The sequence below is a fragment of the Castanea sativa genome, chromosome 5 (assembly GCF_040712315.1).
Source record: "Castanea sativa cultivar Marrone di Chiusa Pesio chromosome 5, ASM4071231v1".
NCBI classification, from domain to species: domain Eukaryota; kingdom Viridiplantae; phylum Streptophyta; class Magnoliopsida; order Fagales; family Fagaceae; genus Castanea; species Castanea sativa.
In genome coordinates, this window is record NC_134017.1 from 6,827,732 (window position 1) to 6,896,147 (window position 68,416).

At 32.3% G+C, this 68,416-nt stretch overlaps 3 protein-coding genes across 3 annotated transcripts; 1 reads left to right on the forward strand and 2 right to left on the reverse strand.

Annotated features, from left to right (window-relative positions):
* Positions 1-21,388: 21,388 nt before the first annotated feature.
* Positions 21,389-25,605, reverse strand: LOC142634174 (protein IQ-DOMAIN 6-like). Its single transcript, XM_075808463.1, has 5 exons — positions 25,306-25,605; positions 25,018-25,218; positions 23,083-23,310; positions 22,872-22,985; positions 21,389-22,712 (listed from the first exon to the last, which is right to left on the reverse strand). The coding sequence occupies exons 1-5, from the start codon at positions 25,375-25,377 to the stop codon at positions 21,999-22,001; spliced, it is 1,329 nt and encodes a 442-aa protein (XP_075664578.1). The 5' UTR covers positions 25,378-25,605; the 3' UTR covers positions 21,389-21,998.
* A 3,400-nt stretch (positions 25,606-29,005) lies between these two features.
* LOC142637200 (IQ domain-containing protein IQM1-like) lies at positions 29,006-32,964 on the reverse strand. Its single transcript, XM_075811487.1, has 9 exons — positions 32,883-32,964; positions 31,837-32,372; positions 31,617-31,731; positions 31,140-31,205; positions 30,772-30,860; positions 30,599-30,686; positions 30,036-30,266; positions 29,742-29,843; positions 29,006-29,643 (listed from the first exon to the last, which is right to left on the reverse strand). Exons 2-9 carry the CDS (start codon positions 32,244-32,246, stop codon positions 29,191-29,193), a joined length of 1,554 nt encoding a protein of 517 aa, XP_075667602.1. The 5' UTR covers positions 32,247-32,372; positions 32,883-32,964; the 3' UTR covers positions 29,006-29,190.
* Positions 32,965-47,067: 14,103 nt separating this feature from the next.
* LOC142634644 (putative F-box/LRR-repeat protein At3g18150) lies at positions 47,068-50,353 on the forward strand. Its single transcript, XM_075808936.1, has 6 exons — positions 47,068-47,281; positions 47,364-48,063; positions 48,126-48,216; positions 48,364-48,584; positions 48,732-48,747; positions 50,150-50,353. Exons 1-6 carry the CDS (start codon positions 47,068-47,070, stop codon positions 50,351-50,353), a joined length of 1,446 nt encoding a protein of 481 aa, XP_075665051.1.
* The last annotated feature ends 18,063 nt before the right edge of the window (positions 50,354-68,416 follow it).

Below are 68,416 nucleotides of genomic sequence, written 5' to 3' on the forward strand. Positions count from 1 at the left end.
ACCTGCGCTATCATCCATTAAGAGCTGTATTGCTTATAATGGATCGGATCCTTCTTTGTTTGCTCAGTGTTTGGACTAGCTATATATTGTACTCGTGTCACACATGCATGGTGGTGGGTCCTTTTATATGTCCCACTTTGGACACATCTAGGATTCTTGATCAAGCAAACACATTTTTTGGGATGAAAATATGTGATTGTGGACGCTTTACCATCTAGCTTGGACTTATTGAGTATGGGCAATAATGAGATTTTGGCTCTGATTGTTTGTTTGATCGGTTGTGATTGCATGGGAGTGGTAATATCATAATATGATCTAAATCATGATTTCATGATTGGATATTGAACTAGAAAATTCCCAAAACTTTGGCTTTAGTGAAAAAGGTTTCTAAGCGTAGTCCTTAATTTGTCTCAATGCTAGGTACTATGGTATATGAAGTAGCGAGATCTCCCTTCGTATTCAAGAAAGAATATTTTTTTGGGTATCATTATATCATGCCATATACTATTCTATATAATATATTTTGTCTCAAATGAACAGCATGTGATTATTACTGTAAGCAGATTTTTTTGTCATATATACAATCATTTTCTTTTTGTTCCACACACCTATAAAAGAACATGTTCTCACGAATTACTAAGATAGATTACTCTAAGTGACATTCATAAAAAAAAATTAAAAATTAAAATAATTCAATTAAAATTTTATTATTTAAGAATTTCAACAAAAAAAAAAGTTTCATCATTTAATTTAAATTAATTTATTCATTTACTATAATATCTATTACAAAATTTTCAAAAGTTTGTAATTCTCTTTAAGATGTTCTAATATTTAAAAATATATATTTCAATTAAAATTTTAAAGAATAAGTACATTTCATTGATTATTTTAAATTAATTTAATCTTTTACTACAATTTCTATTAAAAAAATTTCAAATCATTTTAAAAGGTAATTCAATCTAAATTTTACTATCAAAGGGTTAAACTTAAAAGAAAAATGATTATCCTAATACTTTACCATAATATTATTTATTAATAAAAACTTGGTCTTACATAAAGGCTTCGGCCATGTAATTTAAATAAGTTGTTTTTACTCTCAATGTTATTATTTATTTTCAATGATATCAATGAAATCTCTTTTATATGGCAACATGTAAAGTGATTAATGTATAAGCTCTAGAAACTGATGAAGGCATTTATAGGAATAATCCCAAATGTTCCCAAAAGGAGTACTCTAATTAACTCCATCCTCTCAATTTTGGAAATTTTCTTTTTTTACTTAGGCAAAAAACGAAAAGAACTTCAGACCTACAGGGTTAGTCTCACATTACTAACGATATACAGGATCATCTCTATTTAAAATTGATTTATTTTATTATATAAATTAAATATTACAAATTCAAATGTAAATTCAGTACCACATCATTTAATTTCTTATTACTACCTCAACAATTAGATTAATTTTGATAATTGCTAGTAATTTATGTATTTACATTTTTTTTTGATAATTTAATGCTGTAGTTACAAACAATGTAGGAGAGGATATTCACATCACAATTCCCCTAATAAAAGTGAATAAATATGAATGAACTATGCCATTGAGGTACAAAGACTCTTGCCTACAAATTTTATTCTCTTTGATTAAAGAAAATGCAACTATTATAGATATGATCTAATGATTCTAACTCAATTTTGAAGTTTAGAATATGTTTTAGGGTTTAATGTTCTATGGATTTGACAATTCTACTACTCCTATATGTTATTTTAGTTTATCTTTTTGAAAATATAATTTATGGCTATTGATCAGAATATTCCCAATACAATAATTCTGAGACTAAAAATAGTTTGTGAGAAACGCAATCAAATGCAGTCGAAAGAAAATATATTAACCAATTCATGTATCTTGGCACGTTTTTTATTGGGCTAAAGGGTTTCAACTTTCAACAATGATGGCAAGGAATCAAGTACATGTTGGCCCATGCTTAAAAGATGTGAAGTCTTAGTCAAAAATAGGTACGTTGGAGAAGGTAATATAACCCTTCCATTATAAGTACCTAAACTTTTTAACCTAATAAGTAATTATTACTTGCCTTTAGTTATTCTCGTGAGGAAGTGAATAATTTCTCGTAATTCTTACCCACTGCTGCTTGATTTTGTGCTTCGATTGATGGACGGGATTGGACAAAATCAAGCTAACAGTGGATGAGAATATTTTTTTTTTTGGCTAATAACTCAGTGGATGAGAATGCTGATAGATGCGGTCTGCATGTAGATTAATATTTTATAGATTTTTTTAAGGATAATTTCGTATTGTTGAATTTTTAAAACTTTATTAATTCATTGCGGAATATATGGACTATTTTATCATGTTATTTATAATTTAAAAAATATATATTAAAATAGCATTATTCAATGATTGTTTAAATGTTATTTATGATGGGATAAAATTCAAACTATTTATTTCATAATAGATGAATATGGTTTTAAGAACTATATATATAATGGAATTTCCCTTACAACTTTAAAGTATCTTAATTTTCGATTAGATGATGATCAATGACCACAACTATATATTTGACCTCAATAACTTAAAAGATTTAAGGTGTAAATGTACTTTTAATCCCTACATTTTGAGTCCAATTTTATTTTAGTCCCTACTTTTTTATTTTATCACTTTTAGTCTCTAAAATGAAAAACGCGTTCTATTTTGATTCTTATTGTCATCTCACTAATAAAAACTATTGATGTGGCAAATGGAGTGCACTTTGGCATAGTAAATGCTAACGTGACTATTAAAATAATATTAAAAAATTTATTTGGTATTTAAAATATGCCACTTTTTTAATTTAAAATTTTAAAAACAAAGAATTTCTAATTTATCAATTTTAATTTAAATTGAAAGGGACTGACTGAAGGCTCTCTCTCTCTCTCTCTCTCTCTCTCTCTCTAAATTCATGGCTGAAAACCCAACTTTCAGTCTCTCTAAACCTTGGCCAAGAACCCAGTTCTCTCTGGCCGAAAACCCAACTCTCTCTCTCTCTCTCTCTCTCTCTCTCTCTCTCTGTGGTTATGTGTGATTTCAGATCTAGGGTTTTGTTCATCGATTTGGGATTTGAGTTTTGAGTTTTGTGTTTGGTTTCTCAGAAAGCATAAGAAAACTTGGGTTGAGTTTTGTGTTTGGGGGCCGAAAATCTGGGTTTGAGTTTTGTCTTTGTGTAATTGTTGAATGTTTTTTAGTTTTTTCTTTATGTAATTGTTCAAAAAAACTAGGTTGAGTTTTGGTTTGGGTTCCTAAATTATGTCTGTGTAATTGTGGGCATATTTTTGTGTTTGGTAAATTTGAGTGATTTTATGGGTTTGGCTGCTATGAAATTGTAAGAAAAGAAAAGAAAATCTTTATTTTTTTAATTATATGGGCAACCAAACATGGTAATTGGGGAAGAAAATAAAGAATATGACTGACTTGAGAAGAACTAGCATGTTCTAAGTTCTTCATGTCCTTCCAAATAAAATAAATTTTATTTATTTATTTTTAAAAAATAAGAAGTTTAGAAACTTTTTTAATTATTTTATCAAACGTGGCATATTTTAAATTTAAATAAAAAATTTTAAAATATTGCTTCAATGGTCATGTTAGCATTTATTGTGCCAACAATGCACTTTATCGGCCATGTCAGCAATTACTGTTAGTCAGATGACGATAGGGATCAAAATGGAACGCATTTTTCATTTTAGGGACTAAAAATGGTAAAATAGAAAAATATGGACCAAAATGAAAATTGACCCAAAATGTAAAGACTAAAAGCGCATTTCGCCAAAATTTAAAAAAGTAATGGATTTAAAAAAGTAATGTACCATATTCTCAACAAATTTTAAATAAAAAAAAATGATAATGTATCAAAGAAGGACTAATCATGTTAACTTTTATTTTTTTTAAGAAAGACTAATCATGTTTACATATTCTTTGTTATAATATATGTATGTATGCTTTTTAAGTTTCGCTAGTACTAAAGTCTTGATGAGGATGACAGGATTATAAGGCAACAAAGACCAAGCATAAGTGATAATGATGATCATAACGAAAGATTATATATATATATATATATATAGGGAGGACGAGAATTCAAGGACGTGAATAAGTGGGCCAGGGACAATGTTATGAGTACAGACCTCGGAAGACATCGACAGTGAATCCTCAAGAAGATATTAGTAATCCTATGCAGGTATAGGAAGATTATAATGCCCGAGGACCCGAGGATGCCAACATATCCTCAGGAGCCGGGAGCCAACAGTAAGGGCCCTTGGGCATAAACCGAGGATGAGAAGGAAAGTTTTTCATCAAGCTAGGAAGGGAGGAAGGCGGATAAAGCATCTATCACCTTCGCATTCAATGCTATGAATCTACTTAGCTAGCCTCATATATGAGAAAATGACTCCTGAATAGTACCAGCACAGGTCATATCTTAATGTAGAAACCTTCTTGTAAGGCCTTGATGGGACAAGTATCAAGGAATTTGAACCCTAACCCTCCAGATGTAAGGTTAGGATACAATAAGGGTCCATTTGAATAGAACTTATTACTGAAAACTGAAAACACTGTAGCAAAATAATTTTAAATGTGTGAATAGTATCGTGAGACCCATTTTTAATGAAAAAGTTGCTGAAAAGTAGAGTTGTGGAACCCGTGAACAGTGCACAAATGCACTGTTCACTGTTGAAAAGTCAACAATATGCGACTGAACCAAAAAAAAAAAAAAAAAAACTAAAAACACGAGGCTTCAAAACGCAGCGTGAAAACGTTGAATCGAAACGGGCAATAAGTAGAATTATGATATGGAGAATGATAATGAAGATGAAAGTGACATTGGTGATGATAGATGGACATATATGGCAAACTTTGATATGACATAATATGATTTGCAAATTTTTGTTCGAGATTTTTTATATATATAAAGTTTCAACTTATAACATTCGTTTATGATAAGTGTATTCTTTATTATTAGACTAAGACATTAAATTAAAACATTAAAAAATAAATAATAAAAACCCTCAAGGTGCTCGTCTAACACAATTTTTTAGGTTGTAGTAAGGAGTGACCCCCTAGAGTTTGGATATGTATTATTATTATTATTATTATTATTATATTTTTTGGCTGACGAAAAAGAGTGGAAAATTTTGTTATTAGCTAATAAACTTCCAACTTCGAAGAGCGGTCACGGAAATGGTTCCCATAAACGCAGGTCCCAGTTTTATTCTTTGTCGGAATAAAGTCGGTCCTAATCAATAGTTAGGACTTACAAATAGATTTATTCAAATATGGTAACTTCTCTATGTATTTGTTTTTGTCAAGTGAGTTTTTTTTTTTAAATCGTATACAATCTAAATTTTGGAAAAGTATGAATTTAAGTGAGATACCCTATAGATCCTCTTAGTCTTTCAGGTAGGAGACGATTAGATGAATAGATTAAGTAACATGACTAATTTTCATGATTAGTTTCCAAAAATACAAGGTTTAGTGGTGGGCAAAATATAGAGGAACAAAGTTCATCACTTACCCTTTTTTTATAATAAATTTTTTTTTTTTTTGTTATCTTTAATCTCCACTTGTAATTTTTTTTTTCCTGTGGGTTTTAAATTGACCACAATTAATTAATTCAATTATCCAAATTAATTACAATACAAAAATCTCCTATAATGAATTATACAATGATTGGAGTTATGCCAATGAAGAAAAAAGGAACAACATAAGCAAAAAATTGATACATAGATCAGAAACTTTAGATACGGGATTTCTTGCTCCGGATGTACTCGAAAAAAGAATTCTATTGTCTAATAATAATAGTGAGACTCAAAAAGAATATTTAACTAAAATATATGATCCTTTATTGAACGGACCCTATCGCGGCCAAATCAAAAAATTGTTTTTATTCTCAATCCTAAAAACTTCTATAAAGAATTACAGGAAGAAATTTTTGGTAAATAAAATTCATGGCGTACTTATTAGTACCAATAACATACTGCTCCACCGTAATTTCCCTCTGCCCCTACTATACTTCAGCTTAGTAGTTTCCACCGCTTATCCAAGATTGAGCCCTGAGATTGACGGGGGACTTAAAAAGACAACTACAGATGCTTTATGTCCAATCATTCTAGATAATGCTTGCACCCTCTGTATTACCACGGCTGTTAGCATAGAGTTGGCCGATGCTTATTTCCCAGATACCGCTATTGCTTCTTCTCCGGGAAAAGTTCACTTCCTGTATGCCTTCTACCTTGACAAGGCATTGATATCACACATGAATCAAGTGGAGGCACAATCAAATCACCAAACTAAATTAAATGCAGTGGAAAATAAGTTTGACAAGGCGATTTGATTACGATGAGGAAAACCCTCACTGGAAAAAGCTCCATTGAGTGAATTTCAAGTCACTGCTCTTGAAAGAATTCACTAATTAAGAACAAGCAATTACAAGTATAAAGAATCTTACTCCACTAGACTATCCCAAAGTAACTATGTACAGTAGAACCTACTGAGTTACACCAGTCTCATTTCCAATTCCCAATTAGACTTGATCTTGTAGAAGACTTCTCATTTGCATGGATCCTGGTACGTGACTAACTCCTTTAAACTCAACAACAACTCTTTTGATTGTTGTAGTTGATTTTGCAATAGCTTCACACAGCACATCATTAAGATCTTCAATTGTTGGAATCAGAGACTTTCCTTGTTACAAAGCCCAAATGTGCACAAGAGTCGCAGCAAATCTCATTCTTTTGTTTTATGAATTCGCTGGTTTAATGGGTGGAGGCTAGGGTTTCAATATGAAAGCCTTGGGAAACCTTACAGTTTTTTTTCTCTACGACCTTATTTAAATAGGAGTTTAATTGGAATTTTAATAGGCTCTCCTATTATGTTACAAAGATTCACAAATAATAGCCACTTAGAATAAAACATTGCGGGCTATATTAGAAATCTCAATAGATCATGAGGTATTGAGCTTCATTAATTCTCAATAGATCAACAGGTATTAAGAAGATATCGGGAAATGCAGTTTCAGCTTTTCTTGAATGATCTTGTGTCTTCAATAATACCACTTGTTAAATCACTTCATTGTCTTTTTGAACACAATAAAAATTATGACTCAATTATAGGTAAAGTGTCTTTTGTCTCAGGATATGCCAATACATACATACATACATACATACATATATATATATATATGTATAAAATCTCTAATAATAACAAAAAGTCAAATATACATATAACTTTATTTCTGTTCCTTTTGTTTTTAACTTGCAAAATTACGCATAAAATTTTGTACTGAGAATTATTGAGGCTACCTTTAAAAAGTTGGCAGGCACAGCAAGCTTCTTTTGTAACGCACGTTGGAGAGATTTATACCAAAACATCTTATTAGATTGAACATTTCATGTGGATTCTAGTTAGCTCAACTAGTAAAGTTTCTAATAGTCAAATAAGATATTAGAGGTTCAATTCCCGTCTATACCAAAAATTGATTGGTATCTTGGTCTGATGAATTATCATCAAGAGCAGACGCCATAGGTTGAAACTTTAAGATTGAATATTTCATAATCATTACGGCAACAAAATGGTTCTTCCTACATACACAATGTCTACTTTTGACATCCCTACAAAGGTGTGTGACAAGTTGGATTCTTTGACTAGAAAATTTTGGTGGAATCCAAAAAACCCAAATGGAAGGTATTTGGCTTGGTTGGCTTGGGAAAAACTATGTCTACCTAAAGGAACTGGAGGGATGGGATTCAGAAAGAGCAAGGATTTTAATAAAGCTCTTTTGGATAAACTTGCTTGGATGATTGCCTCAAAAATGGACAACTTGTGTATGAACTTATTAAGAAGCAAATACAAGGTCAAAAAGAATTGGATTCAAAGTGAACCTTCCAAAAATGCTTCCCCAATTTGGAAAGCAATTGAGAAAACCAAATCCCTTATTCTAAGGGAGCTTGTTACCTTGTTGGAAATGGTGCTTCCATTAACGTATGGGTGGGCCCTTGGATTCCTTGGCTAGCTGGGTTTAAACCAAATCCAAAGGATGACTCAATTCAACTAAACCCTTTGATGGTGTCTAACTTGATATCTACCGAGGATCATTGCTGGAACCTACCTCTACTAAATGAGCTATTTAATCCTGAGTCAGTTAAAGCCATCCAAAAAATACATATTCTTTTGAGAGGCAGAGCTGATAAGCTAATCTGGGTTCCGGACAGCAAATGGGCATTTTCTGTGAAATCTGCATATAAGGCTAACCAAGAGCCTCCTTGTGGAAGTTCCATAGTGCAATGGCAAAAAATATGGAAGATCAAATCTCATGACAGAATTAAAATGTTACTATGAAGGATTGGGGCCAATGTGTTACCAACCAAAAACAACTTGGCAATAAGAATAGGGACATCTGATCCAAACCGTGTGTTTTGTGGTAGAGAACTTGAAACAACAACTCATCTATTCTTTCATTGCCAAGTAGCAAGGCCATCTGGTTTGGCTGCAGTTGGGGTAGAAGAACTGATAAAATGAATATTGCATCAAACGAGGACATCCTCAAAGTGGGCTTGAACTTGGATGAGCTGAGTACACTTCAAATGGCAGTCACTATGGAGGCTATATGGCATCTCAGGAATCAGGTTTGACACAATGGCTGTGAGGTGAACATCATGTCTACCATATGCAATGTAGAAAACAGAGTAAAGAAATATCTTATTGCTTTGGACCATGAGCAGGACAATGATAGGAGAGAGGAATTGACTTCATGGATTCTCCCTCCTAAAAACTATATAAAACTAAATGTGGATGCTGCTGTCTTACAAGCTTTCACCTCCTTAGTTGTGGTAGCAAGAAATGAGTTTGGAGAGGTGTTAAAGGTATGGGCTAAAATTCATGATTTATGCACTCCTACTCAAGCTGAAGTAGTTGCAATTCTGTGGGCTCTAAGCTTGGCTGCTGCTGAAAATTGGTGCAACATCATTGTGGAGGGGGATTCAAAAATATATTAGGATGCCCTATCCAAAGCAAAAGAACCATCTGATTGGTCCATCTCCTCCATCATTCGAGATGCTGCTGACATGAGTGAATCTTTTGATAATTGTGAGTTTTGCTGGGTTAAGAGATTTCTTAACTCAGCAGCCCATTCAGCTGCTAAACATGCTATTGCTTTTAAAGCAAGTTTCTTGTGTAATGACTGTAACTTGCCTCTCCCTATCTTGAAAGCTTGTAGGCAAGATTTTTGTGCCTCCTTTTGTTCATGTTAATCTAATGAAATGGCAGATTATCACCAAAAAAAAAAAAAAATTTCATATCTCCATTTTTATTTGTTTTTTTGGGGTGGGGGGGGGGGGGGTTGCTTGCTTGCCATCCCAAATGGATGTGAAGAGAGGTTGGGCTAATTAAATGACTATTCACTCAAAATGAGAAAATAATTGAGATTTTGATTTTCTTAAAGCCAAAACTTAGAGGGAAATACAATTCTTTATGTATTTTTATTTATGTTTCTTAATCAAATTCAATCATATATCCACGTGACTAATAAGACATACGATTGAATTCAATTGTAATTAGAAAAGATAATATCATTTGAGTTGCATCGGTCAATGCAACCACATTATTGAATATAATTAAGAAGCCCAATATACAGCACCTAAAAAACTATACCTCATAATTTTCCCTAAGTTTTACCATTTCCTTACTTTAACTATCACGGATATGGAATGAAACACACACACACACACAGAATGATGATCAAGTTAACAGTGTAATTTTAAGCAATGTTACATGCTTAATAATTTTTTTTATGGGATTGATATTTTGAAAACCTCACAATTAATTATATTACATATTCTCTATGGTCTTATCACACATGTAAGAATTCATGCCAATTGGATATTATTTACTATTCAATCTATAAATTCATACGTTATGCATAATTTTATAATACAAAACTTAAATTTTTAAATATTTTATAAATGAGATAGTTAATGAAATTAGATCACCTTAAAATTTTGTAAGTATGGAGAGCATAAAGAAAAAAAAATCCAATGGTGAATGTTTCCAATTCGCATCCAATGGTGTAAAATCATATATATTAAAGTGAAAATTGAGAGAAAGTTTAATCAAGACTCTAATTTTTATTTTAATTGTACTTCAATTTGTGCCAAGTGTTTTTCTAATTTTCTTATTAGTTAATACCATGTGTTTCTAGATTTTGAATGCACTCATATTCCATGCTGAGTGTCCTTTTTATATATCTCTAGTTGGGATTCAGATCCTCTAGAGTTCTTAGGGTACTCTACCAGTAGATTTCATTAAATCCTAACCACTCTTTAATGATTTAATGGTTTAGATTCTGTCATGTCAGCATTTCATTAATAATATTCTTGAAATAATAAAATAATGTTGTAAACAAAACAATTAAGATGATTGTTAATAAAATGCTGACATGGCAAAATCTAGACCATTAAATCATTAAAGAGTGGTTAGGATATAATGAACTCTACTTGGTAGAGTACCCTAGGAACTCAAGAGAATCTGAATCCCTCTAGTTGTGTGCCAATTATAAATTCATGTATTTAAACTTAGTAAATATAAAAAGAGACTCACTGTAATTTTATTATTATTTTATGTAAAATTATGAATGTGTACCATTTATTTCCTATTGAGTAAACATTATATCCTTCCTCCAAAAAAAAAAAAAGGTAAAACATTATGTGTATATATGTAATAAAACAGTGATATGCATCTAGAATATTTCCTAGAGTGTCTCTTAAGTTATATAATTCAACGGAAGTATTATTTTGCATTGACAAATGACTATATGAGAACTAATGATATGCTGGGACGTTGATGTATTACAAGTGTTGCACTAATTCAGTCGGTTCCCTTTTTCGGTTTTCTGGTTGTTTGGATCTGAAAATATGACTTCCTATTACAAGTTTGGTGTCAAAGAATAATTGCACAGTGACTTAATTGAATAATGACATTTACGGCATAGCTAACAGCCAAACACTGACAATGGTCATTTGTACAAATGTTTCACAAAGTATGTTACAGACAAAGCACTTCATTAAAGGTACTAATGGAGGGGACAAGGTCACAAGGGAGAGAATATTATGAAGAGCAAACTTTCTGTGAATATAATTTGAAAAGCAATATCGAAAAAAGTGCCTTCACATTCTGATGAACCTTCAGCCTAACATATGGTAATGAAATAGATGAAATAAACTGTTATTGTCTCATCTCAGTTGGCTGATCTTGAAGTGAATATATACTCCTCATCAAAAGTTGACTTCTTTTCAATGATTCAAGGTGCTAAATTAGAAAAGCTTTGTCCTACTATAATTGAAGTTGATTTTTTTTTTTTTGTTGCTAAAGCTGGTTTAAAGTTTAAACTAACATTTGCCCGATCACTTTATAAGACCATTATTATATGCATTTGTGCTAGGGTTTCGACAATGTTCCAAGGAAATATGAAACAAAGTATCCAACGTGATCAAGGTGGTTTCTGACGTAAAATATGACCGTATTGAACATAGCCTTAATGGAAACAGTTGCGGATCGATGGCTGCCAAAAACCCTCCCAAATACTACAAAGAAATAAAATGCAAAATATATTTGAAGTTAACAAACTAGCTAAACAAGATGCAAAATACATTCTCAAAACCAAAAAAATGTATCATGACCCAATAAAGCATTAGTTACATCTACGCAATACCATAAGAGGAATAGTCAAGTATAATTAGGAATCTTCATAATCATTTCTATAGCCTAGATTAATCAATTACTTCGACTACTAGGGGCAAAGCTAGAAATCTTTATTTGGGGGCTAAGTTATGGCACTAATATATCTATCAAGACCATCCCTCTCCCCCCCCCTGGCACTAATATATCTATCAAGACCATCCCTCTCCCCCCCCCCCACACACACACACACACACACACACACACACACACACACACACACACACACACACACAAGCGTTTTTTTATTATATAGACACACACACCCAACAACAACAAAAAGTTTAGTATTTTCAACTAAAATTATGTTTGATGACGATCTTTCATAAAATAAAATTTATTTTTACCATTTTCATAGTGAAATTCTTAAAAATTTTCATTTTCAATACAAATTATCAAATTTTATACTAAAGTAAATAAAAAAAAATCTTTCAATTGAACTAATGAAATTTCAAAAACATGGATGATCTAAAACTTGGAGGAATAAGTTAAGTTCCGAACATATTTGAACCTATTTTGTTCTAACCCATTATAAGGAAATTAAAGAGATATTTCATATGTAGTTTTAGTGATAAGATTTTTTTTAATAAGTTAGTAACTAGTTAATCGTCACATAACAAGTTTAAAAAAAAATAGATTCAAACATATTTGGTGTCAAACTTTATCTAATATTTAACAGACATAAGAGTACATTTTATAGTAAAAAATAAAATTGTGAAAAATAAAGTTATATCTCTATAACTATTAGACCAATTTTTTTTTTTTTTTAAGAGTATCATTGGACTAATTTAAATATTTGGAGGGGCCAACTCTTCTTTTTGTAGACTAAATTTTGAAAACATTAAAATAATTATATATATTTAAAAAATTCAAAATTTTGGGGGGTTCTGCACCTGTCGACTACGACACCCGAGTGGTAGTTCAATAGACTTAAAAACATGCCATGAACTCATCTATTACAGGATCAAGCTTTCATGAAAATTCTTTTAGGCGACCCCTAATTCATTAAAATATCGTAATCTAAAAAATCACTGTGTGTACATAAGAATTCACCAGAAAACATGTGCCTGTAAACTGTCTCATGTAAAAGCTACTAATATTGTAATTCGTTTTACAGATGTGACTACAAAAACATGAAAGTATGAAACCTAATTTCGAAAAAATTTCTTTAACAAAAGTAATTTTTTTTCAAAAAAAAGACCCTAAAGCATTGACATCGCTTTCCTGCGGTGAAACAGGCTGCCAAGCACCTATGACTTCGTATTATTTGTTGCTTCTTAAAGAAAAAGTAAGAGTTTGGAATGCTTATGATGGAAGAAATAGGACCAAACAAGATTCTTGATTTATTCCTGCACATGCAACAATTAATAGCACCATACTCTTTTGCTTTATTTGTTGAGCCATCATAGGACACTAGAAGCAAGTGATTTTTGTTTTTTTATCCAACTTATTGAAGAAGTACATAAAAAAATAGCAGGGTTATTTTCATTTGTCTTCATCTTGAAGAGGATTGGTTTTGGTATGTGTCATTTTCAGTCAAAAATTACTAGATAATTTATTTTTATTTTTTGTTGTCCCTACCTCTCTTTGTTCCTCCTTTGATGACATATTCAAATTACAGATGTTTAATACATTTATGCAATAAAAAAATCCAAACAAGGACACAAGAACACAATTATTTCTTATAAGGCATAATATCTTTTGCAAACTTAACCTTTAAAACAAAAGGAAAAAGGTAAGAAGAAAAGCCAAATATAAGATTGGCTTAGAGAATAAAGACTATATAGATGCTATGATCTTTTTGCACTGTAGATACACATGAATAGGAATGATACTAAAAAGAAGTGGATTTCTAAAAGTTTTGGTTAATTAGCAACAAAAAAGCTACTTTATTTGGTTAAGCAGCGAGTTTCTGGGGTCGGGCAGTGACTTTCGGACCTGTGTAAGAATTGTCATGCATATATATGCACCTCCTAGGTTCCTATAAAGTAATGTACGTATATAGTGATCGCAAGAAAGCACAATAGTAGTCATGAACAAAAACGTGTAATTACACATGAAACTCAACTCCACCTAACTCGTCACAAAGATTTTACCTTAATGTCATTCACATGACAAAGAAAAAATATAATTAATAACTTTGTCTAAACTAAATATATGATCTATCATCCTGTCACATTGACAATTACAACAGATTCTCTTAATTGACAGCTAAAAAAAGTGAAAAAAAACCCAATTACCATGGATCTTTGTTTCTTCATGAATCGATGATAATTCACAGCCACCAATAATAGGAGAGACATGCTGATCTCATTTTGTACCGCACTACAAATCATGGATTTGATTCATATGAAAAGTAAAACAAGAATTTTTTTTTTATTATTCAATTTATATAAAGTAAAGCAAACAAAACTAGAATGTGTGCCCCATGGAATAAAATATAAAAGAGTTAAACAAGAAAAATGGTCATCCTATAAGGCCCCACTGCCCCCACTTTGCTCTTCCTTCTCTTCATGGCAACCTCCCCATGAAAGAAAGTAAACACATTTACTCCAATTGACGAAAGCATCTCATTCCTTTTCTTCCCTTCACTTCAAGATCCCATCAGTTGTCATCTAAAATTTTTTACAGTTTTTGGTGGCATCCTGATTTCTTGCCTTTGTTAGCGCATTCGTCCACGTGGAAAGTTTGCGAATCGATCATCATCTCTCATTTTTGTAAGCACATAAAACAGATACATATATGCAGTAGAAAGTAGTCAAAGTTTATAACGAATCCGGGATACTGTCTAAAACCTTCAGAATATGTCCATAACCTTGTAATTGACACATGAACCAATTCTATTGTGTTGTCTATTTGATTTGATGATGCATAAGTCTTTCTGTGTTGTTGTTTTATTATCAATCTCATATCTTGTGTAATTGCTCGAAGATGCATGGAATGTGATTAAGTGAATCACAAATCACTATAAATTGTAAGGATGATGGTGATACATGTGGTCCTTTCAACTAACTAGCTAGCATGAATGTTGGGACCATAATAGATGGTGAATTTCAACACAGCTAATACAAGAATATAAGGATGTTACTGCACTACTCATTTTTGTTCCTTAAGTGGGGTTAATACTAGAGAAATGTCTCATAAAGTTCAATCAGAGCTCCTTGCATGATTGAAAAAGTGTTCTTATATATAATACTGAAGTCCAAAGTTGTCCTGAGATTACTTTTAGAAATTTAGGTCAATAATATATGTACCACAACTTTGTATACTTGAGTGTTCATCATATCGGCGTCCCAATTTTAGTCAAGTTTTGGAACCAATTCCAGAATTAAAAGATTGATCTGCTTAAAGTATTAGAATTTAGAACAAGTAGTAAAAACTTTCAGATATGTTCAAATGCGTTTTGCTAATTGGTTAAATCAAATTTTGCCATGGATAGTGGTGATAGTGTAGACCTTTTGTGTATGGGTTCTTACTAGGTATATAGGTGAGCATTTGTGGTCCTTACCAAGGATAATAAATATTTTGCTAAAGATGGGTCAATTTCAGCCTGCGGTTTGATCTACTCGGGAATAAGAGAATCAAAAGCTTCAATAAGGAAATGGAAAAATATATCTTGCAAACAATCATAGAGAACCATTATTATTCTAATAATTGCTACAAGGAGATTATTTTCTTTGTGGATTATTCTGTAACACGCCAAAATAATTAGAAAGAATCAATTCCCTTACTATTTGTAATTTTGTCTCTTTGCCGTCAAATAATAGCTGGACATATCTAAGCCATCTTGTATCTTCGTGATTAATTTTATTAAATACTATAATTGTTAGGTCCACCGGACTAGATGTTGGCAATGCATGATAAAAATGTTAAGTCTTGTTGAATTTTTGAACCTAAGATTGGCTGAAAAAAAACAAAGTTTCTGTAATCTCGACTAAAAGTTTGACAAATCGAGAATCGCAAATTCAAATTTTCAAATCTGACATGATTCATTTAGATGACTTTACAAGTGAGTTTTTGTAGATCCAAGCTTCCACCTATTCAACTGCTGAGAGTTCAAGAGGAAATAAAGAAAATTCAACGTGGTATTACTGCTGTAGTGTAGATCTTGTTTGAAGCTATAGAGTCATCCTAGGGTTTGTTGTAGATATAATATCTTCAAAAGGTTCTCAGAGCCACAAGGGGGGACTTTGTGCAACATAGTTCACTAGTAGAAAAGTCCATGGATTTAGAGCTACACATGGCCTTGTTAGTAAATACTATATGAGGTAGCAATAGCTTAAAGTTAAGTCCATTGAATAAACTTTCATTCTATTTAGTTAATCTTTTTACCTTAGGATTGATAGGTTTGAATTCCTTCAGGATTTTTATTGTAGGACAAATCATTGGTTTTTCTAGGATCACCATATTGTTGTGTTCTATATTTTCCGTTGCATTTATTGGTTTCTTGCTTAATTGGTGTCATTAAATTTGTGAAAATAATCTGAATTCATAATTGGTTAATTATTTAAGTTGGTTAATTACACTATAAATCATCCAAGGGTCTAAAAATCCTAACAATAACTTCCTTGATATTAACTTGGACAACTTCTTTTAAATAAAGCATAAGCAATGGATGAACAAAGACTAATCAGCAACAAAATTTAGACTTATAATATGAATCTAATGTCTAGTCAATAGTACGTCATAATTAAATTCAGCCATTGGTGAAGCCCAAGTTAAAGCATTGTAGCCATATATATATAGTAGTCATGAACATAGGGGAAAAGCCCAACATAACCACAAATGTACAAAGAAGAGAATAGGAAGAAGAAAGAGAAATCCTATGATCACATAATGGAAATAATGAATTACTAAAAGCAAGCATCTGGTTATGTAGATAGCATAATAAATCAACAAAAACTAGCCAACAACGCGTATAAAAAACTATTATGGAAGATAATGTCTTCGCGAAATCAAATTGAGCCATTGAAGCCCAAACTCAAGCATTGTAGCTATATATAGTAGTCAAGAACATAAGGGGGAAAAGCTCAACATAACCACAATGTTAATAAGAGGATGATGTGCTATGTCCATAACATTTTCACAACAAAATATAGATGATAAGTTATTATTGGTTTAAATTTAAATTTACAATCAAAATTACTTTTTAATCTGCTAATAATAACTCCTAACAAACTGCCACTTATGATTTGTTATGAAAACATTATAAACATAACATTTATCCAATATTAATTTTTAAGAATAAATAGGAAGAAATAGACAAATCCAATGATTACATAATGCAAATAATGATTTCCTAAAAGTGGGCATCTGATTATATACAAAACACAATGCATGCAACAAAGACTCGTCAACAAAACTTATAAGAAACTACTGTGGAAGCTAATGTGTTCTCATAATCAAATTAAGGGATTGAAGCCCAAACTTAAAGCATTGTAGCGATTTATAGTAGTCATGATCGCAAGGGGAAAGGCTCAACATAACCACAATGTTAATTGTTAAGAAGAAATAGGAACAAAGAGGCAAATCCTATGATTACATAATGTAAATAATGATTTCCTAACTATAAGCAACTAATTATATACATATTAGGAATATATTTTTATGTAATTGGCATATCCTTTGATAAAATGCATTTTACTTGTATCTAGGTAAATCTAAGTAGGTTCAAGATGATTATTACAAGTGATTAAATTGAAGACATGAAAATTACTCAAAAACTGCTCAAGAAAAGTGCAATCTGCAGGTATCGATACCTCCTCGACAGAAGCTCAATCTGTCAAGATTCATTAAAACTCGACAAATGTCTCGATTTATCGAGCTTATGGGATTCAGTTTATAGCCAGTAACATTTTTTTTTCTTCTAAAAGACTATTTGTTTATGAGTTTGTATAATCCTCATAAAACTAGGAAAACTCAAGGTTTGTGGGTTTGTATGATCCTTATTGGACTAGGAAAGCCCAAGGTTTGTATAAACCTATTTAAAATAGGAGAGTCCGTTAAGCTCATATTTAAAGGAGGTGGAAAAAGAAAAAACCTTAGAGAGCTTCATATGGTTTTCATTTTGAAACCCTAACCTCCTCGTACAGAAGAAATAGTTTTTGTTGCGTTTCTTGTACGTTTTTTAGTTCTGTAACCAAACAAAGTCTCTTGCACCAACGTTGAAGATCTTATTAGTGTTTTTATGTGAATCTACTACAAATCAACTACAACAATCAAAGGGTTGTTGTGGTGTTAGTCATGTATTGGGATTCGTGCAAAAAAGTAAGCCACGTAGTCAGATCCGTACATCAATTGGTTAGTCATGTATTGGGAGCCGTGCATTAAAAATGAGAGATTGTCACTATGGAACAAGTCCAATTGTGTATTAAGATAAGAGTTCAACTGTAAGTTGATATAAGGTACTAGGATTCTTTTACTTGTAACCACTTGTTGTGATAATAGTGAATTCTTGAGAGTTGTGACCTTAAATTCACCCGGTGGGGTTTTTCCTCGGTGGTTTCTCCCATTTGTAAACAAATCACCCATGTCAAATTTAATTTTCACTGCATTTAGTTATTTGGTGATTTGTTTGTACTACCACGCGTATTGCATGTAATTGAATCTAATTAATTGACTTGGCTAATTAATTAGTTAATTTATCACAATGGGTCAATACATTTTTGGCCTATCAATACAAAACATAATAGATGTAACTATGGTTGTCAAAATCGTGATTCAAATTGTAGGATCGTACGATTTTATGATCCCACCTCACCAAAATGTTTAGGATTGCATTAGGATCGTAAAAATGATAGGATCGTATGTAGAATCGTATAGGTTCGTAAAGGATTGTAGGATTGTACGGTATCCTACCAATCCTACCAAAAACATAAATTTTTGGTTTTTTTTATGGGATTAATTTTTTGTTTTGATGAAGCTTTAAGAGTTTTTATTTTTTTTTCATATTGTGATGGTATGGTTTTTTGTTTTTTATTTTATAAAAGTATGTTAAGCTAAGTAAATGTTTTCTAGTTTCTAATTCACTTATAATCAAAATGAAGGAATGCTTCGTCATTTATAAATGAAGAATTTAATGTTGGCTTTGCTACCTTTTAATATTGTTAAATTTGTTTGATTAATATACTAATTTGTGTTCTAATATTACTAAAATATTTTTTTATATATAATTTTATTAGTTATGCTTGTATTTGTATATTGATTGATTGATTTTTTGAGCATGCTCTTTAATTGTTGCTAAACGGTATAACTTCAATAACTGAGTATGAAATTGTATCTTAATGTCTTTTACAGCTCTAGTATACAAATATATAATATTTACATAGATGATGAAATGAATGATGATAATTAGGAATTTAGGATGATGCTTATAAGAACCTTAAAATGTGAATAATTAAATATTCACTTTACCTAAATATTCATCTTGGTTTTTTTATTTCATATTGGAGTTAGCTAGTTTCCATTTGCTAACTTATTTTGGTTTTTAAACTTAAAACCTAGAACTTGGAAAATATTTTCCATATGTTTTGATAAATATTTTGGTATTTGGTTGCTAATTAAACATGTATTGAAATACATTAGGTCAAAACTTAAATATATTTTTTTCATTAGTATAGACTTAGCGATGTATGACATGCAAATTACATCATATGATGCAAATCTAAGTTTTTTTATGGATGAATTTATAATTTACATAATTATTCAATATACAAAGCCATTATTAACGTGTTTTTTGCTTTAAATCTATAAATATGTATGATCTTACGATTCATGAACTGATTCTACAATCTACGATCCTACCTACCTTCAACGATGTTACGAAGGATCTCAATTTTGAAAACCTTGGATGTAACAAAGACTAGTTAGCAACACTTAATAAAAAACTATTGTGGAAGCTAATATGTTCTCATAATTAGATTGAGCCATGGAAGCCCAAACTTCAAGCATAAATTGTAGAGATATATAGGCTATAGCAGAGGCGAACAACTGAAAAGTGAACTCAGCAACAATATAAATGTTAAAAAAGATCTATATGAGAGATGCTACGTCTACAATATTTTTACAATATTTTCACAACAAATCATAGGTGGTTAGTTGTTATTAGTTTAAATTTGAACCTAACACTAAGATTGCTTTTTTTGCCCAACAATAACAACTAGTAACAACTTACCAATTAAGATTTGTTGTAAAAATAATGTGGATATATCATTTCTCTATATAATAATAGGAAGAAAGAGACATGTCCTATAATTACATGATCGAAATAATGATTTCCTAAAAGTAAGCAGCTGATTATATAAAGCATAATGGATGCAGCAAAAAGTAGTCAACAACAAATTATAACTCACTCTCAAAAAAAAATATATATATATATATATAACTTATAATAAACTATTGTGGAAGCATAATATTATGTCTATAATATTTTTACAATATTTTCACAACAAATCATAGGTAGTTAGTTGTTATTAGTTCAAATTTGAACCTAACACTAATTGTTTTTTTGCCCAACAATAACAACTAGTAACAACTTACCAATTAAGATTTGTTGTAAAAATAATGTGAACATATCATTTTTCTATATAATAATAGTAAGAAAGAGACACGTCCTATAATTACATGATCGAAATAATGATTTCCTAAAAGTAAGCAGCTGATTATATAAAGCATAATGGATGCAGCAAAAAGTAGTCAACAACAAATTATAACTCACTCTCAAAAAAAAAAAATTATAACTTATAATAAAATATTGTGGAAGCTAATGTGTCTTCTCATTAATCAAATCAAGTTGTGAAGAACCTTGTAACTTATTTGGTTAGTGTTTATTAGTATTTTCAAATAAGACATACAATGTTCAAATCCCCTTATCTCTAACCATCGAATTATAAAAAAATAATTAATAATAATAATAATGACAAATACTCAAATCAAACTACGGAAGGAATTAGAATTCTATCTCTGGGAGCTATTTGAAATTTAAGGATAAAAAATAGAAATAAAAGAGTAAGAACAAAAATATAGAATTTTTTTTTAAGTACCTTTGATTTTAGAAGAAAAAAAGTACGAAATGTTAAAGAATCAATTTTTTTTTAGAAAGGCCATATGTCATGGGCCAACCAGCCATTATTTTTTCATTTCTTTTTAAGCCTCCTTTTGACCATTTTAATTCTTATGAGTCAAGTGTAATTATTGGGACCAAAGCCACTATGAAAATTCACTTATCTAGAAATTTTATATCTATAAAAAAGAAAGTTTTAAAACAGGAAAGGCAGCATAGGGCCCAGGGGGTTTTCTTAAAAAAAAATGAAGTTAGGGTGCCTTTGGGCCAGTAGGGGCCATGGCCCCTTTTGTGCTAAGGTAGGTCCATTATTCAGCTAGTGAAGCCCGAACTCAGCCATTGTATGCCAATAGTAACTATTGGAATAGGAGAAAAGCACAAGGTTAAGAATATTATTAGGATCGAAATTGGTTGGTTGATGTTTTCTCTGTCCATTTTGCAGTTCAACTAGCACTTTAGATTGAGATAAATTAACTAGAAGTAAAGCACTCTACCAAAAAAACAATGGCTTTGATGATTTTTCAAATTAATTTAAAGAAATTTCTAAATATACTCTTGACACACAAGAAGTCTAGTACATTAAGCACAATACAACACTCCTGAATATTCATGGAACCATCCAATACAAACTAAATTGTACAACCCTGTCTCAGGCAGCTCTTCATCCAGAACTTCTGTGTTCCTAGTGCAACTTATGCATGAAAACCACATAGTTACATACACAAACAATACTTTAACTCCTAGACACAACACAAAGGTATTCAAACCTTGTCTGTGAAGTCCTACTTCTATGAACATATTCACTCCTATATCCATAATTTAAGTAACCATATCACATCCAATTCTCCTGAAATTGGTTGGAGTCATAAATCACATCCAATTCTTGTACATGCCAGATAATTACATAAATCAAACCTTGTCTGTGAAGTCCTACAAACATGACAAATGCCATTCAATCTTCATTGAACAACCCACATCAGAAATTGAAGTAGTGCATACTCAATTCCATGAACACAATCACTCTGAATATCTCTACTTCAAGTGCTCATATCTCAAGCAATTCTCCTTTTATTTTTTGGGTATTTTACTCAAAACGGTTTCAATATTGCAAGGGGCAACAGGCTGTTGAACTCCCATATATTAAACATTTAAGTTTGACCATGTATCTTAGTACTTATGGCAACTCTTACTCTCCCAACGATATCTTACCTGATCAGCCCTACCCAATGGTACTGGTGGGTACAGATCCTTGCTCCAATTAACTGAAGGATTAGAACCAGCACTGCTTCTTGTATCTCCATTAGAAACTACCATTGGTTTGCTATGAAACTGAAAATCCTCCATGAAATTCCTCTGCATACTATGTGAAAGAAACTTGCAAGCTCTTTGCTTAGCCTTGGTTGACTCTGTGAGAGTCATGTAGCTGGGTGTAAAGATATTCCTCTCCTCTATTGTTTCCTTCATGAGAGTTTCACTGGACATTAGAGTTGGAGATGCAAATGAGGATGAAGTTGACGCACGACTCTCATCATATAAAGATTCAGAACTTGGGGTGGAAGATGATGAGCTACTAATTTGACCAACTGTAAAAGGTTTAGCTGAAATCCTGGTTGTGACATTGTTCCTTTTTACTTTCACTGAGTCATAAGCTGAAGAATATGAAGGAAAACTGACAACTTGACATTCACTTTTCCTAGACAATGGAGTCTGGTCTGAGAGATCAGTATGGAATTCTTCCATTAATCTGCTTTCCCATGGCTTGGCCGCCATCCAACGATCTAACCAGCTCCATCCTGTGCTGTTCATATCCAGCCTTTGCTGCTTGAGAGAAGTCACTGGCTTGTTGGTTCTTGTATTTGGACTAGCAGTCATTCTTGATTGCTGAAAGCAACATATTCAACATGATCAATGACTAAGTAAACATTTAAAATCTAACTGAAAAACAATAATCTCTTTCCAGGAATCTTTAACTAGGCCATGTATTCATTTCATTAACTATCTTACCAAAGGAAAATAGTTGGGTCCTCTCAATTTCATTACCTGTTGAGAGCGGGAGTATGCAATTGCTCTCTCCCTCTTGACAGCTCCTTTTTGCCGCAGTTGTAGCTTTGCTCTAACTTCATCAATAGTTCCTGGACTATCACACCATCCTTGCTGAGGACAGTCAACATACATATTATTAACAGTGTATATTCACTAATTACATCCTCACAATAATAATACTATAAAATCTTGAAATAGCATATGATACCTCAGCCTGCTTGATGCGATCAGCAAGATTGCGATGTTCATCCAACAGTTTTTGCACAGCTAGCCCTTCTGGGGACATCCTCACACTCCGTGCCCTTACTCGAGCCTGAACCCGAACAAGAGCCTGCATGCATCTTAGTGTTACAGCAGCTTGCTTCCTTACCTGCCGGCCACGAAATATAGCTTGAAGTCTCACCACTGCTTTCAAGGCCCTCAATGCCTGTCTTGCCTGCAATTATGTAATTAAGGCCACTAAAAAGATGTGCCTAAACGGTATATCAAAAGCACAAAAGAGGAATATAAAATCACTTAAATGAGATTTACTTGATTATGGGATTTACTTCTGTGCAAAATAGTAAAAAAGAAAAAAGAGAAGACAACATCAACCAAGCATGTGGACGGTTAGAACAATGTGATCTACAATTAATGGAATCCTTCCCAAACAATTATCAAATTGTTTATAGGCATACAGAAATCACATAGCTGCAACACCCCAGTCCACACACAGGATCATTGAGGAAGTTTCCTGGGCTAAATTCTTAAAGGGCTGATACTTGGGATGGTCTAATAATCTTACTCTTCGCTTGGTTGCTTACAATACAGAGGAATGCAGGTTAATGCACTTCTAATACTGACTTTTCCTCTTGTTTTGATTTGAAGGAGTGAAAAAACCGACTCAATAAGCAAAAGAATATTATTTTACCTATAATTGATGAGATAGTGACACTGTTTCTGGTGTAGTAGATAATCAAAAAGTAAACTCATAGTCATGCTATATCTTTTTTTCTTCATTTTCTTTTGTCACCAAACAGAAAGTCTACAAAGTAAATCGAAATAGACACCAATGCATGCAGCCTCCTAATTTTCTAGCTTTGGCCCATTTTCCTTCGAAGTAGCTAAGGAAATAAAACTCTCAAAAAAGAACATGTTGAACCTATCAAGTGTTAAGATTAGATTACTTCATTGTGTGATTGAACTCAAACTTCCAACCAGTAAAATTTGGAATTCAAAATGACCAGAAAACCTCAACCTTACTAACTAAAGATACATTTACAGTTATTCATTGAGCTCAATCCAACTTTTCAACAACATTTATTTGAATTTGTAGATGCTAAAAAGCATTAATTTTTCCTTCAAAAGGTAAATGGTAAAGCTTTTACAGATAAAAATTGAGCTCAATTCTATACTTAACACCCAAAATTGGATGCTATAGTGCCCAAAAAAACTTTTCATCCAAGGTATAATAAATAAGTCATAATAGTCATATATTTAAATGTGACAGAGAATTAGATTAACACATTTAAACTTCAGACTTCAGAGTATTGACATCTAGTGCTAAGATTAGAAGCTTTGGGACAGTAATTGAGATCAATTTCGCAAACCAACATTCTAATAAAGGAGAGCAGGCTATGCTGCTGAGCTACAAGGATCATGGCTAAAGTTTTACAAGTTTATCTGAAGCTTGTCTAAAAGAAACATATGATATCTAAAATAAGAGCATCAAAAGGCTGTTTGAGTTATAAAATAAATAAAAAAAAAAAAAAAAAAAAAAAAACATGAAGTTAAAACTCACAGTGACTCGTTAATATTTTCACAATCTATAGCTTCACATTCTTTATCTGTATGCTACATAGTACTTAAAACTGCAAAATCAGAGACCTTTTGACTAATAAGGAAAGATCAATTTATATATAACAGTTACTGATTATCAAAAACTGGTGTAAGTTTATAATAACTGCTTTGATAGTTTTTTGAGCACATACTTACTCATCAGCTACCTAAGATTAGAACAAATAATTACTTAGAGACCTCAACTTTACGATCTACAGCTAAATAGTTCCTTTTAAAAACCGGAAAACCATGCCTAGATATTACCGTTTGATAAGAATAAACCAAAGAATATTGAGAACAAGCAAAATTAGAGAGACCCAATTACCAGGAAGCCTCGAAACACGGTTTGGATGCGAATGGTAGCCCATTCTTGCTTGATTACCATGAAATTTTTTGGTGGAGCTTTGACCACAGCAGCCATGGCAGCATTGAAAGAATCTGACGCCTTGTCCTTCTTCATACCCTCTGATGAACTCCTCCATAGCCTCCATTTCTTCTTAGTACTCTTGTCCCCTACTACCTTGTCCTAAGAAAACAAAAGCAGAAACAATGAAAACACAGGAAACAAGAGAAAAACAGAAACGAGGAGTTGGGGTTGTAAGTTTTGGCTTACATGGTTGGTTGTACTTGTATGGAGCTTCTTTAGAGTTATAAGAGATTTTAGCCATTTTCCTGAGGCACCCATTTGAGTAAAAATCACTTGGAAACGGATTTGTGTTTAGAAAGCAGAGTGTTTTCAGAAAATGCTTTTGGAAAAACAAAAACTTGACACTGCAAAGAGCGCTCTGGCTTAAGTTAAAGTGTCAAGAGTTAAGACTTATTAAAGATTTAAGGGTTTAATGGGGGAGACAGTTTGAAATTTGAAATTCGAAAAGGTGAACGGAGAAATAGTGTGAAGAAAAGAAATACTATAACGGATACTAAAGACTTTTTGGTATTTTATATAGAGATGCCGCTCCATGTAAGAAATATTCTTATTAATAACCCTTCAACGGTCGAGCTTTTGTGGCTCTTTGCTTTCCAACTTTTTATAACAAAAGCTATACGTAACACAAACTTTCTTCTTTCATTTGAATTATGATTAGTTTTTAGTTGGATGATTTGATTAGGTCTACTAAATGGGCAATTTTTCTTCTTTTTTATTTCAAGGATGAAACAGTTGCCTGATTTTTTTTTCTTTTTAATTTTAAAACAATTAGATATATCCCCCTATTGTAAATTAGCTGAAATTATCTTGTGCTCTATCTTGTAACACTTACATTCCTTCTAGTTAATTATAGGTCTCATTGGTTTGCGCGTCCACATCTCACGTTTGCCTTTTTTTTTTTTTCTTTTTCTTTTTCTTTTGTTTTGCTCAACTCCTCTTGCACTGTTCATAAAATGAACAGTGCTAAACAGTAGTGAACAGTAATGAACAGTCACTGGAAAATATATTTTTATTGTTTTCAGCAAAATAAGCGGTATCCAAACGCATACTATGGGTCCGTTTGGATAGAACTTATTGCTGAAAACTGAAAACTGAAAACTGAAAACACTGTAGCAAAATAATTTTAAAATGTGTGAATAGTACCGCGGGACCCATTTTTAATGAAAAAGTTACTGAAAAGTGAAATTTGTGGGTCCATGAACAGTGCACGAATGCACTGTTCACAGAAGAATTAGTCAACACTTGCGGCTGGAGGAAAAAAAAAAAAAAAAAAAAAAAAACTTAAACGCAGACGCAGGAATAAGTTTATCCAAACGCCCTCTATATGTGGCATTTCGGTTTAACTTTTGAACAATTCTTCAATAGTCCAAAGCAATGTACTAGGCTCTCACAAAGTGAATAGACCCCACACGTGAGTCCCACCATGGAGCTCACACCCTTTGTGAGAGGACGAAACACTGATTTGGAATTACTTAAGTTTTTTCCTAAGCTTAAACAGAATTTGATAATGTGGGAGCACTAGCATCCGAGGATACCAAAAAAAAAATTGCATTCTCAAACACCACTTTATCTATTTTACCAACATATTTTACAACTTACCTTATAACTCAGTTTTTATTTTTACATTCAACTCAATTAAAAAATATATATATAACGACAAAATAAAATAATATAAACACTACTTTATGAGAAAGAGAAGAGAATGGAGAAAATGAGACAGGAAAAGGAGGCAGCCAATGAGAGGAGGAGAGAGGGAGAAGTGAGAAGAAAAAAATAATTAAAAAATGCAAGCAACTGCTACAGTGAGGTTGTATAAATACAACCTCTCTTTAGCTAGATTGCAAATGTTTTTAGATAGAGCAACCCAGTTGGAGCTTGTTTTTATGGATTTAGTGGGTAAAATAGCAACTTAGGGGGTTTTACACCCCAATGCTAATGCTCTAAGTGTGGACAAAAAGAAAAACTTCTATCCTTAAAGCTTATGTTGTGTGAATAGACATAAAACTTAAATCTTTTTCCGAAGGAAAGAAGATACTGCTAGAGTTTTTAATGCTGCATACCCTTGAATTAGGATTTTATATGTTAAATTGTTATGCATTCCTTCCTTTATATATGTTAGTCACGTTTGTTAATATTGATTTTGATATGAATGTAATTAGCAATATGTGTAGGGATTTCAAATCTGAAAAAAATAGAAGTTATTCTTGTACCATTAAATCAGTTATGACTTCAATTGTATGCCTTGACTCAATGCACAAGAATTTGATTTTCAATCGGTCCGATTGTTTTGAACTTATCATGGAAACGTAGATGGAACCATTTCTTTGTACTGTGACATTTAAATCCCTTTTTATCTGTTAGAGTGATCGTAGTTTATCTTTAGTATCTGAATGCATTATGTCCTTAGATCTGTTATGTGAATGTAGTTTTAGTACTGACAATTTCATTTTACACCCACATGGTTAGTACTGACAATTTCTTTTTACACCCACATGTATAGTTCGTTTGACTATTTTTTTATATAAGAAAGAAAAAATTTAACGTGGGAGACCATGAGTTTTTGTTATATGTGTGCACTAATTATATAGTATATTATATATATATAGTTTATTTGATTATTATTTTTTATATAAGAAAGCAAAAATTTAATGTGGGAGACCATGAGGTTCTGTTACATGACACTTTGCTACATTAATTTTTTATTTAGCCTTCCATCTCACTTTTTTTTGCATTTTTTCCCATTTTTTTTAAATGTTAAAGTCATGTTAGTCTTATTTAAATTATCTTTGGTGAAAGATTGTCCCTCTTAAAGTCCAAACCCATTTAACTTTTAAAAAAAAAAAAAAAAAATTCTAGTTGTCTTTGAAAACATTGGATGTTTTCAACCTACTTCGCAATACAACCCCAATATGTAAATTTCATTTTAAAATTTTGTTAGAATGATATTTCATTTAAACTACCACTATCATACATACTCTAATAACATAAACATGATATCATGAAAATTCTATGATATTTCAATAAGCTAACTAAACATTAATACGATATCATAAACATCTTATGCTAACTCTAATGTATTAAAAAAAAACTATGATTAAGCGAATAAATAACTTATTACATTGCATAATAAACATTAATATATTGAATATTTGCTTTTATCATTATTTAAACTACAATATTTTTGTTCTTTTATACTTTACCGGCTCTTTACTTTAAGTGAAGAAAGTGTAATGTGTGTGCAATTTTAAATTTTAAATTTTAAATTTTCAACAATGAATTTGTTACTTCAACTAATTTCTATGACTATAATGCTATAGTCTCTAAAGTCTTTATCCTCTTGAGGTTAAAATAAAATAAAATAAAATTTTCTTTTTCCCCTTAACTTGGTATTACTTTAATTAAATAAAAACCCCTTTATTTTATCGTAACATTACTTTATGTTATTATTTTAACATATTTTGAACATCCTTTATAATCTTTTCACATGACAGTTAATTTAAAGCATTATCCGCGCATTGGACGGGTACTTTGCCAGTTAGTTAAAATTGCCAATTATGGGTGTAGTGATATTAGGCAACTTGATTTCTATGTGTGATCAATCCATCTTTGTACAATAAGAATCGCTAACGTTTTTTAGAGGCTATTAAGAATAGCAAACTTGCAAGAAATCAAAGGCAAGTGTGTTGGGGATATACACAAAAACAGAGGAAGAGGGAGAGTACGGAAATTTATATCATTCAAAGTACCTTTTAATTATGAATACAAGAACAAATCTTACAAAGAAAATACCCACCCCACCGAACAGGGTTATAAAATATTCAGGGGGAAAAATTGACCCATCTTAAATTACATAAACTTACATAAATCGGAGGCAAAAAAAAAATTAATAACAAATAAAATAAAATCAGTATACATTAGTCCCTTTCTGTACCTTATTTTTTGTTTTTATGACACTACTAAAGGCTCACACTGTAAGGGCTCAAAAAACACCAATGGTCCTAAAAGTGCCACTAGCCCTGAACCTTTCAGTTCTAACAGACCTAAAAAAAATTTCACTTGTCGGTTTATAATCTAGTCACTAGTTGAAGCATGAACCATTGGGTTAGGAAGTCCCATACATGAAAGGCTAGGTGATAGATGGATTTTGGGACTTGGTCTTGGCGATGGAATAGGAGCTTTGCTAGGAAAGTATCCAGGCATGGTCCTAGGTGATAGATTCACATGTTCAAGTGCCTGAAATTGAAGCTGTGCTGAGTATTCTCGAACACACCCAATACGAGGACCAGCTCCACTACTCCATTTACGTGACAAACACTTAGTCAATTTGAATGCCGGAGCTTTCACATTGGTTCCCATTTCATCATGACAAATTTTGACATTGGCAGCCTCCTTGTTAGGCACATCAACATCTACTGATTCTGTGTAAGAGGATTTGATATTTGTAGTGGAACCCCTCATTGACTCTAACTTTAGTTCCTTGTCGGCTACTTTCAATGTTGGATCATCATCATCTATGGCACATTTCTGCAGTTCAACCATTCAGATGTACACAAATTCAATCAAACTCAAAATGAATTTGTGCCAACTATGTAACACCAAGTGACAGAGGATGGAAGAAATACCTTAACATTGGTCAAGTTCACATGGTGCTCTTCTAGGAAACTAAGGAACTCCAAGAAGTTCTCTTCCGTAGGGTGATAATGACCACTATAAGGCCATATAGCCTAACGAGATGAGAAAGTATACATCAAAATTTTGGATACGATCTCTTTAGAAGATGACATAATTGCATATTGCCCCTTAAAATTGCTTCTTTTGTTCTAGACATTGTGGACACATTCTGAACTATTGATTCTATAAGTGTGTGTGTGTGTGTGTGTGTGTGTGTGTGTGTGTATGCGTGCAACCATAGATACCTCAAGAACCCCATTATGGGCCACCAATCTTCCAGCTGCGGTGGTGGCACCCCCTGCTAGAAAGCTAGAGTGCTGAAATTGGCCTTTCTTCTTCTTCCCAATGTACAAGTTCCTTGTTGTGCTGAGGACAAATATCCACTTAGTACCATCATCTGTGTCCACTAACATTCCACTTTGTTTGTACACAAGCTTCTCACTTTCTACAATCACTTCATATGCTTCCCTCTCTTTCTGCCAAGAGGAAAAAAGTTATAAAAATGAGCCTAACAAGCCAACTATGACCACCATACTACCAAAGTCTAAAGGCCTTTTCTTCTTGACCACCATAATTAGATTTTTCCATTTGGAAAACGATATTCATTCTGGCCACAATTTATCATATTCTGACTATTAATGTGAAAATGGTATTTAAAAATAAAGAGAATGATTGCTTTGTAAAAATTGAGAAAGGTCCTTTGTACATGCCAAATTGGTGTTGAAACATAAAGCCAGTTTTGGTAGCATTAATTATTATCCTGCCCCACAAAGTGTCTTTGATAAGTTAACAGATCAATTGTACTCACTGGTCCAAGGTATCTGATGCATTGACGCTGCAAATTGGTCCTTGGGCACTTCTCAAGATTTACTTCTTTGCCATCTCCAACATCCAACCTAAATTTTTATGGTCAATAGTCAATACATTAAGAAATATAGTAATAGAAGGCTAAACATATCTTAACGGTTGTTGGAGTTTTACCAATAGAAGAAAGGTTGGGAGCTCCCACTGTCAAACCAAACATCATAATACAAGTGCAAATTGTGTCCATACCGATGGCGTGGATCAATCTGTGCAACACAAGGAGAAAATTAACATAGCTTAATCCATTTTCTTTTGATTCCAAATCCCTTATTACACAAAGAACTTGGTCCTTTCTCATCATGCATCATTATTTTTCCTTTTAGAAAGGGCATTGTATGTAGACCTCAATAGATTTCCTAACTACTTTAAGTCAATTTTTTTAGTCATCAAGTTAAGTTAATTTTTAAGTATTAGAATCCATGACTATAGGAAACAATCAATGCAAAGGAAAAATAAAACATGTGGAATGTAGAATGTGGACTAACCGCTTCAAGCCAGTGTCTTAAAGCTAACTTCTGAGCTTTTTCATTCTTGGACAAACCTTTACCAACCTACAGTCAACCATATGGTATTACACAGTAATCAATAACATACAAAGGAGTTCTTGTAAGACGATGTATTTTACATCAATTTGCTGAAAAATGATGTTCTTCATTTGAAATGAATCTATTTTATGATTTAAATTAAATATTTCAAAACTAAGGGTACATTCGGTGTCACTTTATACATATTCAGATCCAGGAAGTAAAATCTAAATTGTGAAATAGACCAATTGCATTTTAAGTCATGGTCAAATAGGCAAAACTTACAAGGCAAAGTTGAATATTTTTCACGGTAATGACTTTTGTCTCTAAAAAAACGACTGATTTGACCCCAACTGTTGAAACATTTGACTTGAAAATTTCTTCATCGTAAAATTTCGACAAACCTAGGAAGCCTAAATGATGGTAATATGTACACACCTTGGCAGCCCTAGTCCTAGCTCGTGCCCATCTTGAAAGAGTACTTTCTGATCTATCAGACTCAAAGAATGATATTGAACTATGCCTAAGACTTGCAAAGTCTATTGCCTTCCACCTACAAAATTTATAAAAACAAAACAATTAGACAAAATAAAATTCTGAATTGGAAATATAAACTGTAGGTAGATGAAACATATATAGTTTTGTTAATAGAACAAACCAGAGCTCTTCAACAACTACAGCACAGTCTGCTAGGTTTCTTCTAGTCCGGTAACTCTTATAAACTTTCTGCACCTTAATTGCAGCTGCATTATGTTCACTAGTAGTCCTTGGAGAAATCCGAATTTCAGGTTTAGGCAAAGAGACCGCAGGATATACTTTATTGCTTGAAACATTGGCATTTTCCTCCAAATCAAAACTATTTTCATCCAGCAACACTTTCTTGAATGAAATAGTTGTTTGCAGCCTTAACCCTTCCACTTTCCGCTTCTTGGGTCTTCTAGCTATCCCACTTTCCTTTTCTTCAATAAGCATGTTATCTAACCCCTCATATTTATCAATGTCACTTGGATCACCTTGCTTGAAGATAACCTTCCTTTCCTTGGACTCACAGTTGATGAATCTTACCATTGCTTCTCCTAAGCCAGGAAGCTTATACCTTACAGTCTCTATAAATGATGATGAGAGCAAAGAAGAGGGTATCCCACTAGTTTTAAAGCAGTGAGGCTATGAGTGTGTGAATTTTGACAGATCAACCTGCTCAACAAGTTATGCAAATGAATTAAAGTTGCAAGCTCTTCAAGAATTATAAAATTGTATTTTTCACTATGATAAAAATGCATTTAAAAACACAGCAAAGGAGGCAAAATGTTTCATTTTTTTTAATGCCATATTATTTTCATACTCAAACTATAACAAGAATCCAATCAGCTTCTACTTTGTCTCCACCATCACATGGATTCACAAGTATTAATAAGAGCTGAGAAATAAGTTTCATGATGGTATGCACGCCAAAAGCAATCAAAATTTATTACTATTTTTATTTTCTAAAATATGTTTCATTCTAAGAATAACTCAACACATTATTTTTATGGTTAAAATATGCTCCATTCTAAGTATTAAGATTTCTGAAAACGTCTGAAAATGTTAAGAATGTTTCATATTAGTTACATGTTTCAGAACTACACCATGATTTCTACGGCCATTACTCTTTAAGTAAGTAGCACAAAAGAAATGAACAATTAAATAGAACTTTGAGATTCGCACCTGAAGATACAAACTCAGTTCGTTCAGAGTTCTTGTCTGAGGTATACCTTTCCATTTCTTTGTGAAATTTGGTGTGTGTTACTGTTCTAATTTAGTTGTTAATATGAATGACCATTTCCCTCCTTTATATATAATACTACGTATGCTTTGAAGTTGCCAAGAAAGTGTAGTTCACTGCGCTGGTACCTTCAAATACGTAATAGACAAAGATCGCAGAAAATATGGTAGTCTTTGAAATTTTGAGCTTATCAAAGCATGTTGTCATAGAATGGAAAAAAGAAAAATCGCTTGACTTGAAAATGCCACAAGTGGTTTGAACTTGAAGGGTTCAAAGTTGCAAACATTTTTAACCTTCATTGATTTTCTTTATTTGGAAGAAAAATGTGATAAACATTCAGGTTTTGTTTTTTCATTCTACACCCAACAAAAATGTGAGGAAGAAATTTGTCAAATACATAATAGTATTAAGTTTTTTGTTTTCTTTCACTGCTTAGTTACAAAAAGGAATAGGAAAGAGACAGAGAAAGAGAAAGCTTGTCATAATTGTCTTAGCAAGAATGTTCCAAGAAAGATCAGCAGATAGAGAAAGGGTTGAGAAACAGAAAGCAACGACCGTGAAAAAAATAAACTATTGTTCTAGGTATAGGCCTATATGGAGGGGTAAAGATCTTGTCAAGTCTTTATCTATGCACAAACTATACGAATGCTAAATTGTAGCCACATCTATTGGATATTGTCAGACTAATATAATGTCCGACTAAATAGAAGTTTTGTATATCGAGTACAACTTTTCTTTAGTTGTATTCATACGTACTTATCGTGTAAGTTGTGAAATTTGATGTGATGTGAACGTGCAAATTGGAATAAAAATCTTCCATCGACCACGTGTTGTGTGTATTTTATTTTTCTTTCTCTATAAAATACCAAAAGTTCAAAAAAATGAAAATCAACAAAACATATTGTAGTTGGAGTACATATTAAGACGAACATCAAGAATAGGACGGAGGATTTCCATTCTACAAATTGGATTATATTGGTGGTAGTTATATTATTGCAGCCCTACGTGTTGTTTTCATGCAAGTGTAAAAGCATGTGTATTTTTGAACACTTCAATGCCGAAATTACAACAACAAAAAAAAAAAAAAAAAAAAGTGTGTATATACACACGTGAGTGGAAATTTAATATGTAAGAAAACAAATTGAGTTTTTTTTTAATAATAAAATTTGATAAATTAATATTACATATTTAGGTCCAAATATGAAAGCTCGGATTTGTACTAAAATACAAGACCTTGTCCAAACCTCCAAATAAAAATTACGGCTAGATTGCTTTTACGTTAACTTAAATAAAGTGCAAAACAAGAGTAAATGTACACAATGAACTAATAACTCTACCCTAAGCCATATTCATCCATCATCAAAAAATAATGAAAGTTTAAAGAGTAGGGAAGAGAGATGCAAATACAAGATAACGCCCAGATGTGTTATCGAAGAGAAAGTCAAAAAATTCGGCGAAAAACCTTTTCGCAACCCTCCAAGTCGAAATCGATCCACTATAAAGTTGGAGTACACAAATAACAAAAGGCTCTCCAAGCCTATTCTACCCCATATACTTGAGCCCTCCAAGCTCCTGCTATCAATAGACTTCTTGGAGTCTTATCTTCTTTAACTTTTCAGATCTCACAGTTTAGCTCAATTGCATCCGCCAATGAATGACTCATTCTAATACTTCCCAACAGCACCAAATTCTTACTTAACACTCAGAACGAGTGTGGTAAGTGTTTGGACTAACAACCTCTCAAGGATATAAAGAGGTAGGAGTTGAGGAAAACCACAAGAAAATGTGAAGATGATTGTAGGTATAACAATTTCTAACTCTCAAGTTTATTAGCTAGGGTTTTCTCTCTAAAAAGCACTCCTTACAATTCGTAGGTAATGAGAGTATTTATAGTGTGGGTAAAGAATTTGGTAAAGCAAATGAACTTTTTGCCAAATAGAAAGTTTTGCGGGTACTTCGTAGGTACTTCGCGGGATGGCTCTTCTCGCAAAACACTCGTGAAGTTAATAGCATGGCATGACTCTTCAGCTTCTAGTCATGTGCTCCACACGTGGCCTTTTCACATATTGCTTCTCGTGAGCTACTCACAAGCTAGTCGCAAAGTCCATTGATCCATCTTTTGAACCCTGATTCTTCACCAATCTCTTACATTCATCCCTTACAAATAAACTCACATACATACAGGAAAAATGATTGAAAAAATTACAATCAAATTTGACATGAAATCGAAGCCAACACAAGATAGTTGGAAATTACAACTTTACAAAATCTATTGAGTTAAGTTTTAAAATTAAATGATGCCATGTTATATTATTTTTTTGATCTAGCATGAAATTTTTTTTTTTTTTTTAAATCCCTTGATCCCTTGAAATCTCTCAAGGTGTTATCATCCCCCAATAATATGTACATATGTGCAGTATTAATTAAAAACATCATTTTTTTTTCTTCACATCAAGATGTTATCTATGCAACCAAAGCAACTTCATTAAATCCCTTTCGTCAGTTTTTTTTCCCTAAGTCGTAGGGCAATGAATTTTCCAAGAAATTGATGTTTTCTTGTTTCCTTTTTTTTTTTTTTTGTTAATGTTGAATTCAGACAAGTCACATGCGGTTGTCGGTCACACATTAAGCAAAAGCACCAATAGCAACTCCTTATTTGTTTTTCAAAATACTATTGGCAAACGAGGACTGCACGTAATATTCAATGTTTCCTTCTAACACAGCAACATCACTTTCAACTCATCTCTATATTAGTTGAAAACAATACATAAAAACTTACAAAAAAAGTTTAAAAGTAGAAAACTGAAATCTTTCCACACGCTTTGTGGACGATAATGCTTCCCCCCTTAAAAAACGTAATTGGATAAATACCTACTCTCTCTTTTGACTAAGTATTCACCGACCAATTAAGAAGTAATACATGTAGGCCATCGTCTGTTGGAGGTTATACAGTTTCAGATAGAAAGATTTTCTATACGTGTTAGTAATAATCATTATGACCAAATTAGAAGTAATATGACTTAATAGATAGTCACACTCGTTTCTAAAAATAAAAAAAAAAGAGGAAGATAGTACTCACATCTCGTATTTAATTAGTAGCAAAGTGAATATCAAATGTGCACATAAGATTAATATACTAAATTATCATGTAGTACTCTTTGAAAGAAACTTAGTTTTTTGTTTTTTAGAGAAATTTCGTTTCAGTTTTTTGACTTTCTATACGTATTGGAAATAATCATATGACCAAATTAGAAGTAATATGACTTGATAGATAGTCACACCTGTTTCTCACAATAAATTTTTAAAAAATTAAATAAAAGCAAAAGAAAAGGAAGATAGTACTCACATCTCGCATTTAATTAGTAGCAATGTGAATATTAAATGCGCACATAAGGTTAATTTTCTAAATTTTCATGTAGTACTCTTTGAGTACTACATGAAAATTTTGTTTTTTTTTAGAGAAAATTTTGTTTTATGTGTTTTTCTTTTTTTAATAATATAATTATTACACTAAATGCAGGAGGGATTTGAATTATGGTTTTCCTTATAAAAGAGATCAAACAATTAATACCACCGACACAAACCTCTTAGAGTTTTCATATTTTTAGTGTTAGGTTTTTTATTGACAAATTGCATTAAAATGTAAAATCATTGAGTGTATAATGTTTTACACAATGTCCATGATCAAATTAAGTGTGAAAATACAATTCAAAAAGAAGACTTTCTGTTAGGTTTTGATGGCCACTTGACCTAGTCTCCATCAATCAAGATTCAAGAGGTTCCAACAGATATTCAATCCATGCTCAATTGATTGAAACACAGTTTTCAACAACTATTCCTTGCAAATTTATCAAAAAATCGTACTCTCAAACTTTGACCTGTTTTGAATTAAAGTCTGCTTGCAAAACATATTGGCACTACAAAAAAAACGTTCTTAGGCCGCATTTTTAAAACGTGGCTATAGGTCAAAAAAACGTGGCTATAGGACGATTTGGTCTATAGTCGCGTTTTTTTAGGCCACGTTTTCACCTCTAGCCTAAAATGCATAACTATAGGCTTGAGGGGTCTATGGCCACATTTTTCTAAACGTGGCCATAGTTGGGGGCTAAAGCCGCGTTTTAAAAACGCGGCTTCAGCCCATCACTATGGCCACGTTTTTAAAACGCTGCTTTATCCCACAACTATGGCCGTGTTTTGAACGCAGCTATAACCCCTGAATACTTCACAACAGCCTACTCTACTCCCTCATCCCCCTTTTGCTTTTTGGTAACTTGCTTCTCTAGCTATTGTTCAGCTTCTCTCTTGCCTTCAAGAAGATCAAAAGGAACACAATTACACTAGGAATATTTTTTTTCCTTTGACTTTCCTACACTTTCTCAGCAATGAAACACAAAATTGATGCCCACAGTTCAAACAGCAGGATATAACAATCATAATAACAACAATATTTCAAAAAATAGAGAAACTTTCTAGTTTCCACAAAGCATCTATACACTGAAATTCCAAAAATTTATTTGCCTACATGACAACAATAATGCTATTTTTGTGAAGGTAAAAAGCCTCACAATGAACCAAACCTAGCATAACTCATCAACTCTATATGAGAAGCAACTTGAGTTCTTTTGTATCTATTATTATTTTTATAGGCAGGATTTTGGAAGACATCCACAATTACTTTGGCATCTATCTCAACAATAAGACAAGTGATATTTAAGGTAATTCCAACAAATATGAAGGTAATTCCAATCAGCACTAAAAGCCAATAATCACATATCTATCAGTATAACAGTATCAACTGTTATCCTTACCTCCAAAGTGATGACTCCACGAAAATGTCTTTCCTCTTGCTTTTTGGTGTACCCAAGCTGTAAAATAAATGAGAGGTCAAAGAAAATCCTACAGTTTGTTGACCAGCCGTTTGAGGACTAGTTGCCTAGGACAAGGAAATAATTAACATATAATGAGCAAGGAATACTAAAAGACTAAATAACTAAAATAACAAGTTATATATATTAATTCCCCAGGGGACAGGAGCAACAAAATCCAATCAATGCACTTGTTCTTCCAAACTCATCCACTTTACATTGGAGTAAGAGATCTGCTCATTTTTTTTATTGATAAGAATTGAGATGGGCAGTAACTAACAACCTTGATACAACTTTAGAGATCTTTCACCTTTAATAAATTCCCAAGGTCAGCAAGGGCAAATGTTAACCAATGAATGAGGACAACTTCTTGACACCAAGAAGGTATATTATGTAGATAAGTTTCAAAATAATAAACACTTTCATTTATTGATAAATTGAAGGGATTCGAAAGATTATATGCCAAATATAAATTAAAAAAAAAATCCTTCTAATTGGAAAATTTCCATGCTTAAGACTAAAGTTTACTAAACTATAAAATAAAAAAAAGAGACAGAAAACCTCACCTCACTGGATGTAACATGCTGGAGAAACTTATCCTCAAATTCATGACAAAGTTCCAAGGCTAGAGCCCTGGTGCCCTCAAAACTATTCAGCATTTGCTCACCAAGCCTTACCAACTCATCCTGAACTACTTGAGACTTGCCCTGCAACCTGCACAAATTGTGAAGGACAGGTGTTGATAAGGAGCCAAATTAGATGGAAATTCACAACATGCGTGGCAGAGGGAAGATTGTAAATCCATTCATATGTTGTTCTATTAGAAAAGGTTAAAAGCCAATAAATTAAAAGAAACAATTAATTTCTATTAGTCAAATGAACCATAAAAAGATAAACTATCTAAACCTAGAAAAAAAAAAACAAAAAAACAAAAACCATTTTTTTAAAGCAGTAAAACACATAGATATGTCATTGCACCCCAATGAGAATTGAAAAACTACTAACCACAAAGGTCTCAAACCTACGACTAACCAACAAAGCAAGCTACACCAATGCAGCCTAAGCTGCAACACAGTGCAGCACATAGTGCCCATGCACACTTAAATGAAGGAATCGTGTAATTATGATCAGCCAATCAATCTACTTTGAAAGAGGCCAAAAAGAATGAAGGATTTCCATAAAGCATCCGACACATAATTGGGGAGGTGGCATTGGCATGGGCCAAGCCCTCCACATGTTGGTGCATTGACAAAAAGAAGTCCAACTCAAAACCCAATAGACTTTCAGAATTGACAAGTAATGGTAAAAAAAATTATTTTCAGAATTATTATTTTTTTTTTTTTATGTTACATTGTCCAAACCAAATTGTCTATGATGTTCTCACTTTCGTTCAATGGCTCAATTCATACAAACCTAGTGATGTGGAAAGAACGATGACCATTTTATTTTAATTTTTTATTATTTAATTTTAGAAGTCAAATTACATTGTTTTCTGCTGCAACATTGGTTTTTATTTTAATTCTTATTAGCTAATTAGATTATTGTGAGGTTGACCAAGAGTGAATCTATTTCAGTAAGGAAAAAGGACTTTGCCTATGGGAGAGATTGATTTGGAATCGGGCAGAGGAAAAGGTGATGGGCCTCACATGCCCACATGCATTCACCCGGGGTTGAACACTCATATTAGAGCCTTTCTTGGTACAGTAATGAAACTGATAGGCAGAGCCAAAGAATTTTGGTACAGTAATGAAAAACTCCATCTTAAAAGGAACAAACTTACCATAACCAATTAGGTAGAAATGAAAGAAAAAGAGAAATGTTTACCTCAATCCAATGTAGAGAAGTATCTATTCCAATCCTAACGGTGTTCATGTAGATTCTAATTCTAAGTCTCAATCTACTGTGGAACAAACTCTAGAAAATCTGAGAATGAAGATTCCTCACTGCTTGGTGAAGAAAAAATTTAACAATAGAGCAAAGAAATAGTAAGTTACCTAAGCTGAATCATATCTACAATAGTTATTGTCCTTTATCTGGAAAATTTTCACATTAATTTAAATTATTTGAAAAGAACAATAACTATGCATCAATTTTAGTTCTTTTATTTTCAAAAAATTAAATTAAATTATAGTAGGAAGCTATCTAAATGGGAATGTACTTTGTTTATCCCCAAACAATTAACCTTTTTTATTTTTTTCAGAAGTAGTAAAACTATGCAGTAAATGTATGAGATAAAATTTATGAAATCATAAAACTACCTGGCCAAGTGCACAGAAAATGCACGAGCAAAAGTGTCACCCCTTCCTTTAGCATCTTCAATTTTGCCTTCACTTGCTAACGCCTAGCATGTTGCTCCTTAAAATCTCAAAATCATAATGAGACAATAAAACCAACCCTTAATATATTTTTATACATATATTGGCTCTTAAGCTTCCCACTTCTTATACCAAACAATCAATGAAAAATTAATAAAACACACAAGCTACTCCCAACAACATACACGTGGTAGCACAACATTACTATAACCAAACAAAACAAGAGTGCACATAGCACAATAGATTAAGAATAACTTTCTCAAAATTGCTGAATGATGTACTTGAGACAACGGTCACATCCCTACCCACCAAAGTTTTAGATCACTAATCACTTTACAGGATACAATCAAATCCAATTACTCACTTACAATCATGACTTCACAGGCATTGAACAACAAATATAAACATTAACTCTAGTAATCGTGCAACACAAGTACCAACTCAAATCCACTTCCTTCAAGTCACTTCTTTACATTCCAAACTTATCCCACTCCAATTCATAGCATTGTTCAGCATTCAGCCTTTCAAAGTTCCATCAAGTTTACCCACCCAATCATTTTATTAGAGCATAGCATTTTATTATAGGTACAACGTACACAAGAACATTTTTGTTGACATCATGTAGTTTATGTCATTAAATCTCAAGCCAAAGAAAGGTATTATTGGTAGGCACCCTCGTGAACTTGATAAAAGATCTTTGAAAGAAAGTGACTCATTGAAATCAAAGGCAACAAAGATGAAAATCACTGAGTCTAAAGTGCTCAGCTAGGCATCAAAGCCTACATTCAACTAATACATTTTCTTCGCAGAGGGGCCCATTGGCACCATCGTTCAAGAAGCTAAGTGATTTTAGAGACTTACAACCCCTCGAAGTTTGTCATTTTCACTGTAGCCCCTTCAAACATTGAGGCTAAAAGGATACCCACAAGTTTCAAAGAGTGGCACTGAGCATAGTCTTTGTCAATTAACCACTATGAAAATTAACAGTTAATAGTTACAAGTCACACAGCTATTGAATGTTTTTTGATCATATAGTGTCCCTAATATCTACTAATGAACAACTTTGCCCTCCTAGATGTACTGTACAAACTAGAAAGATGATTCTATACACTTCCTAAAAGAGTTTTAGGCCCTCCAATAGAAGTATGATCCCACCAACCCCACTTAGAGGCCTTCCATAATTATCCATGATTCTTGTTACATGGGTAGCATGTTTTTTTGGGGAGGGGGGAGGTTAACTGTGTTAATAAAATAATAGAACTAAATGTAACCTATAAAGGGTAACTACACCTTAGTAAATAGCTAGTAAGTTAAGAATAGTGAGCAGTCTGTCACATAAGCATTTAGTATATTACCTATACTGAATAGAAAACTCCAAATTGATTCTAACCAAACAATATCTCATAACAAGATGAAAGTCTAACTTAACAAATAGACAACCATAAATATAAAGTACTAAGAAAGATGCCTAACTAAAATCACAGTCCCAATCAGTGACAAAAGGCTCTTTATATATGCTGATCTAACTTTCGTTGTCTAAGCCAAAGTCTGAACACAAACAAACTATCGGTTGATTTGATCTTCTAGACAATGAGTCTTGCAGTAAGTGCCTTGTGTCTATGGAATCACAAAATGCATACCCTGACAAAACACATAGCTGATCTTTTTAACTTTTGGAGTTACTGAAGCAAATATATAAGTTCCTTACAAGACTCGCATCAGGATTGCTAAACTACCCTTTGGTATTAACCTGTATATATTATTTTCCACCAAGATGGATAAGAATGCTACCAATATAGCCATTATTTGTATTTATCTTTCTTGATTGAAAATTTTTACAGTAACCGCACTTCGTTTTGGGTATGATATCTTTAATAGTTAACAGAGTATGACAGTGGAGTTCACAGTCTATATTTACACTCCAATGTGTCTAACATTATTTCTTGATAATTAAAATCCCAACAGTGAAAAAAAAAACTGACTCTTTCTTTCCTATCAAATATACAAAGATTCAAACTTCAAAAACCAAAATCAAACTAAACCTTTATATCAAACATACACAACGCATCTGAAACTAATACATTGGAATTTAATCCAAACTAAATTCACTGATTTCTCCGCCAAACAAACACTCCATAGCGATCCGATACAAATTTCAAAATACCCAATCGGGTGAAACAAAAAGATGACAGAAAAAATGACAAACCTGCACGAGTACCAGTGGAACCACCTCGTTTAAGACATTTCTTCTTCAAGATGATGCTCGTCCCAATGAACACACTTTCGTACCTGATTTCGATCGAAGAAGATGAGCACCTTCAATTGCCGATTGAGATCCTCGAACAAAACGTTCCAGAGAGCCTGCAAGAAACAAAAAAATGGAGGAAGTTAGGAACTGATTTGCTATGAATTGGGTTTAAAAATTTACCTATGGCTTGTGAGGGCTTTAGATCGGAGAGATGGAGGGTGACGGCTTGAGATCAGGGAGATGGAGAGTGAGGGGTTGAGGTCGAAGATGGAGGGTGAGGGGTTGAGAGTGACAGATCTAGGGTGAGGGTTAAGATCGGATGGAAGGTGAGAGCTAGATTGAGAGATGGAGGCTGGTGATGTGCAAAGGAAGAGGGTTGGAAATTTCTGACCTTCGTATTTATACAAAGATTAAAGTTGCGTTTTTAACGTGCGGCTATAGGCAAAACCTGAAGCTGCGTTTGAAAAACGCAGCCCCATCCCTAACTAAAGCCGCGTTTTAAACACGCAGCTTCAGACTAAATTTCTTAAAAATTTTGGTTAACATTATAAAATAAAAATAAAAATTGAAATATGAAGGTCCTAAAGCTGCGTTTTTTAAACGCAGCAATAGCTCCACCCCAAAAAATGTGGCTATAGCTCAAAAAAACGCGGCTTCAGACACGTTCTATGGCCGCATGTTTAACACGCAGCTTTAGTTGTTTTCTTTAAGGCGCATTTTTAAAAAAACGGGCTTTAGCCATTTTATAGCCACGTTTTTACAAACGCAGCTTAAAAAAACGCGGCCTAAGACCCACGTGTTTTGTAGTGTGGGGACCAAGTGTGAAGCCTTAGAGCCACCAATCTAATGTGTCATTGCAGATTTGCAGTAATCAAAGCTTCAATCCTTGAAGTAGGCCAAAAGTTTTGGCCATTAACATGTACGGGTAATTCGTGAAGGATTCCATGTACAAAGAATTTAGACGTTCTGAAACTTAATTGTGTTCGTCACATTAGTAAATTCATCTAATGATGATGTGGCTATGTGATTGAATTGTTACAATTGTGATCACATAATTACTTAATTGCTAATTAACTGATTAATTAGTTGTCTAATCAATTTGGGTTCTAAACAAAAATTCTCAATTAGTATCACTCTTTTAGGCATTCCTAGGCTCCCAGATTTCCCTTTTCTTATAGGAGATCGAGCCTGGTCCTACTACGATGCTCACCCGTTTAACTGGGAGACCTTCTACCTGTGTGTTTGGTCATTATGTTCCCATCGTCTCCTTCTCTGATGAGTTCCCTTTTAAGGAAATCTTAGTCTTTTATTTTTTTTCAATGTTTTTAGAAACGTTTTTTTTTTTTCATTTGTGTATGTGTGCTCTTTTCTTTTTCTTTTTTCTTTTTTTTTTTAAATAATAATAATACAATTGTTACACCAAGTGTGGGAGGAGGGTTTTGAATCGTGGTTTCTCTTATAAAGGAAACAAGACAAAACAAAGACTCGTAGGGTTTTAATATATTTAGCTTTAGGTTTTAGGTTTGCAAATTCCACAGCAATGTAATAATCATTGAGTCTATAATTTTTTATACAACATTCAAGATCAAAGTGTGAGGATGCAGTAAAAAGAAGAATTTGTGAAAAGTTTTATGCCACTTGTTCGAGGCTCAGTCGATCAAGATTCAAGGTTTTGAGTCTTTTGAAAAGCATACAATCGATGCACAATCAATCAAAATACAATTTTTGATAGGTATTCCATCGCAACTCAATCTATCGAAAATTGTAAATTCAAACTCTTAACATGTTTTGAATAGGTTTAGGCTAGCAAGAAGGACGATTTTACCAAGATAGATAGATTGTCCAGATAGAGAATAGTACCATTCCCACAATGATTTTATTAATTGAGTTCAATGTCCGAAAAAAAAAAAATTACATCATCACAAATAAAAATGTGATTTAGTGGATTCCTCTTCTTGTAAGTGCTAATCTTAAGTTGCTTTGGCCAAAAGCCTTATTAATTATTATTCAACTAACACCTTTTAGTTTTATAATGAAGACACCCAAGATTCAAATCTTCATACTCTCAACTATCTCATTATAAATAAAGAACTAAGTTATGATGGAATTTAGTAAATTAGTGATGGTATGATCGCACCTAGGGCTGAGCATAGATCCGCTCGTCCCTATTTAACCTTTCAGGACTTGGGCGGGTTGAATGGGAACTCGGGTTGAGTTCAGGCCACATATTCTGGTTTGCTTCAAGTCTTGGGTCGCTCTCAAGTTCAACCCGACCTGCCTGATTATATATATATATAAAAAAAATAAAAAAACATAAAATATATTTTATTGCCGTCCATGATAGAGGTCTTATGTAAATAAAATTGTATTAAGGCTTTTGATTTACGGCTGGGACTTGGAGATGGGAATGCATCTACAAGTAAATTTTTGCTATTTCAAGAGGCTGCATGTTTAGCTTAGTTGGATTTGCTTAGTTGACTTTCATTAGCGGTGTGATTGGTGAGATTTTATATAAGTTTTTTTTTTTTTTTTTTTAAATATGTTGTTAACCCGCAAATCAAACCATTTTCCCCCTAAATCCTTAAGCACTTTGTATATGAAGATGTGTCATTTCAGTTGCAAGTTAATTAATTTGAAACAAGGTAGATATGAAGATTAACTATTGTTAATGAGAAAATCAAGCAATCTAAATGTAATCTAAGAATTAAGAGTAATACTAGAGATACAAGTTTTTTTACAAAAAATTTTACAAATTGCTGATATGGTGAGTTGTAATTGGTTAACGGAAAAGTAATGTCAATGATGGGCCAAAATAAAAAACTAGTAAAAAATTGACCACATCAACAATTTGTAAAAATATTGTAAAATAATCACAGATTATAAAATGTTGTAAGAATTGAAGTATTAGTTCAAGTTTTAAATTGTTGGTATATTACAGAAATAAAATTTGTCACATTTAAAAATGGCATGAATGATCAATATTAAATTTAGTCATAATTAGTAAACTTTTTGATATCATTGTAAGTTGTATGATGATTAATGAACCATTTGACTAATACACTCTTAAAAAAATATTTTTTATTTAAGAAAAAAAAAGGATAGAAAGAAGTTGACCCAACCCAGACCCAATTTACCTGCTAGAGACCCAACCCAACCCGAGTGTGTGAATTTTGGGTGAGAGAGAGTTTGGGCCAATTCTTTTGGGTTGATTGTGAGTTGGGTCTAAACTTAGGCTGCGTTTGTTTCGGTGTAAATTAATTTCCGGGTGTAAAATAATTTCAGGTGAAAATATTTTCAGAAAAGGAAAATATTTTCTAGTGTTTGGTTGCATTTTAAAAATTATATTAGAAAATAATTTCAAGTGTTTGGTAACATTCTGAAAATACAAATTTTCTACTAATTTCTCACATTTTCTCAGCCATTTTCCCAGCTTCCAAACAAATTTTATAATATAAAATTGCAATACATCAACTGTTAAACAAACAAAAATAAAAAACACCATTCCCACATAAATCATTCGGTCAAAACTGAGAGAAAGAGGAGGATGAGATCTCACATCGTAAATCCGGTCAAATCTCACGGCGCGATCTCACGGTGGTCAGTGCAATTTCACAGCGCGAGTTCTATGGCGCCTCGATCTTGCCGATGTGCAGTCGACTGAGTGATCTCACGCCTCGATCTCGTTCGTGCAAGCTCGATAGTGCGATCTCGCGGGCACGTAGTCGACGGCGCGATCTCGCGGGCGCGCAATCACCAGCATGATCTGACCAGATTCAGCAATCTCCCTCTAGCTCTCTCTCTCTTTTCTGATGTGACTACCGTTGCTCTCTCTCTCTCTCTCTCCTTTTCTATTTTCAGTCTGGAAAATTGTATTTGAAGGTAAAATAGAAACGGAAATTAATTTACAGCTTGGGAGGGTTATTTTCCGGTCAATGTGGAAGTGATTTTCAGTTTGACCAAATTTTCCGTTCAACCAAAAACACACAAATGCAGAAAATATTTTCTGAAATTGATTTACTGTCCAACCAAACGCAGCCTTAACCTAGATTGTACTCAGCCTTTATTCACACCTAAAAAATATAAAATAAAACTGAGTTGCTTTGTTGACATTGTTTTCGTTTCAGAACACATTTGTGCACAATACATATAACTATCTTGATAAAAATTAAAAAATAACTAAGCTTATTTAGGCCTTGCAGCAGGCACAATTAAAGTACTGTTTTGGGCTCATACAAAAAAGGCCCAACAGGCCAAATTATGTGTGCAAGAGCCTACCCATTAATGAGCATAGGGTTTCTTTTATATATGTAGGATGTTGGGCATGGGCTTTAATTCCAAATACCAGAACAAATATTCCAAAGCCCACTACTTTCGAATTGGACGAGATCCGATTAGTTTCAGCTTTTGAAATGAAAACGAATTTTATTCATTCATCTAATCTAATAATTATTTTATTGTTATTAATTTTTTTTACACAAAATAAAATTTTTACTCTAATCTAATAATTAATAAAAAGTAGTAATAATTGTTTTTCGAATTTGCTTAGGAATCTTTTTTCCTAGTCCCACAGTCCTAGGACTCTTCTACTTAGTTTTATAAGAACAACCGTCTATGTATTATATATACAAGAGTGTCTCCTACATAAGCATACTTCAACAACATCGTTTCTTCTCAAATTTGAGCTTTTCTATGCTATGTTATGGACCGTATATCAGAATTGCCAGAACTTATTCTACAACACATCCTCTCCTTCCTTCCATTTAAACAAGTTTTTCAATGTGCAATATTGGCCAAAATATGGAAACATGTGTGGTCGACATTTCCAATTCTTCGGTTTGATCATACCTATTTCAACTCGTTATCAAAAATTGCGAAAGGCCGGGATGTCTGGCTGAAGAGAGGAGACTTGTACAGTTTTGTGGAGCAAAATGTAGAGAGCCGACGAACGCAGAGGGTTCTTGTAAAGAATTTTACACTTAGTGACCGATTGGGTAGACAAATCAGCGTCTCGTGTTGACCGCTGGCTTAGCTTTGCACTTGTGAGTAACGTGGAAGAGCTGAATCTTGATTTTGAAAGGTTTGCTAGTATATGCTATTGCTTGCCTCAGAGTGCTCTGCTTTCTAAATCATTGAGTTTGTTGAGTTTACATCGCTGTAAATTCGATACAAGTAGTACTGGTGGTCTTATAAACATGTCCTCTTTAAGAAAAGTGTGCTTAGTTGAAGTTCATATGGATGATAATCAATTTTTACAAAAACTAGTTGTTGGGTGTCCTGCGCTAGAAGACATGAATTTGAAATGGTGTTATGGTTTGAAAGGTATAGAATTGTCATGTCATCATGGATTAAAGGCTATTGGCATTGAAGAAAATCGTGACCTTGAGAGAGTTGAGTTGGAAGCTCCAAATCTTCGTAGCGTTCATATAGTTCAGACATCATGTGAGATTAACCTGGTCCATTGTAAAAATCTTAAGAAGTTAAAGTTACAAGCATGTGTAACAGACGATTGGCTCAATGACCATCTCTCTGAACTTCCACTCATTGAGACCTTAGAACTAACATGTTGCTCTCTGCTGAAGAGAATAGAGATTTCAAGTGATCAGCTAAAATCATTGGCCTTACTGGCGTGCTGGAATCTAGTTGAAGTCAAGCTTGATGCTCCTAATTATGTAGATTCCATCATTATACTCGTTCTGTAATATCGTTATCATCATCGAATGCTTTAAATCTGTCGGTAGCTACTTATGGCATGATTAGTCGTGATGATCCTTGGAATGTTAAGAAGATTGAATTCCTCTCAAAGCTGATTAGTTCAAAGTTATTGAGTTTGTCACTTCAGTCGGCCGAGGTATTTATGATTTATATTTTTACTCATCTTCCTCGTTGATTTCTTTTGTATTAATTTTTCTTTTCTTACATTTGTTCTCTTGAATATCAAATATTAACATTTATTGTAAAAGTCCAATTTGTTTTTTTGTTTGTTTGATTCGTGAAGAATGCGATTATTCCAAAAAGATTGAGAAAAACCGTATCATCACCAGCATATAATGTCAAGCATTTGCATTTGATTTTATCTTCTCCACTGTCGTTTACGAGATATGCAATTGGTGAACTTGTGGATAGCTTGCTTTGGATTTCTCCTCTTCTGGACATTCTAACAATAGAAGCCGGCTCCAGTTATAAGCCTGCTGATTATATGACAAAATATCTTTCAAGGTATTATATTTATTTCTTAGAATCTTGAATTTTGCTCCCTAGTTTTTGACTGATGAGGATGCTAAATAGTGCTTTGATTGCTTTAAACAAATTCATTATTGTAAAAGATCATTCTTGTTTTATGTTTTTGCTTCTCATGCTAAGCAGGTTTCTTTTTAATGTGGTAAGGATTCTGGTGTAATTAATAGTTAGGGAAGTCCTTATTGTCTAAATGTTTGTTATCTCTATACATGATGCCTGTTTAAGGAGAATGGTTTGACAATTTTATGGTGAGATCTTGTTATCCTCCCCCCTCCCCAAACATGCACAAAACAAACATTACATCAAAATTTGGAATTTTATATTTAATTATAGATAAAGTTTCTCTCCAAACTAATTTAGAGAGAAATTCTTCAAACTATTCATATATCTTTCTATTGGATGTGAATTTTAAAATTTTAACTGTTGGATTACATGTTATTTATGTTAGTAACACGCATGTCAAATTTCATTGAAATCAGATGTTATTTACTATTCAATCAATAAACTTATTTTTTGTATATAGTTTTATATCACAAAAACTTGAAATTTAAATATTTGATTGATGATATAACTATGAATTTTTTATTTTCTTAAAATTTGCAAGTATTGAGGATATAACAAGCACATGCAAGTTAATGGTTAGATTTTCAAACAAATATGTTCTCTTATTGAAATTACTGCAACTTCTTTTTAGGCTTCACCTAGGTGCACTACGACAATGATCCCTTGATCTACACAATCCAGAACCAACATACAGGTTTAGTGATCCAAATTTTCTTTTCTTTATTTTGTTGGTTCCTCTTTTAAAAATCATTATAGTATTGCCTTTGTTCAATTCCCCATTGGATGATTGTACAGAAAGCAATAAGGATGGAACTTGATAGCAAAATCTAGAAACCTAATTGTACTGCTACAGGAAAATCATAGTAATTTAAGTTGTATTCAGTACACAAAACTCTCACTTTTATGAAGTCTGGATGAGGTTATGGCAGGTACCCAATTTAGCAATTTAGATTCAAAGTCAAAATTAAAAAATGAAGGAGAAGTCTTTGTCTTTTCTCTAAGTAATTGTAGTTGTCGTGTAGAAATTTCCCAACATGATTATTTTAATAAATTTTATCATTTATGAGCCCAAATCTTTGTATCATCAAAGGGTCAACCATATCAAGTAAGAAGTAACCTGCCTGCTATTGCCGCAGAGAACATATTTAGCTTTACAGAATTTCTAGCAGCTTATATCTGAATCTAAACAAAAGAGAGAGAGAAGATTGGGATAAGAGAAAACTTTAGCAAAATTTGTTACTTATAATAATAAGTAAAAAATTGCTTGATAATCGATGTCAAAAGTGGCAAAGGTAGTTTTACAATACTAGTGCAATGATGAAAATAATTTCACAGTAAAATCTGATTGTCATTGCAATCATAATTTGATTTTTCACTCAACTTTCTCTTTTGCGCTTAATGCTATTGAGACTCTTAACTCAAGATGATGTTTTTATTGGCCTTTACATATTGCTAACTAACTGGTTGCTGGTATATTTCAGTTGTCATATGAAAAACCTGTTCATAAAGAGGAAAATTCTAGCTGTTGCAAATTACTTCCATTTCCATGTTGGAGGCATTGCTTGAAGACTGTTGAGATTGACAATCGTAGAGGAAGTGCAGATAAAGAAATCCTAAGCAATTATTTTTTTGAGAATGCAAAAACCTTGGAGAATTTCCAGTTTCTTGTTGGTGGTGTTAGTTGAAGAGTGTCCAAGATTGAAAACTTTAGGGAATATGCATATACAAGCATCTTAAAAGGGTACACTTTTGTAGGATGCAGAAGTGTTGAGAATGGTCTCACATGCGCTACTTTTGACTCATCTTGTTGAATCTCAGTTAACATGAATTTTATGGAATTAGCAATATTTTGTAAGACTACTTTGGACTTTGCATTAGCAATATTTTGTAGTTATTTTCTAGTAAATTTGTGGTTTGGCTACTAAATTATTTCTACTAGTTGCGCGAGAAATTTTTAAATAAATGTGTAGCATAATCACGCTCTATCATTTATGAAACAATTTTCCGTTGTCATTTACAATTTAGAAGGGAAAATTTTCAATTCTAAATAACATGTGCTTACAAGATTTATTGCACGATAAAAGTTATACAATAAATTGACAATTTTTTCTGATAAGATATTGTATTTCATTTGTAAGAATGGTCTATATCTTGGTGTTACACAATTATAAGGAGAAATTGGGGTAGGTGATATATTCCTTTTTTTTTTTGGTTTGATTCTCAATAAATGTAGCTCTAAATATTCACCAAAAAAAAAAAATTTGGTTGTTGTTCTTCCAAATATTAGATCAATTACTATAATAACTAGTAAGTTGCCCGTGCGATGCACAGATAATATTGTAATATTTTATATAAGATAAGTTTGGAGAATGTTGTACACATATTATACCATAATTGTCATAAAATTTTGTTAGTAAGAGTTCATTATAAAAAGTAACAAAAGCTAAACAAAATAATGAAATAAAGATGAAAAAAAACCTTAATAAACCAAATGCTAAAATCCTCGATTCATACATTATTGAAATTCATAGAAAAGAAAGCACACACAACATATAGATCATTATACATTCATCATTAAACCAAAACTCAAAAAAAAAAAAACCATTAACCCAAAACTCAATTTATTGTTGGAAAAAAGTCAATATGTATTTCTTTAATGAAATATCAAGAAACTTACTCAAGAAATGAGCTTTGGAGTCTAAAGAATGCGGATTGAATAGTCGCGTTGTTTTTCCTCTACAAATTCAATTGCCTTTGACTAAATCCCTTCCACCCTACCACTGCACATCCTTGGTGTGATGATCACTCCACAAGTATAAGTGCTTGTAGGGGTATGGGGAGTAAGGGCCGGGGTTCAAGTCTCCAAGAGAGAGCTTCACACACATATATACTTAGACTTGGCTAGAGTAAAATTTCTATTTTGTATCAAAAAAAAAAAAAAAAAAAAACACCTCCACCCTAGATGATTACTGCTTGATCCCTATAATCCAATTTATGATTTACAACATGTTTAGCTTTTTTTTATTTTGAAAAGACCAGTCTACTCAAGTCATATGCTAAGATTAGACAATCTTGAAATGACAATGACAATGTGACTTTTACATTAAATAAACAATTATTGACTTCTCAGTTCTAGACTTCAAGCATCTTTTGGAAATCGATATACACAATAACGCAACCTATAACAGAAAATAGGAAAACAAAGAATCTCACGATCTTAACCCTACCGATTATAAGTGAAGAAATGAAATTTTGAAAATAACAAAAGATAGCTTGAACTCATACATGTCAAGGCCACTTAATGTGCGATGGATAGTCACTGACTACAACAAAAGATCACAAGAGCAATAGGTTTCTTCCATTGGCTTGGTGTTTTAAAAAATTGTGAGTATGGAAACAAAATTTGAGAGTAGCAGTAGTTTAGGAAATTTAACTATTAAAGGTTTTTTTTTTTTTTTTGAAGAGAAAGAAAGTTTTTTTAAGAGAGAAAGAAAGAGAATGGAGGCATATGGTCAAAGTTGAGAGGGGAAGGCAAAGTGTGAGAGAAAGGTTGGGGAGTCAAAGATTTAGAAATCCTACATTAATCATTATAGCAGAGTATTGATAATGTACATAATGTGAAAACAAAAAGTTAAAAACCAAAACGTCATTTTGGAGGCAAGCTATGATTAATGCATCTACACAATCATAAAGGCAAAAACTTTTTATATAACTAATGTAAAAACCTGCCATACTAAAAAAAAAGACTAATAGGTGAGGGAAACTTTGTTTATGAGATGTTTGTATGTAAATTCATAACCATAAAATAATAAGAATTCTCATAGAATAAAATAAAATAATAATGATTATAGTAAATAAAAAATATGGATTTGTGTAATTTAGGCAACAGAAATGCTAGAAGATTATCTATCTCAATCTCATTAGTTATTAGTATCCCTTTTTATTAAAAATAAAAATAAAAAAAAAAACTGAAACATTTGGTATACTAAAAGACATAAAGAAGAGAGAAATTTTAAGTAAAGCTTAGACCCTCACACAATGAGATCTCTGCTTTTATATATATATATATATATATATATATATATATATATATATATATATATATATATATATTGATATTGATTGATGTGAATAAGAAAATTTTAAGTAAAGGAATGATAACATATTTAACAAAAAAATAAAATTGCAACTTACAAAGTGAGAAGAAATGATACGGGAAAATTTAGTCCTTTGGGTTGATATTTTTAGGTTAAATTATATATTTTATGATAATTTCTAGGATTTTTTTTAATGTCTTGATACTTCAATTAATTTCGAAACCATTTTTGTGTAAGTATTAGTTTTTTTAAAAGAAAACAAAAGTTCTAAAATACCATTTTTCATAATTTCTTTAAACCATGCACATTTATGTGTCTAAAAAAATAAACATTTTACCACTTAAAAACCTACTTGATTTATTTTACAATTTACACTACATCCCAGTTCTTATTTTTCACATCACAAGTATTGTTCATTTAAAAAAAAAAAATTAGTCTCTTTCTCTCTCTTCCCTCTCCATGTCTCTCTTCGTTCCTCTCTCTCTTCCTTTTTATTTGCCGACCCACATAGAACTCACAACAAAAATCCATTGCCACCACCGCAAACCCATAGTGAAACCCATCCATATCACCACAGCAACCCCACCACCACCACCACCACGAGCCTACAAATACACACAAACCCACAAAAAAAAAAAATCTAAGCAAAACCCACAAAATCTGAATCCAAAAGGCAAAGCTCATCCAAAAATCCACAGCCACCACCACAAACCCACAATGAAACCCACCCCTACCCCCATGGCAACCCCCCACCACCACCATGAACCTACATATGCATAGAAACCCACAAAAAATGGCAAAACCCTTCCCAAAATCCACTGCCACCACCGCAAACCTATAATGAAACGCACCCCCACCACCACGGAAACCCCTCACCACCACCACCATGAACCTACAAATGCACAAAATCCCACAAAATTTGAAAGTCATCTTGTATTTTTATATATAATTTCACATTGGCTTATAATGATTTTGTTATTTTTAATTTCTAAAAATATTATATTTTCCTGTAGATGTAGTTGTTATATTTATATATTTAATTTCTTGAATAGTTTGAACTTATGGTTATTAGAAAGACTAGGAGAAACTTAGAAGGGAAAATGAATTTAAGATGCTTAATTGGTCATTTAGTTTTGTTAAGTGCTAATAAGAATTACATTGATTAAACCAATGCACAAAAACGTATATGTAGCATTTTGAATTTTTGTGACTCACTACAAGATAGTTTAACCTTGGTCCTTGGCCCTCTTAAACCAAAATTCCTGGCTCCACCCCAGGAGTAGACAACAAAAACTTCAACTATGTTTTCAACCTATGTAGTTCATTTGCCTTTTGTTCTTCTTCTTCATTTTGCTTATGCTTCTACTCCTTTTTTTTATGCTTTATTTAGGTGAGGCGCAAGCACCGCATTGAACGTGTTCCTAGACATGTCTCTCTGTGTTTGAAAACTAAAAAGAAGACATTTAAGGTGATAAAAATATTTCCTTTTACTTTTATGCATGATATTTGTGTGCATTTTCTTTGGAGCTTTCTGTTTATGTTTCTTTTCTTTTTTTTTTCCTCTCTTCAAAACAGTGCCAACGTTGCCATAGAAGAGGATGTTTTATCAAAATGATTCCAGGAAATGGCCGTACTTTCTATAAAGCTGATAGTCAGAACTTGAAAATAATTTCATTTCTCAAAAATATTTTCACCTAAAAATATTTTATACTCAGGAAAATAATTTATACGTTGCCCAACACAGCCAAAGTTTATAGTTTTGTCTTAGAACATCGTACATCAAAGGTTTCTAACCTGAACAAAGAAAAGGAGGAAAAAAAGGTGTAATCGGTGAATTTGGTATTCAAAATTTTTTTTTTCCCTTTTAGCTATAGATATTATAAGAAATACAAATACGCCATTTTGAATAAAATGAAAAGAAAATATTGATGTGTGTGTGTATGTGTATATATACAATTTGGTATTCAATATTGATGTTGTTTTAGTTGTGATGTGTGGGAAATGCTCAGATTGGCACTGTTTTGTCCTTTCATTCTTCATTTGTCCTCTGCATGTTTTTTGTTTTTTTTTTTTTTTTTTTTTTTTTTTGGCCCTCTTAGACTCTTAATTCTTGCTACCTGGTTATCATGTTTATTGACTATGACTGACAAAATCATCGTGTTAATCAATTTCTCTCATCGAATGATTGTTATATTTGGCAATATTTTTGCATATATATCCATGTGAAATGTTATGATATTGATACACTTCAAACTGGTCTAGTGTTAAAAAGTTATCCATTGTGTGCTATTTCTAATATAGTCTATAGAGAACCTTTTTTAAACCTTTTATTCTAATTAATTGACAACAACAACAACAAAAAAAGAAAAAAAAAAGAAAGAGATTATGTTTAAGTATCGATGGCATGAAGGACTTATTATTAGGTCAAAGAAGGGATTTTATAAAGGATGTATAAATAATTAAATAACATTGTAATGAATGGATAATTCTTAAGTACTCTCGAAGTATGGAGAATGGTGCTCATTTCTCTCACATTCATAATAAGGTCCGCTCATTAAATTCATGGTAGAGTCCACCATAAATGTGAGAGGAATGAGTATACAATTTCACTATATTCTGAGACTATCTAAAAATTTTCTGTAATGAACGGAAGTTTTGTAAACTTGTTATGCAGTTGGTAGCCTGGAACAAAGTCACTTCACCAAAAAGAGCTGACGGTTTGGAGCTTGATGCTAAAAAGCCCAGGGACTTGAAACATGGGACTTTTGGAAGCTTGCAGGACAGGAAAGAAGATCTTTGATGATGGGACTTGGGGACACCAGATTATTGGACCTTTGAGTAGGGAAGACACTCTTCTAACCCCATTCTCTGTTTTTTTTATTTTTTTTTTTTTGGAGAAACTCCTTTGGTATAACAATGTTCTCAAGAAAGAAAAATGTTTTCAAAATTTTTCTCCTGCCATTTTTTTTTTTTAATAAAAAATATTTTTGGCTTACTTTGGTTTTTGACAATGGAAGGAGGCTCTGTTCCATATACCGTTCTTCATCTTCAAAAGATTACTTCATAATGCATTGCCAAGATTTGCAATTTGCATTTCCTTAGCTCTCTCTCTCTCTCTCCTTTTCTTTTCCCTTCTTTGCTCCAAGTAATTAATACTTGGATTAGTGCCTTTTAGTTTACAAACTCCAAGACTTTTAGTACTGCTTACTCCAATTCTAATACAATAGAGCTGTTAAGAGAGTGACCATGTATATGGCTAAAAGTTCATACACTTCAAAAGCAAAACTTGATATCACTTTGAATATAATAAATTATTATTGATTTGACAAAAATAAATGATTAGTTATTGATTCAATTCTTTATGCATTTCAATGATTATTGTCTAATTCGTAGCCAACTTTTAACTTATTAATAATATTTTTTTTATCTTAAAATCATTATAATTAATGTGTTGTAATTTAATTTGAAAGCCTAGGTCGATAGGCAAATTAATCCACTTAACTTGTATTGTATATATTTATAAATTAAAAAAAAAAAAAAAAGCTTGTATTGTATATTGTACTATGTTTATAATACTATTTTAGATAATTGTACATAGTATATAGATATGTAGTATATATTAATAAATAAAAAAATTAATCATCTTATTTACTACTAGACCACGGTAAAAAATTCTTGACTTCGTCACTATGTGATAAGGACTCCATCACTTGGGCCTTTACAACCAAAGGGGAGTTCCCCTTAAAAAATCTGCATATATACACAATTGTAAAATGATTAAACACCTTAAATCCCTCTACTATCTAGATCGGCTGAATCTAGAAAACCAAAATAATCCAATGAAGCTAGTCATTTCTTTGGCTATGTTTGGTTCAAGACACAGGGAGAAGAGAAGAGAAAGGATCCATTGTCTTTTGTTTGTGTGGGCTGGGGGTGGGAGGGGGTCGGGGGAATGAAATGTGGGGAGAAAATTTTTATGGATCCCACCAATTTTGTATTTTTAACTTTCCCTCAATGTCTGAAAAATTACTCTTATACCCTTAAAAAGTTTTTTGTGTGAAATTACGTCTATATCCTTATTTCTTTATTAATTAAAATAATAAAAGTATAAAATACATTCTATTTCTTTCATTTCTCTTCTAGCTCCTTTACATCCAAAGACATTTTTTCCCCTTTATTTTTCCTCTCTATTCCCTTATACTTTTATCTGCTCTTCCCTCTAACCAAACAAAACAAAGCCTTTGGATTTGTGTAAAGGAAAAATGTTAACGGATATTTTAAAGACATTAGTTTAATAAACTTTTTAAAAATTATTTTTAAGAAAAGAAATAGCTGATTTTTTTAATAACTTTTTGATATCAAACTTTTCTAAAATGATTTATTAATAAATTCTCTAACAACACTCTTCAATCGGACCGTGTGTAAATAATAGTATCCCCAGTTCAAGAAGTGTTGGGTTCAAGAGGGCTTTAATCTTGTAACATGTAGTGTGTGTGGTAACCAGTAAAGACCATGAATCTATAGTACGTGTGTTAAGGAACTAGTTTTACTAAGAGCATTCTCATCAGATGTGTTAAATGTCAAATATTTGGCATTTGGCACACCAAACACCAAAAACTCCCTCCCATGAGATATTCCAAATGTTATAATATTTTGCGCACATGAACTACTTATTTCATCTTTGGAACGATATGGATGAAAATGCTAAAAAAAAATATTTTATTCATTTTCTCTCTCTTTCTTTATGACTTTCTTTCTTCTCTCTCTTTCTTTTTCTTCTTTCTTTCTTCGCCACTCCCTTCATCTCTATCACTCTCTCTTCCTTTTTTCTTCTTCTTTCTTCTCCAGAATCATCACCTCTCCTTTTTTTTCTCTTTTTTTCCTATTTTCTGTCACTTTCTCTGCGCCTCTCTCTCTCTCTCTCTCTCTCTCTCTCTCTCTCTCTCTCTCTCTCTCTCTCTCCTCCTTCTTTTTTCTTTGCCTAGCTCGTTGCCACTAAGATCGGCTATTGCCGTGGAGTTTGGCCTCACCGATGAGGTCGACTGGTGGAGATCTCATGTAAGTTTGGGCTTTTTTTTTTCGGTTGTGGATTCCATGTGATTGTGGGTGGTGGTGGAGTTGGGTTGATTCCATGTGATTTGGGTTATATAAATGGAGTTGATTCATCTCTTCATTTTTTTAGAGTTTTGTGTTGATTTTTGGGATTTTTTTTTGAAGTAGTATTGGGTGGTGGTGGCAGGTTGTACCTGTAGGTAGTGGTGGTAGGCTGTGCTTGTGTATGGTGGTGCGTTTATTTTGTATTTTTTTTATTGATGGTTTTTTTTTAATATTTTTATATATTATTTTAATGTATAGAATTGAAAAATGGAAGATGTGATGAATTGTGAATTGTAAAACGGTGTGTTAAAATAATAAAGTAGATTTTTTGATGTGTCAAAATGGCATATTTATAAAACATCTGACGAGAATGCTCTAAAGACTTTGGAACCAAGTTGTACGTTATCCCTCGTACACTATTTTCCTTCCTTAACAAAGAATGGCTAAATTCAAATAGGACCTCCAAATCCAATTGTGCACTCACTACATTGCAAAATTATAGGTCGGCTTGACTTTGTGATGAAAAATGGGTACCTCTTGCAAAATAATGAAAACTGTTGTTTAAACACTACAACACGTTTTTTTTATACATTTTTTTTACTCATACATATTTTCACAAAATTTAAAAAACGTTACTAGAAATCTCTTACCAAGTGAACCCTAAAATTTCTCAAACACATTAGTGGAGCTATTGACTAGCAATAATTAACGACCTATGATTTGTTATAAAAATATTGTAGACATAGTTCATCTCATAGTATTATAGATGATATACAATGGCGCAAGAGCCCCAGTTTATTCCAAAGCCCACGTAGAACAAATCCTTATTCCTATAGAGGGCTCATTGTAAGAAATAATTGATGATATGATGCTATTTTGTTAGATCGACGTTGTCATCAATAGTTTTATACTAAAAAAATAGTCAGCAATGGTTTTATACAAAAAAAATTTAGTCATCAATGGTTTTATACTATATATTGAACCACATAACTTTCTATGTTCTCACTTCTACTTTCTCTAGAATATATTTTAAGTTTCATTTTAATTTCAACATCTACCTAATTGATATCACATTTCGAACGTTCAGCCAATGCCTCCTCTCTTATGCTTCAGAATCTCAAACGAATTTCGATATCAAAGAACAAAAACATTAATATGCTCTTTTATAAGTACTAACATTAGGATCAATTAAACATTAATATGCTCTTCATTAAGTACTAACATTAGAATCAAGTAATTGATCGTACATTTGCTTTGTACATGCGTAGCAACATGATGGTTTATTTTTTACTATCGATTTCAATATTACAAATCTCATTACATCATATCATATGCACCGTCAGATTAAGATATATGTGTGTCTATATATATATATATAAAATATGGTCTCTTCATTTCACTTACATGATTATTGATAGATACATTGGTATAGTATTCAAATTTTGCTGAGGACCAAAAAGAAATCAACCTTACTTTATGAACGTGAAACCAAATATGATTGATATTAAGATAGGTTTCCTGGATTAATAATTACAATAGAACATCATGATCCACTTAAAAATGGAACTCGGAATAGGAAACATCTCCCTTCTACATAAAAATCCAGATATATAAATAAATTTGACGGGCAAGGGAACCCTTTAGATCCACAGATCAGATACAATACAACTTTCTCACTTAGGAGAATCATGAGTACTCTCTCCATGCTCCATGGTACTCTTCTCGTAGTAGTGATAGACGGCTGCACCAGAGAGCACCGCCAGTGTTAAAGCTTGTGCGTGCATCCTAGCAACAAAGAAGGCACACAATTTTTGTTAGTATCTTAACACGTACACAAACACACACTTCTTAGAACTTAAAAAACAATTTGATACAATATATGAGGCCTATGTACATACCTGGCATGAATAAGCTTTAGGCTTGGCTTGAGGTGAGATCTTTTACGTGAATTATAAGCTAGTGATGCTCCAATTCCTGATGCCCACAGTGCCCCTATAGTAACCATTTCATGATGATGAGGATATTGATAATTCACAAAATTATTCTGATGTTTCGATTACCACAATTTATATTATACAAAGAACTTACATGTTAGGGTCTTAGTATTTTTACTACACAGATTTAAGAAGAAGAAGGAGAAGAGGAAGAAAGGATCATATTAATTGAGAAAGAGGGTTTGCTATACTGACCAATGGTGGTGAGCTTGTTCTTGGAGACCCAGGTTTGTATTGCTTCCATTTTCTTGTTTTACAAAGTATATTCAGTAGTGTACTAGTGAATGAATCAGTGGGGTGGAGGTGGTTGGCTTAATGCATAGGAAGGTAGGTATTTATAAGTGGTCTATGTTGAAAAATGTGCTTTCGTTTTCAGTGAATAGTGTGGCCCATTGATTTCCTTTGTTCTCTCTTTTCACTGAACCACTCTTGGTCTTGGAGCTTAAACTAGAGGCTTTCATATCCGGTTTTGTTTCATATTGATTCTTGCTTTGCTAACCTGTGTGACTTGTCTAATACTGTGAGCCGTTGGATTTGTATTTAGGGGAAATTCTAGGAGCTGGAGATGTACAAATCTCGGTCTAGATTTAAGAGTTCACTTTCACCAGGTACCATTGCCCGTGGTATAGTGGATATTCACCAGAAAAACGCTCTTTTCTTCCGTTCCTTTTTATTAAAGTAGTTGTCTATTCCTTCTCAAAAAAAAAACAAAAAGTATTTGTCTATTTTTTTTTTTTTTCTTTTTCTTTTTTTTTTTAGGATGATCTACTTTTTTTTTTTGAGTTAGCTAGGTAAGAATAGGACAATGTCAGAAAACAATGTGTTATATATTTTAGAAAATAGTAATGATATCTCCTTAAAAAAATTCAAACTTTCAGACAAACAAATTAGGAAGGATATCGTAATGATAGTTTGTTTAGACTAAAGAAAATGATAGCAGATGTTATTAGGGTAATGATTAATAATTTATTTAAATAAAATTTTTATAGAAAAAAAATTAATATTTTAACAACTTTTCTTTATATCTCATAAAAGTTATATCAAAATTTTCCTAAAATAGATTATTAATTTTTTTTTTTTTTGAAAATGATTTAGAAATTAACTATTTTCTTAAGAGCATCTGTTAGCATGACTAGCTTACTAATAATATTCATTAAAAAAAACCTTTTAACTTATTTCAATTTTCTAGCATTACAAGTTGAATACGTTTACTTTGATGCAATTTATATTCTTGAGCGTTTTCTAAGGTAAAATAACAGTCTTTGGGCACAAAATTTGTCATAGATAATGATGCTCTTTTTTTTTTTCTTTTTCTTTTTCTTTTTTTTTTCAACAAAATGATATATGCTCTTAATTTGGTGGCACAAAATTTGTGTCATAGACTCTCTCTTTAACAAAAGTATGGGATCTGCAGATGTGCACGTGCATCAGCATGATCAAGGAGCTACATTGTATTATTGTAAACAAGGAAAAAAGAAAGAAAATAAATAAAAGAAAACTGCCGATGAGTGCTTTTTAGCCGTTGGATTTTATGGTTTTTTCTTTTTTTTTTAGAATCAACATTGGATTTTATAGTTAAATGTGAAGATAACCGACATAACAGAGCTATAGGTTTTTTCAATAAAGAAAGATATTTTCACAACAAATCATAGGTGGTTTACTGTTATTGGTTCAAATTTGAGTCTAATACTAAGATTATTTTATTGCCCAAACAATAATAATCAGTAATAACCTGCCACTTAAAATTTGTTGTAAAAATGTTGTAAAAATATTGTGGACATATCATTTCTCTTTATTCATTCATATTACATTTGAGTAATGCTACAACTACAAACTATTTTACAACATTTTTATAAAATGTTAATGTGACCAATCTCTTATTGGTTTTCATCTAGGCCCACCGTTAATATCACTTTTCCATTTATCAATAATTACTCAATACATTAGTAGTTTCTAAAATATTTGTAAAATAGTTTGTATCTCTAGCTTTATTCATTACATTTTAATTGACCAATAAATGTAACCATTTTTCTACCAGCACAATGGCTGTCAGAATTTGATAGATTGTGAGTAGTAAACTACTCACTTTTACTCGATCACTAAAGTTTTGTTCCTTTGTTTTACTAAAGTTAAGAGTATTAGAGAATCTTGCTAAAGTTATATAATACTAGCCTCTCACAAATATTACACATTTCTTTTGTAGCAAAAAAAAAACGGTGTTTTTATTCTATATATATAATTTTTATTTTCAGAATCTAATTTATAAGTGGATAAAATAATTTGAAAATCAATAAGAGAGTGAGCCTATTTTTTAGACAACATCTTAGTGGAAATTAAAGTTATATTTTTACCAAATTGTCCTTCAGTTTTATTTCTATTTAAACATAGGGGTGTAAGACTATTTTTTAACCAAAAAAATGAAGATCCCAAATAGAGGATATATATATATATAAAAGAGTTCTTTAAATCAGTCCATTTTCAACATATCACTCAGATTCTAAAGGTACAAATATCTTCCAACTTCTTTTATTCCAATTCTATATCTTTATTTTTCTTGAAATATTTTTTTAATAGGAAAATACCCAACAATTAATAAATAACAATCATAAGAAAAAACTCAAAAAAGCTAGTTAAAATATTAATAACAATGATCATATAGAGAAAAAAGAAGAAGAAAATGATGGTAAAAAGAAAAATCCTTTTACATATTGTATCAATATATTATTGGTAACCTAGTGTATATATATATAGCTCCAACATATTTTGGAGTAGGTTTTTTTTTTTTTTTTAAATTATAGGGTTATGGTATTGTTCTTGTAGTGTTAATTTGTCACCATTATATTAACAATATGTTTTTGAATTTACTTGCCTATAATTTTTGTTTTGCTTGTAGTTTTTTTTTTTTTTTTTTGTAATAAAAGGTTTCGTTAAAATTAGCTACAAATAGTCTGAGTCAAAGGACGACTAGAATGATTTACAAACAAAAAAAAAATTTTAAAATTGGTGACACCATCTTTTTTTAGATACTGGATCGGTTTTTAAGGTTGAGGCCCAAAGAAAATCTCCTTCAGTTTTTGAGCCTCCAGTTTAGCTTAGCTAATAGGGCCAAGTTCCTGAGCTTTGCAGCATCAAGCCCCAAAATACGAGCCATTTTTTTGGTGATGTGACTTTGTTCCAGCCCACCAAAAATAACAGCCTCTAATGCCATCATTCAATTCTGATGGACTTTTGTGATAGCCTAATATCAATAATACGAAATTGGGCCACCATTTATTCTTTTTTCTTTTTTTATAAAAGATAAAAAAATCTACTCAAACTTAATCTAAGTGTATATATGTATGAAACTCCCTCTTGGAGACTAATCACTTTTAAAAATGCAAAGTGTATTTGTAGCAAATATTTTTGTCTATTTTAATATAAGAATCAACTTTTTTCATTCTACACAATAAATTTTCAAAAATACTCATACTAGATTATTTATTCTACATTTTATTTCAATATAATATTCATTTTTTTCATTTATTTTTTTTAACTATTTTCATAGATTGGAGAGAGAGAGAGAAAAAGAGAAGAAAGAAGAAAAATAAATAAAAGATTGATATGCACATGAACAATAGTCATCTATATTTACACAGTTACTGTAATTAGAATGTCAATTTGCATAATTTTACATAAACTGATGTGAGTGATTTTTGAGGTTGAATGCTCAAAATTTACCCCTTAAGCTATCATGCATTGACTAATGTGAGTGCTCTTACTAAGATAGAAGGTGCAATGAGTCAAATTCTTTGTTGGTTGCTTCAACTAAAACCTTTTGGTTTAATAAATGGGCCACTTCAAAGGAGTATAAGACTCATTTGGTAAGAGATTTCTAGTAACGTTATTGTTGTTTTGTGAAAATATGTGTAGGTAAAAAAATGTGTGAAAATACATGTAATATTATTTAAACACTGAAAACTGTTATTTAAACAACAATAACAAACACCCCCTAAATCTCCAAGGAGGCTAGATCTCGACAGTGAATTTTTACTGAAAATAATATTATCTTTAATATCCTTTATTATTCCACAAACTAGTTAGTAAATACACGTTTTGTACACGTACTGTACACATACGTCCGTAAGATTAAATTAAACTTTTGTCCAACATTTTGTTTCGGCTATCGTAACAATTGTTAAGAACATCTCCAATAGATTAGCTAAATCCATTTTTTGGAGAACAAACCCCAAAAATCAGCTCAACAGATTCTCCAAATGCAAAACTTTTCCAAAATTGTTTTGAAGTTGCTACCGTGCTTCTCTAGATATAGAAAACACTGTAGCAACTCCAAATAAAATTTTCTACTTAAAAAAATCATACAACTCAATAAAAAAAAAAATTATTTCTCTCTCCTCTCACAACGGCTACAAACACAACAATCCTTTTTCTTAAACATCTCTAAACTCAAGTATAATCAAAACACAAACTCAAAAACACAATCTTAAAATTAATCAAATCATAACAATAAAAGCCAAAAAAAAAAAGTAGAGGCCATCTGACCCGTTTGGGCTGGGTTGGGGAAGAAGACAAGTAGTGGTGGAGCGGAAGGCACAGCTTGGCACAATGAACGCCGATTCTGCACTTGCCTATGTCCTTCGATCAACAGTCGAGCAAGCAACTCTCGCTTGTTCTTTCTTTGTTTCTTATCCCATAGAGTGCTAGAGAGTGTTCTAGAATCAAATAGAGAGAGAGAGAGAGAGAGAGAGAGAGAGAGCTGGAGAAAGTGATCTAGAATCAAGTAGAAAAAGAAAAAGAAGGGAGCTAGAGTGGGCATACGTGTGTGGTGGAGAAAAAACAAAGAATAAGAAAAATAATGTAAAGAATAAGAAATGACAATTAAGAAATACTACCACAATATTTTCACAATAAATCTTAAATAACAGATTGTTATTAGCTAATATTGGTGAGTAAAAAAATAATTTCAGTGGTGGGTTCAAATCATAACTAGTAACAACTTTCCACATAAGATTTTGTTGTGATTCTTGTGAAAGTACTACGAAAAATGTTGTGGATATAACATTTCTCATTGAAAAATAGAGTTTTGGGAATGAACGTAGGAAGAATAAATGATGGTTGAAAAAAGAGTAAAGAATGAATGAAGAAATAATATTTAAATGAGATGGAGAAAAGGATAAAGAATCTGTTAGAAAGTGTATTTGAAAAAGTAAGTAGATAAAAGTTAAATGTCACTGTTCACTGTCCAAACAGTACAAAATTTTAGATAAGCTACTGGAGATGCTCTAAATTCGTAGCTTTAACAGGATTGAGATCTCGTGCAATACCTAGGGTATTGTTGTGCAATAGCACAAATCCCAGCCATCCATTTAATCCAATGACTCATTATTTTGACACCTCACCAGGACACACTGGTAATCCATGTGCTCACTCAAGATTTCGTTTCAGCTTCCCATTTTTGAATTTCACTAAAACTCTCTCTCCTTTCTCTCACTTCAACCGAGCTCTCTTTGTCACTCTCCCTAACGCTCCACTCTCTCAACCCTCGACTGCACCTCCACCACTCTCTCAACATCCACGCTTGCTCTATGCCTCTCCCTCAACCCCGTCGTCACTGCTTTTCGCATACCCAACTCAGACCCATAAGCAAAAACAAAGAAAAAACGGCGGCTGACCATCGGAGATCCTGACCCCCAAACACTCGCACCCTTTTTAGTCCCAAATCAGAGAAAGAGAGTAAGGGTTGGGGTTGGAGAGAATCAGGTGTTTAAGTGAGAATTTGATGCTTTTCAAACCCAAATCAGAGAAAGTAAGGGTTAGGGTTTGGAGAGAATCGGGCAAGAGAGAATTTGATGCTTTTTCAGGTTTGATCTATGGAGGGATATGAGATTGAGAGAGAAAGAAAGAGAGTTTGGTCAAAGGAGAGAAGAAGCCACTATCAGAGGTGGTGGTTGTGATGAGCCAACCTTGCTGATTTGGGCTTGTTTCAAAGAGAGACCACCACTCGGTAGGGTTTTCTTTTATCTCTATTTTTTTTAATAAATTGTTTGGTATCTAGGAAAGGAAGGAAAGTAAATAATGGTGTCACAATTTTGTTGATTGATTTATTGGGGCTGAATTTAATTCTATTTTCTCTTTTTTTGGTTTTTAGCTTAGGAATTGAAATCAAGTCTTATATTGCTTACATTTTTGTCAATTGTTTAAAAATGCTTGATACAAAAATAGTGATTGTGGAATTAAAAATGCTTTATCTGGCATTAAAAATCTACCAACGTGATACAAATATAGTATATTAGAACTGTACATCTTCCAAAAATAGTGATTGTGGCTGCTCAACTTAAGGACTTTGGAGGAATTTAGTGTAGATTTTACATAGCTTTATTATGCTTGATGAAAACTGCCATGGACATTGAAAATATTCAAAGGTCAAACTCTTTTTCTTATTGGGGCTGAATTTAATTATGTTTTCTCTTTTTTGGGTTTTTAGCTTAGGAATTGAAATCAAGTCTTATATTGCTTGCATTGTTGTCTATTGTTTAAAAATGCTTAAATCCTTGTAATTTGCATTCAATGGGCTTATTATTAGGTTCCTAGTGATGAAAGTTTGAACCTTTATGAGCTATTTAACCAAAGCATGAATGTTCAATACACTAAAAGGCTTTCATAGAAAATTTTTGACAGCACTTATTTTCATTTGGAGTTAATTACATAAAATTAAATTTAAAGACTTCTTGTAGATGTGTTGTTAAAAAGGCATGTTTTTATTGTGTTGAATGATTCATATCGAGTGTCACTCCTTAGATATAGAAGAAACTAAAAGGGTAGCAAATTCTTAATTATACAAATTTACTTTTTTCAAATTTTCAATTTTCTTGGCATCCCAGAAACTACTACAGATGCAAATCATTAGCCATGAAGTTTGTTAGTTTTCTATAATGAAATTGATTATTTAATCTTAGTCTTTTTGGATTTAATTTGTAGTCACTTCGGCTACATGTTTTTTTAATAACTTGCATTACTTCCACAACTCAACTAAAAACCATAACGGCTCATTACTGTGCTTTGGGTATGACTGAATATGCTGTAATTGAATTTCTGTTTGATGGTGAGCCTGTGTGTGTCCTTGTTGTGATGGCTATAGCTTTTGTTTGGATTTGAAACCAATGTATGGTGGTTGGATGGGCTTTGCATGTATTAGTGTAAAAAAGTTGCAACGGGTGAGTGTATTAATCTTCTTGATTTTTTTTCCCTTTGCTTTGATTTTTGTTATTGCCTTGGTTCTTGTGGTTGTTGTTGTTGTTGTTGTTACCTCTTGAGCAATTTTAGGAGTTTTTTTTTTTTTTTTTCGTTGACTTAAACTGGAAATTCTATTGCTTGGTCATGAGCTATTCTAAAAATCCTTATGACATTTTTCTTTTTTTATCCTAATTTTTCTTAAGTGCGTGTTATTTTCCTAAATTTAGATTGACCATGCACTATGCAGCAATGTATTATTCTGGTAGGATAATATGTTTGGCTAGTTGTAGTTCATTTTATGCATTCAATCTATGGCACTTGACAGATGAACTTGTGAGGAATTTTTTTGCTGTCTTGAATTGTTACTAGTCATACTTTATAAGTTCAGCTCAAATTTTAGGTAATGAATTACATATTTTTATATGTTCGTTAGTGCATGCCCAAAATATTTTGGGTTCTTGGTTCAAAATCATCTTCCAAAATTTGATGATTTTATTATTGACTGTAATGATTGTAACAAAAATATATATAAATAAAAATTCTATGGTTATTGTACTAATTGAAATTTGTTTTTCAACACTGTAGGATGACATAGAAGCCAAGCGGCCCAAGCCCCTACCATGAAGCCTACTCAACCTACTGTGAAGCTGGCTTTGTTCATGATTTTTATTTTTATTATATCATCTTTCCATAGTTTTTAGTGTTTTGAGGGAGTTTTAAATGGGGAAAACACTTAGCTAGCTGAGTTTTTTGCTCTATCAATTAGGTCCTTTTTAGCTATCTAGATGGTTCTCAATGGAAATTTCAATTCATGCATTTCCTTATGTGGATAGAATAGTTCTATCTAACAAACTACTACTTGAATGTAGTCAGATAATTTTCTCTCTACTTTGGAGATGGTTTTGTTTCTTAGTGCCTCAAATTATTAGTAGCAAACTTCATTTTGTTACAGTGATGAAAATGTGGTTTATTGCATGTCATCCCATATTGCTACTCTTTTTATTTTCAGAATTAAAAATCTACCAGCATGATACAAAAACAGTATATTAGAACTATATATCTTCCAAAAATAGTGATTGTGGCTGCTCAACTTTAGGACTCTGGAGGAATTTAGTTTAGATTTTACATAGCTTTATTATGCTTGATAAAAACTGTCATGGAAATTGAAAATATTCAAAGGTCAAACTCTTTTTCTCATTTTGAAAGATTCCTTGACTTTGCCTTTTGTTCCTCAACTTATTTAGATGGATTAAATCAAATATGTTTACAACAGTTATCTAAACTTGCTTAGCAGTACTTTAATGCCAAAGAAAGCATTCTTCCTAAAAAC

Bases quoted from the DNA above. Each gene is read 5' to 3' on its own strand.
- LOC142637200 (XM_075811487.1), bottom strand. From the start codon at position 32,246: ATGGTAAGATTCATCAACTGTGAGTCCAAGGAAAGGAAGGTTATCTTC. The intron at 30,267-30,598 runs GTGAGTACAATT...TCCTCTTGGCAG, and splicing joins GCATCAGATACCTTGGACCA to AAAGAGAGGGAAGCATATGA. The intron at 29,644-29,741 runs GTATTTCTTCCA...GTTGAACTGCAG, and splicing joins TGAACTTGACCAATGTTAAG to AAATGTGCCATAGATGATGA.
- LOC142634644 (XM_075808936.1), top strand. From the start codon at position 47,068: ATGGACCGTATATCAGAATTGCCAGAACTTATTCTACAACACATCCTC. The intron at 47,282-47,363 runs GTTTTGTGGAGC...CCGATTGGGTAG, and splicing joins GAAGAGAGGAGACTTGTACA to ACAAATCAGCGTCTCGTGTT. The intron at 48,217-48,363 runs GTATTTATGATT...TGATTCGTGAAG, and splicing joins TGTCACTTCAGTCGGCCGAG to AATGCGATTATTCCAAAAAG.
- LOC142634174 (XM_075808463.1), bottom strand. From the start codon at position 25,377: ATGGGTGCCTCAGGAAAATGGCTAAAATCTCTTATAACTCTAAAGAAG. The intron at 25,219-25,305 runs GTAAGCCAAAAC...TTGTTTTCTTAG, and splicing joins ATACAAGTACAACCAACCAT to GACAAGGTAGTAGGGGACAA. The intron at 22,986-23,082 runs GTATCATATGCT...GACTGTCCTCAG, and splicing joins ATCGCATCAAGCAGGCTGAG to CAAGGATGGTGTGATAGTCC.